Source organism: Chelon labrosus, assembly GCF_963514085.1.
Source record: "Chelon labrosus genome assembly, chromosome: 11".
Taxonomy (NCBI): Eukaryota; Metazoa; Chordata; class Actinopteri; order Mugiliformes; family Mugilidae; genus Chelon; species Chelon labrosus.
This window is the reverse complement of record NC_140344.1, coordinates 29037256-29107802: the sequence shown is the minus strand read 5'-3', so window position 1 is coordinate 29107802 and position 70547 is coordinate 29037256. Positions and strand designations below refer to the sequence as shown.

General features: G+C 42.3%; 6 protein-coding genes across 6 annotated transcripts in view; 1 reads left to right on the top strand and 5 right to left on the bottom strand.

Annotated features, from left to right (window-relative positions):
• The window catches only part of meak7 (MTOR associated protein, eak-7 homolog), an 8816-nt gene extending 4594 nt beyond the window's left edge, over positions 1-4222 (bottom strand). The window contains exons 1-6 of the mRNA XM_084554430.1: positions 4059-4222; positions 3207-3365; positions 2389-2658; positions 2166-2310; positions 1877-2088; positions 841-1027 (exon numbers count right to left, since the gene is read on the bottom strand). Of these exons, the coding sequence (XP_084410556.1) occupies positions 841-1027; positions 1877-2088; positions 2166-2310; positions 2389-2658; positions 3207-3359 (967 nt within the window). The 5' untranslated portion in view covers positions 3360-3365; positions 4059-4222. The remainder of the gene's footprint in view (positions 1-840; positions 1028-1876; positions 2089-2165; positions 2311-2388; positions 2659-3206; positions 3366-4058) is intronic.
• Positions 4223-19584: 15362 nt separating this feature from the next.
• On the bottom strand, positions 19585-29756 carry cotl1 (coactosin-like F-actin binding protein 1). Its single transcript, XM_084555417.1, has 4 exons — positions 29320-29756; positions 28327-28409; positions 22928-23085; positions 19585-21945 (listed from the first exon to the last, which is right to left on the bottom strand). Exons 1-4 carry the CDS (start codon positions 29394-29396, stop codon positions 21835-21837), a joined length of 429 nt encoding a protein of 142 aa, XP_084411543.1. The 5' UTR covers positions 29397-29756; the 3' UTR covers positions 19585-21834.
• A 3001-nt stretch (positions 29757-32757) lies between these two features.
• On the top strand, positions 32758-38133 carry klhl36 (kelch-like family member 36). Its single transcript, XM_084555037.1, has 9 exons — positions 32758-33122; positions 34209-34283; positions 34396-34590; positions 34870-34992; positions 35207-35428; positions 35511-35816; positions 36361-36588; positions 36671-36828; positions 37194-38133. The coding sequence occupies exons 2-9, from the start codon at positions 34209-34211 to the stop codon at positions 37783-37785; spliced, it is 1899 nt and encodes a 632-aa protein (XP_084411163.1). The 5' UTR covers positions 32758-33122; the 3' UTR covers positions 37786-38133.
• A 172-nt stretch (positions 38134-38305) lies between these two features.
• Positions 38306-44651, bottom strand: LOC311495545 (aldo-keto reductase family 1 member B1; the record flags this gene model as incomplete). Its single annotated transcript, XM_084555034.1, has 10 exons — positions 38306-38507; positions 40319-40401; positions 40501-40584; positions 40669-40756; positions 41794-41906; positions 41990-42106; positions 42663-42740; positions 43122-43238; positions 43328-43504; positions 44562-44651. The coding sequence occupies 10 exons, from the start codon at positions 44649-44651 to the stop codon at positions 38474-38476; spliced, it is 981 nt and encodes a 326-aa protein (XP_084411160.1). The 3' UTR covers positions 38306-38473.
• Positions 44652-45556: 905 nt separating this feature from the next.
• On the bottom strand, positions 45557-56503 carry tat (tyrosine aminotransferase). Its single transcript, XM_084554673.1, has 12 exons — positions 56422-56503; positions 55095-55402; positions 54906-55010; positions 54655-54722; positions 53088-53246; positions 51988-52126; positions 51839-51891; positions 46934-47086; positions 46715-46843; positions 46486-46569; positions 46192-46290; positions 45557-46090 (listed from the first exon to the last, which is right to left on the bottom strand). The coding sequence occupies exons 2-12, from the start codon at positions 55393-55395 to the stop codon at positions 45941-45943; spliced, it is 1440 nt and encodes a 479-aa protein (XP_084410799.1). The 5' UTR covers positions 55396-55402; positions 56422-56503; the 3' UTR covers positions 45557-45940.
• An 8980-nt stretch (positions 56504-65483) lies between these two features.
• LOC311495483 (uncharacterized protein) overlaps positions 65484-70547 on the bottom strand; it is a 6103-nt gene continuing 1039 nt past the window's right edge. The window contains exons 2-8 of the mRNA XM_084554943.1: positions 70081-70223; positions 69729-69952; positions 69534-69635; positions 68789-68890; positions 68004-68117; positions 67751-67859; positions 65484-67380 (exon numbers count right to left, since the gene is read on the bottom strand). Of these exons, the coding sequence (XP_084411069.1) occupies positions 66080-67380; positions 67751-67859; positions 68004-68117; positions 68789-68890; positions 69534-69635; positions 69729-69952; positions 70081-70223 (2095 nt within the window). The 3' untranslated portion in view covers positions 65484-66079. The remainder of the gene's footprint in view (positions 67381-67750; positions 67860-68003; positions 68118-68788; positions 68891-69533; positions 69636-69728; positions 69953-70080; positions 70224-70547) is intronic.

Below are 70547 nucleotides of genomic sequence, written 5' to 3'. Positions count from 1 at the left end.
TGTAACACGGAAAAAGCCTGAAAGACAAGACAAAGGGCAACTAGATCTGTTCAGTTTATTTTGTTTGGGTACATTTGAATAGAATTTCCCAACATTAATAAATAAAAATTTACAAGAACTGAAAATAGAATAGAAGAAGGTCTCCTGTGCAGAGTTTTTTCCTTTTCCTGCAGCCAAATACAACAACTCTAGAGGCATTCATTTGCCTTTTTCTGTAAGGGTTACAGTTAAACATTACTGTGTTACATTTACATGTGTTGTTTTAGTCATTTAATATCTAATCATGCTTGAGGACTAATTTACAAAAACAGTTTAGGACCATACGCTGTCACCACGGAGGATTTACTGCAGGACTGTTGGGTTTTACCTTGTTGTACCTAATAAACTGTCCAATGGGTAAAAAGAAAACTGTAGTGAACATAAGTAACGCCACAAAATATGTTTATATTGCAGTTTCCACGCAACACGTTACAACGTGCTTCACAAGAAAGACTGATAATGAAAAAAGTAATGTCTAAAGGTCACACTGGTACATGCACACTATCCAAAGACGTGTCAGAACAGATCTGTCAGCTAAATGCTGCAGCACTTAGTCTTTAAGTGTAAACTTTAAACCTGTATGAGTTAAAATTCACCAATAATGATTACTGAACCTAAAAGTAAAAAGGTGGAATTTAACAAGTCACGTTTAGTAGATATAAAAGCATTTCAATAAGCTGTGTTTATGCTAACTCTGCTCTGTTAGCCTGTTTGTTTGTGGAAGACGTGAACTTTCCTCAAATCTGAGGTCTGACAGGCAAAGCAATGTGGCGCTGGGACCGGGCGATTCTTTTCCCTCACCCTGGAACTGAGGCTTGACCTCCCAGCCGTGGGAGGCAAAGCCCCCGAAGACGTGTCCCTTGGTGTCTTTAACGAGCAGCAGGGTGGGCCCTCGCTTCAACAGGCCCGTTACCATCCTGGTGAAGCTCTCGCCGTGCAGCTGTGTGGAAAACACGAGCCTCCAGGGGGCGCTGTAGCTGTCTGGCAACTGGAGAGATCAACAGAGAATAAGTTGCACAAAGAGGAAGTATGAACAAATGAGACTAATAATACATTTGATTATTTTTCTTCCTAAGAAAAGAGAAGATACTCATTTAATTTGCTCTGAGGGTTTCAGCCTCTGGGTTCTTAAAGCAGCTTGAGACAATTTGAATCATGTTGGACGCTGTTGAATTGTAATATTGATGGTTTTTTTTGCTCCAAATGTACCACACCAATACAGACAAAATACCAATACTCAAACCGTTTACGTATATAAAACGCAATTAAACGAGAGAAGCAGCTCTTTGTGTGAGTTGTTAGGTTGAACAATGACGTCTGATGAATTGGAAGAACCTGTTCCCTTTCCTTCCACGTGAATTAGCGAGTTTCAGTTTTATAGTTTCATTTGACTCAGTGCTGTCGGTTCCTGTTATAGAAATAAAACCGGTCACATTACAGAAACGCTGGTGATGTCTGCTTTTAGTCCTGCGAACAAATGATGCCTGATATTTGTTAGTTCTAATCTAGATGAGGGAGAGAGGACAATATGCTGAGTCACTGGTTGTTTTAGTGGCAGATAAAAGTTTAATATAAGCTGCTTTACATAGTCAAAGGTAAGTAGGGAGATATCTCAGACAGCTTTCAAGGCTGCTAGCATGTTTCAGCTGATAAACGACTATGACTCCAGCTCTGGAGGGTTCTGAGTTCTGCTCTGAAAGCCTCTGATCTGTGATATGAACAAACAGGACTCGTTGGTTTCTTGAAGACGTTTTATCCACACCATGACCCGGATGACTTTAGAACTTGAGTTATTATTAAAGTATCGGGCCGTGCATGATGCCGTCTACGTCCTGACCTGAGGAGCCAGGAACATGAGGGTGGGCAGGTCCAGCAGAGACCTCAGCTCCTTCCAGGGCGTCTCCCTGCAGGGGGGCAGCAGCGTCGGGACCGGCCGGCCGCTCAGGGACACGTTCAGGCCCTCGGCTACCACCATCTCCAGGTACTGAGACACCTGGGGGACCCTGAAGACCCAGTCCTCCAGAGAAGGAACGTCACAACCTCCCTGATCTGAGGGGTGAAACAACAACGAGCGTCAACAGTCTCGTCTCTTTACTGTTTGTTTCCTCTTAAAATCTGCTGCTCACCTGAAGGTTTGAGCTCAGAACACATCTGCTCTGCCAGGAGTTTAACCCCCACCGAGCTGTCACCCATTCTCTCTGGCTTCCAGCCCTGCAGGCGCCCCCTGTGGACCAGGATCTGAACTACAGCCGAGATCAAGTCCTGCAGGAACTGTGGAGAAAGAGAAAGAGAGGAACTTCAGTAAGAAAATAAAAAGATCTAGACTTTTTGATTTCAGCCTCTACTCACCTCTACCACCTGCTCACATGTGACACCTGCTGCTGCTGCTGCTGCTGGCGGCCCTGATGCATGCTGGGACATGGCCATAACGAGGGGAGCTCGTTCCTCTGCGGTGCCTCGCAGGGTGTCGGCGAGGAAGACCACCAGCTGATCTCGACCCACTCCACCCCCGGCGGAGCGGCCCGTCTTTCCGGGAGCTGCCGGGTCGGCGTCGATGCTGCACATGCTCCGATAGAGCCTCCTCGCCATGGAGTCAGACGCCACGCTGCTCAGAGACGACTGGCAGAGAGAGAGAGAAGGAGAGAAGGAGAGAAGGAGGAGCTGGTTAGACCAAGCAACAGAGAGAATGCATGGAATAAAAAGCCATAACATTAGGACCACTGATTATCTGGTTCTCATGGCTCCTGTTAGCGGGTGGATAAACATTTTATTAGAAGTAGGAAAAATGTTCAAGTGGAAACATTTAAGAGACTTTGTTGGAGGAGGAGGAAGAGGAGAAGAAGGAGGAAGAGGTAAAGGAGGAGGAGGAGGAAGGGGAAGAAGAGGAGGAGAAGGAAGGGGAGGAGGAGGAGGAAGAAAAGAGGATGTGGAGGTAGAGGTATTGAAAGAGGAGAAGGAGGAGGAGGATTGAGGAGAGGAAGCGGGATAAGAGGAAGAAGAGAAGGAGGAAGAGTAGGAAGAAGAAGAGGAGGTGGAGGTGGAGGAAGAGGAAGGCTACCTTGGTGGTAAAAGAGGGTTCAACATGACACATGCAGGTGTTCATAATGTTATGGCTGACTGGTGTGTGTAGTACAGGCTGTAAACTCTGACTAGATCTTGTTTCACACCTGCAGCGTCTCCAGACTCAGAGTCTTCGCTGGGGGCCCCGAGGGCCCAGCTGCCCCGAGGAGCCGGTCAAAGACCCCCTCGATCACGGGACGCTCCTCGGGTCTGAAGCGGGCCAGCCTCTTCTGCACCGCCACGCTCTCCGTGTTTCCCATGATGCTCTGCGGTCAGACACAGGGTCATTATGTGACGTCCAGCGCCACTCACACAGAGGAGACAGCAGGACGTCTCCTTCACATGTTTGTCCACAGACAAAGAGGACACATTTAATGTCTCAGCTTCAACACGTTGTTTGTTCAGACGCTTTATTAAGCCTCGAGCTCTCTGAGTTATTACAAACTAAAGCTGAACACCAGAACCTTCATGGAGACGAGATTCAGTCTTTTTTAGACTTTTTTTAATTGGAAGCAAATGGCTCATTATAAAAAGATCATCTCAGTCCCTGGCCACTTCATTAGGTACACTACTGAAGTCATTCTAATCTAGATAATGTTCAGTTAAAGTGTTTGTTTTTTTATCATGTGGGTGGAGCTAACGGACTGTCATCTTTGTTTTGATCCGGAATCAGAGGGGAGATAAGTTCAATTTATTATTATTATTATTATTGATCATTTAATGGACGACAGGTATCCAGGTCGACAGAGGAGTATTTAATTGATTGTAATCATCTCTTTAGACGCTGAACTCTGAATGAATGATGGAGCCTCAGCTGTGGCTAAGCTAACGCTAGCTAGCTACGCGTTAATTCGTGTGTATCCGCTTTAAAGAATCACTTGATATAAAACCCTCTGGGTGTAAAGAACATATAACATTAACGGTGTTGTTCCTAATTAACTATAAATGTGTCCGCTGACCTGTTAAAGAACAGCAGCTAAGTTTTCCATCCTGCTTCTAGTGGCGACACCAAAACTTCCGGGTGCCAGGAGGAAGGACGCTGACGGCTAGCCAATCAACGTACACGAATCTTCACGTGCTTCATTGCGACTGGTCCAGGATATCGGGAGGCGGGGCCGAAGCTTCGCAGTCAACTGGGGTGTGTTCAAGACACACTGGGTTTATTGTTTATTGTTTATTATTCTGATTACACGCAGATAAATGAATCTGTAACTTTAGGAGAATTTAAATAAATTATTTCCTGAAGAAAAACCTTTAATAGTTTTGTAGACTGTTATATTTTACCCGTTTCCGTATGCATTTTGACACTGAAGTCACAAAACAATTTATATTTTTTAATTAGTTAATCATTCCCACCATTTTACTTTAATTTTCTGATGCATGTCCAGTTCCATGTTTCATCACTAACTATTCTCACTGTTAGGGCCAATTGTTACAAACAGAATGTCAATAAATTCTGTATTTGGTAAAAAAAATTCCACATTTTCCTACTGTCGTTGCCATGATGGACAAAAACAAGTATTTCAATCCACTTTATGTGATATTAAAATATTAAGAATGAACTAAAACCCTAAAGAATTGTAGAATCAAGATTTATAAACCTGTGAAAGAAACAATCCATTAAAAATAAATGGTCAGAGACATAAAGCAGAGACAAATGTGAATATGGTATGTGTTTCTGACCTGAGGAGATCAGTTAGAGAGCAGAGAAACTAATAATAATAATAATAATAAACTATTGATGGATTATGAAACAACAAATCCACATTTCCAAGGCCTCCAGGCACCAGAGGGCCTCTCAGTCAGACATTCTGTGCAACATAACTTTATATTTATTGTTGGAAATTCACAGAAATCAAATGAAAGATACAAAAGAGCCATGAAATGTGCAAATCAATCTGAAAGTGACAGAGAAAAGAGGCAGAAATAACAGAAACAGAGAGACGTCTGCACACAACATTAACATCTCCACAGTGAGGTCAGGAAGCAGCGCCGCTCCATACATGTCTCCTCTCTGAGCAGCAGAGGGAGCTCAGGAGTTATTTAACGGACACCGAGGCCCCTCTGCAGAAACAGCAGGCTGTAGAAAAACGCCTTTTAAGGGCATGAGAGTTACAGTGAGGGCCCTGAGCTGGGTGTGTTGCATTGTAATGAGCTCTTTCAGGACAGACTGAATGTGGAGGTGATGTGCTGCCATCTGCCTGCGTCTAGTAAACAGGATACGGTGATGAATAAGCGTTCAGAGCAAGAAGAATAGGCCTGGTCTGGTGCAAGTGAAGAAATCTGCCTCATGACACTGAATGAATGAAAAGTTCTGGTAGTTTTTACATTTCTGAATAAAAATGACATTAACAGTTTTTCACACAAGTCCTGAAAGTAGACAAAGAGAACCCAATCAAACACATGGAGCAGAAAGCTGAAAGAATGAGATGTTGGTGGGTTTCCTCACATCAACTGCTTGCTTCAGGTCCTTCCACAACATTTCTATTGGATTAAGGTCAGGACTTTGACTTGGCCGTTCCTAAACATTCATCTTGTTCTTCTTTAACCGTTCTTTGGTAGAACCACTTGTGTTCTTGGTTCTCGTTGTCTTGCTGCATGACCCAGTTTCTCTTCACATTCAGCTCATGGACAGATGTCCTGACATTTTCTTTTAGAGTTCACTGGTAGAATTCAGAATTCATTGGTCCATCAATGATGACAAGCCGTCCTGGTCCAGATGCAGCAGAACAGGCCCAAACCAGGACATTAGCACCCCCATGTTTGATGGAGGGATGAGGTTCTGATGCTGGAATGATGCAGTGTTGGTTCATCTCATTTAAACCAAACTATTCTACCTTGGTCTCATCTGTCCACTAAACATTGTCCCAATAGTCTTCTGTCTTGTCCACATGATGTTTAGAAATGTTCTTCTTGGAGAGCAGTGTCTTTGTCCATCACACCATGGTTGTTCAGTGGATTCATCAACATTAACATCAGCCAATGAGAGAGAGGCCTCTAGCTGCTTAGAAGTTCCCCTGGGTTCCTTTGGGACCTCTCAGACTATTATGGAGTGATCTTTGTTGGTGGACCACTCCTGTGGAGGGGGACAGTCGTCTTCAATCTGTCTGACTGTGGATTATTTGTGGGTTCCAAACTCTTTAGAGATGGTTCTGGAACCTTTTCCAGCCTGATGAGCAACAACAACTCTTTCTCTGAGCTCCTCAGAAAGCTCCTTTGTCCACAAACATGTGTTGTGAAGATCAGACTGAGACAAATCCCTGATTTATTGAAACTAAACCAGGAACTGAACCACACCTGAGTCTCATTACATTGATGGAAACACTTCTGAACACATGTACTCTGACTGAATCCTAGAGGAGCTCCTCTCTGATATGTAATATTGGCTCCTTTTCCTGAATAAATAGCTGTACACCACTACACTGAAAGTATCCTGTTTCAGTTTCATGTGTTTAATTGGGTTTTCTTCGTCTACATCCGCTGTTGTTTTCAGAAAGATTCGAAATTCTAAGTAGAACTGTACGAGTGAAAACCTTTAACTGCAAGTGACAAAAAAAGAGGCAGAACAACTACAATGAGACATAAAATAACGAGGAAGCAGCATATTTGGTTTAAAATCAGCAGTTTGACTCAAAACACTTGTTCCTTTTTTTCCTGGTTCCAGTTCAGTCTTCTGAAACTCAGTGTGAGAGAGTAACTGTGTCTCACAGGTCAGCAGCTGTGACTTCTAGTTCTCAGGTCACACCCTGTGAATCAAACAAGTCACTACACTTTCCGTGTTAAATTCCCACCACCTTCAACAGCACGAGACGTCGACGCTTATCTTATCTGCAGAGTGACGGCCTCAAAGTGGCACGACAGCACCGACCAGTCACCTCCACACCTGGTCTTAATCTAAATGTGTCTCCACATGCGTCCCCAGCCAGCACTTGAGATCTGATCTCGGTTTGTGTGTCTGTAAATCAGCAGCGCCATCATGTGGTCAGTAGAATATTGTAGCAGCTGCTGTCTCTAATGGATCTCTACCTACCGCTGGATCAGAACCATCAATAGCTGCTTGTTGACTTGGAGACATGATCCAGATGTTGGAACAAGATGGAAAGACTCCTGGGCTTCAAATGTGATTGGTGTTAATCATTTCCACACTGTCCTGGTCCTAGCTAGCAGTCTCAACGTGTCTCATGTCATTTATCAAAGCCTAATGGAGCAGATCAGACGTAGTCTCGTTGTAAACCTGATGCTGTAAGTGATGCTAATGTTAGCACCATGCTGCTAGAGAGACGTGCAACACTCACAAAAGTTATTTCTCTTGGGGAGATGATCCAGATTCTAGGACAAGCTGTAAAGTGTCTCACAGGTTAAGTTTAGAGACAAAGCTCAGATTAGATCTAAAGACTTGGATGAAACGTCTCAGAGGAACTCAAGTTATTTAAACTCTTCTCCTCTCGGTGCTGTTTTATTGCCTCATCGGTGTTTGAAGCAGGTCCAGACAGAACCAGCGTCACACGGTTCACTGATAAACTCTCGTATGTATTTTCACACATTCCAATAAAACAGAGAGGCTTTTTCTTTTTGTTTCTGATCACCGTCTGTGGCGTCGCCGTGCTCAGGCCTCCGTTCTGATTCAGCTGTCAACAAGTCGTGACTTGAGAAGTGAGTCTTGTTAGTTCTTCTTTTCTCTTCCCTCTGCCCTCCACTCCTCCTCTCAGCTGCATCCCTATATGGTAAAAGTCTCACTGCTGAGTGACTGCACAGGAAATCCACCATTTGAATAGTGAGCTAAAAAAAAAAGAAAAAAGAAAAAGCCGCACACGCTATACTTTCGTTCTTTGATGGACTGAAACTGTCCTCTGACATCAAAGGCAGCTATTCTTGTGTAATTGCACTTTTTTATTTTTTTATTTTTTGCAGAGATCCAATGATATTTTCATTCATTTTTTTTTTCTTAAACAGTAAAAACTAGAAGTGGTTTTTCTGTTGAGGTTTAGTCATATGGGGAACTTTGTGTTTCCCACAGTGCAGACAGTCCTCTGCTGAGCCTCACCGTTTTGCATGTTTGCATGATTTGAATGAGTCTGACATCAGATTTTTGGTTTCTTAGACAACCTGACGTCTTCCTGTTCGTGTCTGCACGGACCACGATGCACCACCTCAGGCTGCAGCTCCAACGTCATGAAACTTGTGCAATTTCTTTCTTTAGCGAAGGAGTAACACTTTTATAAAGAACTCTATCTCTTTCTGCCAGCTGCGCTCACATTCAGCTTCCTCATTCTGGTCTCCGTGACGACAGGCATCCAGGATGTCATCGCATCTTTCATGTGGGTGTCAGAACTTCTGCTTGCATGTTTTGCTGTCAAGTGCAACCTCGTTATATGAAAGCAGCTCGGGCCTCGAGGCCGAGGAGAGCGCTCGTATCTCTGAGGAGTCGTTTGTCACGTTTGAGAACGACGACTTTTAAATTCAAGAAGCGCGAAAACACACAGAGCAGATGTCAGAGCTCTATGATGCTTAACCTGCTGCATCACTTTTAAATAAACATTTAATACTTTGGTATGTCAGATCAGGTCATATGTACTGACCTTTCATTTTATTTTGTTTTTCTAAAATTCTTTTATATTATTTATTATTATTATTAATTTTTATTTATACATTTAGTGCTTGAATTTTTTTTATACATTTTGATCCATCAACTTTAATTTTGCTTACGTCTGTAATATTACCTTAATTTATGTATTTCTTCCACATTTTTTATTTTATTTTTACATTTCTTTTACTTGTCTTTTGTATTTTGATTATTTATTCACACATTCTGTGCTGAATAAATAAATGAATAAATGCAAAAATAAAGTAAAATATGTAAAGCTAAAAAAATGCATGAATAAATTAAGAAATTTATAAAAATAAAATAAAATATGAAATGTTGAAAAATTGGTAATTATAGGTAAATATACAGATGCAAGCAAATTTCAAGTTTCAAAATTTTGAAATAAATTCAAAAACAATTAAATAAAATAAATAATAAAGAAATTCAGAATATTAAAAAGTAAAAGAAATGTATAAAATAGAATAAAATATTAAACGTAAAATATAAATGTATTAAATAAAGACCACAGTTAAGCTAAAGTAAAGCTGATGTGTCAAAAGGTCCTGTCTTCAGGCCCTACCAGTGAGACAGATGGAGCTATAGTTTACAGATCAGTGCCTGATTCCTCTGATATCTCTCCAGCTGACCCACGATTTACAGCAACATTACAAAAACTGGTTAAAATGCACAGCCACTCCTCTTATAAAGGTCTCAGCGCAGAGGCAGTTGACCTTTAACGCAACCTCTCCGGCTTCCATAAATGAATAACTGTGTTAGCGGGCGTCGTTGATCCATGCAGAGTGGAGAGTTATAGTTTAATTAAAACAAGACGAGAATCTGCTGCAGCGAACAGATCTCCTTTAATGGGAGGAGAAAGGAATCGACAGCGCTGAGATAATGACGGACTGAAGGGAGATATGAGTTGCCTGAAGGTGCAGCAACAATGAGATGGCTTCCAACACGTGACATTCACAAGCAGACTCAACGGAAACATCCTGATGTAACGGGAAGACGTGGATAATGGTCGGTAGGGTGACGGACGCTGTGTTCAACGATATGACGTACTGTCATGTGAGTCGCGTCCTGTGGAAACTGCTTTTCTGGTGAACAAGCATCTTTGAAACAGTCTCTGCACATAAAAGTGAATAAAACCCCAAGAAAAATAGACGTTACAGGAGCTAAACTGAGGCTTTAAGACGAGAAGGAAGTAAAACAGCGGGACTTTAATCGATGCATTAATTAAACCGGTTTAACATGTGACCTGGTGATGTTTGTTAAACCACATCCCTCAATTAGACTTGACACAGCATACATTCAAATACACATGTGATCTCTAACCCACAGCAAAGATGCTAGATGCTACTTCCTGTAGGAGTCTCTGATATTTCCTGACCACTGGTCCAGATAAATCCTTCAGCTCCACCCCAACTCTTCAGTGGTATTCAAATCTGGACTTTGACCAGTCCACTCAGTAACCACTCCTTAAGGGTCGGCCACACAGCTTCCTGTGTGGCCGACCCTTATGTCAACCAAAAGGAAACACCGTCCACCTTTTTGGTTCCTACCACCAATGTCACCGCGCTGACAGCGGCTTGGAGCCTCGGGTGAACCCAGATGGAGCGGTGTTGACTGAGACGTTTGAGTGATCTGATCTCAGACCACATGGAGGAGGTCACACAAGGAGTCACAATGTGTGACCTCATTCCTTTTGTAGTGTGAACACACAGTGAGTCAACAGGACTGATCTCTGTGTTACTCTGAGGATGGAAGCCTCCAGGGTTCACTTCTCTTATCTCTTCAGACCTTTTTTCTACATCACATGTTCTGATCTTGGGCTTAATGATGATTTAATTTTAGAAGTCTTATTAAATATACTTACCAGATACGTTGACGTTCAAAACCTCTTCTTCTGAAGGGTCTGACAGAGCTCTTTAGATCTAGGAATGACTATTGAACAACTCACGTCATCATCAAAGAAGGCAGATGTTGGAGATTTGAGTAAGACAGAACCCTCCATCTAATCATTGGACCTAATCTGGATCAGCTAATTCTAATTTGAAGAATGTGAATGTGTGAATGCGTACACCGTTTATGAATTATTTAAGGAGGGACTGGATTAAAACAATACAACAAAAACAAATCATTTCTGTTAAATGTCCTGTTTGTCTTGGATGCAAAGCAGTCATTACGTCGACTTGTTCTGAGAACTCTACGCGCTGCAACTTGAGAAAACACATGCAAATAGAAAAGGCACAAGCAAATCAAGGAAATACAGACACCAGTTTGACAAGGCAGGTAACACAATACAGAAACACCAGCTCACATATCACTGCACCGATCTGCTGTTTACCTAGCGTTAGCATTTCACTTATCGTTAGTCCAACAGTTCAAACAGCAAACACTGTTAGCTAGCTAACACAGCTCAACGTGTAGCTACTGTTTAGTGTTTAACTCCTGCTAGAAAAAGTCTCAGTCTGTCCATCTCCTCGTTTAAAAGACTTATTTCAATTATTTTCTTCAAACAAAAGCTGTAATTTAGCTGCTATGACGGCAAAAGACATCAAGTTATTGCTAATTTTAGCTTAATGGGTTAGCTTCAGATGCTAAAGTCACTTTAATTAGTAAAATTCTAAGGTTTCTGTTAAGTTATAGATGTATTAAAGCTAGCTGAGACTGATTATCAGCTAGAGACTGGCATTAACAGCACTGTTAGCAAAAAATGCTACTCACTTCCTGCTTTGAGAGCTCCCCTGTTACCATGGTTACTTCAGAGCTCTGGAGCTGGAAGGAACCAAACAGTCTGAACGGGGGGGGGTCTGGGAAGACCAGCCACGTTTAATCTGAAAGTAACACACACAGACACACATCTTTGGTTCATACATTCGTTTTTTTGAAACCACTGCAGTGAAAAGTAAAATTTAATAAAGTCTGTAGCCATCCAAGCAAAAATATCTGAGACGTCATGTTGGAGAAATTTACGCTGGAGACTGGAAGCTCTATCTGCTGCCAAAGTTCACCACAGTCAGGTAACGTTAAGCTTCAAAAATCCAAAACAATGAGCCCCAACACAACGTCATGGATTTATAGCCTGCAGCACCAGAACCAGAGATTATTAGAGAGCTGGACGCTTTTATACCCGAGGGACAGGCAAACAGGCTAATATTAGAGCTCAAAGACAAAATACTAACATTTTTAATTATTAAGATGTGTTTTTACCAAGGCTGTAGGTGATGTTTTGTATTGGATTCACAACGTACGCTAAAATATAAAGACAAGAATCAAGGGTTTCTTGTTTCAAAACAACACACCAGAGTCTGCATTGGTCAGTGAAGGACTTTTAAATTACCTCTGGAACAGGAAGTGGGCTGCATATTTTAACTTCCTGTCCCACGGACACAGATAAGGATGTTTCATTTTCTGTTTTGACTCAAGTTGTGATCAGACATGCAGAAAGAAAGGGGCATTTACTTTGTGTTAGTCGATGTGTTTCCTGTTTTGTCAGCTCTGACCTGAATCAAAATGTTTTTCTGGTGGTGTAACATTCATCCTTCAGTGATGGACTGATCCATTAACAAAGGAACTGCATTGTTAGTAATTATGAATATTATTTAGACGTAAAAGGGACTCGCTGAAACACTCAGATCTTAAATGTAGCACTAATGATACCAACAACGCTAACAACACTAACCAAGAGTATTAATTTCATAATAAACGTTATTGCTTTTATTGACGTTTCCTCCAAGTGTTCAGCTCTAAATGTCTGGTGGGTGGAGTCCACCTGAAGGTCACATGACTAGAGTCACCTGATATTTTCATTTTATTATCTTTTCACAGTAGAAATAAGACTTTGAGAGCGGATTAATGGTTCGTTTGAGTTTCATTTACTGGATAAAACAGAATCAAAGCAGATTCCTCCAGGTCAAGGTGAGTATCAGGTCATTAACAGACTCCAGTCATGTGACTTTCTGATGGAAACCACTCATAGATGTTCCTGGAAGAAAACTTGGAGGAAACGTCTTCTAGAAACACAACAAGTCCAGATGTCCTCGTTTCAGATTTGGTTTTGTTTTTTTGTGGATGTATTTATTGAGTTGAATCTCCGACGGTCAGCTGATAACAGACTGACATCAGAGCAAACAGACGGCCTACTGTCAGCTTTCATTCACTGTGAACTCACTCAGTGAACTCAGTGAGCAGATGCTCATTTGGGGCGAGAGAATGAAGCGGCCCTCAGCTCGTTAGAGTCCGACAATGGCGTCTCTGTGCCAACCAGCGAGCAGCGCCGGCACTCAGGAGCTCTGAGGACGACTCATTCACACCCACAGGCCCCCACCCAACCACCCACCCCCCCTCAGTCGCTCTGCCGACCCGTTTCACATGGAGGAATCTGAAAAGAGGAACCTCACACCAGTTGTTTGCTTTGCTCGGTCGCACAGATTTGAAACTCTAAGCCCCTCCTCCTCCTCCGTCCCATCAGCCAACCGCCATCTCCGTTTCTCCGTCATTGTATTTAGAGCTGCAGAAAGGTCGTCCCTCCGTCACAAATAATCACAAGAAACCACAAAGATCCAACATGTGAAAGCAGAGCAGCTGTATCACCAACCGGCTTCAAGCAAGACGGTCATAGTGCACATAACAAGCCTGTCCAATCTTGGGTGTGAAGGACGATGCTGACGCCCAAAGTGTTTTCCTTACATCAAGTTGTTGTCGCTGCAGAAAAATTTTAGGTTTTCAGAGCATTTGTGGAGACCTCATGTTGTGATAAACTCACAATTCAAGTTGGACTCTTGGTATTTTGTTTTAAAATCTGTAAAACACCTAAAAGAGACATTTAGCAGTAAACTAATTCAACTCCACGTCTCTCAGATGACATGTATGACTATTGTTACTCTTTTGTCCATTACCACATTAAGCCCCGCCCACACAATCTGATTGGCCCAGCAGATCTTGCAGGAGCAGAATCAGTTCCCAATGGAGTGCAACAGTCAACATCTATTGGTTCTCATTTGGATTCAGGATCCAGAGCTTCAGGGTCATCACACAAACATCTGGAGACGTTGGGCGGCGGCGGCGGCGGTGGCTAAAAGACAATTCTCGCCTTTCTCTTTCTCTCTCACACATGGAGCACATGACCTGCTGTGGGCTGTCAAACATGCAGCAGTGCTGAGGAGGTCTGAGGAATGCAGGAAGCATCTGAATGGTGTCGCTCTGCAGGAACAGATCTGACAGTCCTTGTTTGACTCCTACAGGTCCCGCATGCTAACATTCCTCCGTTCCGTCCAGAATAAAGGCCGAGTATGTGCCACGCTGACGGGGATGACGATGCCTGTGTTTACGTTTGGCTACACTGACTGCTGCTTCTGTCACAACATGTTGTCAGAATAAGAACAAGTGGAGGCCAGTGCTGGTTTCCATTGTCTCTACACATTGTTCTAAGATTTCTAGTCTAGTTGTGTTACACTGGGTTGTCCAGACGTTATGAGGTCTGGATCAGTGGTCGCCCTGTTTCACAAAAACACTGTGATGACAGCACAGAGGTGGTCGAGTCATGATCTGAACTTCATTAGAGGCTGGACAAACAAAAACTTACATCAAAGATTTAGTGGCAACAAATGCAATGTGTGACGTCTCTTCGCAAGGCTAGGAGGCTAGGAAGAGTTTCTATAACCTGGGAGGCTAGGAACTAGGAAGAGCTACTATTAGCAGGTAGGCTAGTAAGCTAGAAAGAGCTGCTATTAGCTATGAGGCTATAAGACAAGATAAGATTCCAATTAGTGCCAAAACTGGGGGACACAGCAAAAACTTCAGTCTCTCTACTGCTGTCCAACATCAGCTCAGTGCGTCACTACTCTGTGGGTCCTTCAGGTCAAAATGACCTCTGCAAATATATGAGAAGTTCCAAAGTGCTGACATACAGGAAGAAGAGCGGTGCAGACGTCATGTGTCATCCCCCGACCTCAGCCTCTGAGGAAGCTGAAGGTTGACAGTTGTTTAAGTGGAATCAAAGAAGATTTTCACGTGCAGCTGTCCATGAAATGTTTTTCTTTTTGGATTTACACTCCTTTGCCAATTCATTAGGAACCTTCCTGAAGACTAGATCTAGAGCAGGACTGTTATATCAGAATGCATTCACTAGTGTACCTAATAAACTGGCGAGGAAGTGTATCTTTTAACAGATGTATGTTGGCATTGTGAGTAATTGTGCTTGTTGCTTGTGTAGGGTGTGCTGCTGGAGTAGCAGCTGTTCAGTACTTGGTTATGATCTCGCGAAATGATTAACTGCTGCTGTCAGGAACAAAAGAGAAAAAGAAAAAAAGTACATTGAGGTATTCATACAGGAGAAGGCGGAAGTTGCTGTCAGATAACAGTCGTTACTCATTCTTTAGAACAATACGCTCAATTGTAAAGGCAATAACACCAACACCTAAATGTAGCTTCACTCTATAGCATGTTTGACAAATGACAAAAAAATTAATATTTTTACAAAAGTTCTGAAAGTAGACAAGGAGAACCCACTCAAACTAATAAAACGGAAATATTATACTTGTGTATTTGTTTAGAAAAATGCACCAATATTACATATCAGTGAGGTGCACCTCTAGGATTACAAGTTAATTTCAAGGACAAATAGTGGACAGATGAGACCAAAGTAGAATAGTTTGGTTTAAATGAGATGAAACAACACTGCATCATTCCAGCATCAGAACCTCATCCCTCCATAAAACATGGGGGTGCTAATGTCCTGGTTTGGGCCTGTTCTGCTGCATCTGGACCAGGACGGCTTGCCATCATTGATGGACCAATGAATTCTGAATTCTACCAGTGAACTCTAAAAGAAAATGTCAGGACATCTGTCCATGAGCTAAATGTGAAGAGAAACTGGGTCATGCAGCAAGACAACGAGCCCAAGAACACAAGTGGTTCTACAAAAGAACGGTTGAAGAAGAACAAGATGAATGTTTAGGAACAGCCAAGTCAAAGTCCTGACCTTAATCCAATAGAAATGTTGTGGAAGGACCTGAAGCAAGCAGTTGATGTGAGGAAACCCACCAACATCTCAGAACTGAAGTGGTTCTGTTCTGAGGAATGGGCTAAAATTCCTCCAAGCTGCTGTAGACCACTGATCAGCTGTTACCAGAAACATTTAGTTACAAGGAGGTCACAGCAGATACTGGAGACAAGGCTTCTAACAGGTAGAATATTTCTGTTTCATGTGTTTGATTGGGTTCTATCTTTGTCTACTTTCAGGACTTCTGTGAATATCTGCTGATGTGTTGAGTCATTCTTTTGCAGAAATGAAGAAAAGTGTGAAGGATATATTTGGGCAGCACTGTAAACTAATTAGTGAAGACATCATCCTCATTAATATTTCCCCTTAACACACCTGCTTCAACAAGCCTCAACTCCCACACACACTTTGTAACATGAGCTTTAATTACATCGACCACTCAGTTCCTCGCCGCTCACTGAAAGCCACTGGGAGCTCTGTCATTATGCAACCTGCTATTAGCCCCCACCGAGCCCAGCAACCACCCAGCCAGCCTTTCAGACTCGCACTGCAGTCATGTTTGATCAGCGGCTGAGTCATGCACACAAACCATTAATCCATTCTACAGACAGCCCACACATGACAGGGGTTCGGTTTGAACAGCTGGAAGCCGTCGATTGACCCGATACAGACCAGCGGCCGACGCTCAGACCGAAGACCTGCCATCGAAAGAGACAAGAGAACACGCAAACGAGTGCATCTTTATTGGAAATCAATATTCTCTGTGGACGTGTTGACTTAGGACGTCTGACCATGATGTGACAGCAGAGTGCAAAGATTAAATCATTAGGAGGCAGCGTTCAATAATCAGCAGTCTATTTACATATCCCAGTGTGGAGGTATTTGTTACCCCAGAGGACTGCTGGGGCAATAGAACTGACAAAATGAATGCTCAAAATAGCTACAGACAACTGTTTAAATGGCTAAAGCTAATGGCTAAACTGGTGGCTAATGCCTGAAATGACAGAGTAATGGACGGACGTTGTGAGTTGCTAACGCCGCTCCCTCTCTTCATGCAACTTTTTATACTTCCTTGTTTTTGTTGTTTGTGTGTTGTTTTAATCATCACCAGTTAGGTTTGTGCTCAGAAAAAACAAATGCACATCACTTTCTGCACAGCTGATTAGCTTAGCTTAGCTTAGCATCTAAAATGAAGATTGTCACGTCTGGAGGTACAATGCAGCATAACCAAGAACAAGCCTGCCATTAAAGGGTGTCGTTTTGGGAGGTGTACATCACCTTCCGTGCAGCCGATTAGCTTAGCTTAGCTTAGACAGAAAACACAATTAGAGGAGCTAGCCTGGCTCTGACAAAAGACAAAAAAGACTGAAGAGTAATGGATGAATGGTTCAGTTAGATAACCACAGCTAAAGTAACACTATTTGGTAAATTGTAGAAATTAAAAGCTTCCAGCTAAGAGTAATACATATAGGGTTAAATTAGATAGCTAACTATAGAAATAGCTAAAGCTAATGGCTAACGTATTTGAATTGTTAACTACAAGTAATGGCTACTGGTTGAAATGACTAAAAGTAATGGATGAATCACTTAAGTAGTTAACCAGAGCAAAAGTAAAATGGTCAAAACTATTAGCTACGACAATGGCTAACTATTGGAACAGCTAAACCTGCTGTTTGCTCGTGTGTTGACGTGGCTAGCTTTGAGCTAAGACACATAAATATATGATTAAACTGGCAAAAGGTCATTTTATATCTCTAATGGTTAAATAAAACTGTTTATATTATTTAAATGATCATATTTGGAGCTTAATGAGTAACAGCCACAGCACCAAATAGAGCATTACAGTTCCCATAACCTTATTATCCATCACTTATCAAATGTTTGTCATTTAATAAGTGATGGATTAATTTACATCATGATATCCGAGCATGTCTTCTTCCTCACCGTGTGGACCTTGAATCAGTTCCACCACCTCGTATCCTTCTCTGGTTGTAAAAAGGAAACTTAAAAACTGATAAAATACAGTTCAAATAGCAGACGAACCAGATGATTGAACTTGATCATTAATTAACAGACACTTAGCTACAAACACTGGTTAATGATTTAAATCGATAAATGTGATGGACAAACAGTTAGGTAGCCGTTGCAGAGCTAATGGCTAATGGTTAAAAATAAAGAAGTGTATATGGATGCAATTGTTAGCTACAGGTAAAGGCTAACAGTTGAAATAGGCTAGGGGCTGAATGCTCACTTCCTCATTCACATATAAAGTTGACATATGGCAACTAACAAAAAAATCACCACATTATAATTATAAAAACTGAAAGTTAACTGACCCTAGATAACACTTCTATTTATTGTTTGACAGGTTTCCTCCTAAATATTGAAGAATATTTGTGTTTTTTTTATGGACAAGTATTTCCTGTCATCAAGTATTTGTAATTTCAAAGTAAAAGACACATTTTCACAATTAAAAAATAAAAGAATTATATATTTTATATCACTGCCTTTTATTAAAACTGGGATAAAGTAATTGCAGCCACATGACAACACAGTGTCCCAGTTAATGTCAGGTGATTTAAAAGGCTTTGTTATTGCTCAGTGAGCTTCAGTCTAATTAGCTCCAGCTGATCCCTGATGAATGGTTCATTTAAAGGTGCAGCAGGACAACACATCACAAAGTGTGTGACTGGTTTCTGTTGCACCTTCAGCTGTTTGGCTGTTAGACAACATCAGTGTTACTGCTTGATAGAAATAGGTTTCCTGTTGTTGTTGTTGTTTAGTGACCAGATATCATGGAACAAATCAATAATAATTATACAGATGAAGTATAAAGTTCATGATTTTCTTAAAAGTAGGTTTTTAAAAGTGTGTGTTTCCTTATATTTAAGTGTTTTTAGCATTAATGTTTGTAGATTAGCATCTTTTTTGGGTCATTTCTCTCTCTTTACAGCTATTGGCAACAAATGGTCTTTTTATCGTCACTGGCCGTTCTGTAGGGGCCTGAGCTGATGCTTTACGGGGCATTTGATGACGTGTGCAGGAGGACACCGGATTTTACACATTGTGGTCATTTTGCGTTGATTTGTAGTGGTTTGGCATCCCTTTATAGGTGCTCTGTGTCTCTGTAGTTTAAGTGTTTGACGCTGTGAACCTGATGGTGGAGAGTTGAGGTTTAAAGAGGAAGATGTGTTGGTGCTGTTCATCATTTAGGACTGAAGACTTGGATGAAACGTCCAGAAACCCAACAATTCTATTTTCTTTTTCATCTAACTAGTATTTATTCTTGTCTTGCTGCTGTAACAACTAAATTTGTCCTTGTGTGTCAATAAAACTTTATTTTACCTCTTATCTTAAATGTCTTGAAGGAAGGCGTCAAAATACGAGAAAAAATAGAATTTCAATTTAGTCAAGTCGAGAAACAGATGACATCAACGGCTGCAAAACAAAGTATTTGATGGTTCGTTTTTCACCAAAGCATTACGAGTAATACTTCAAATTGGGGACTACGATGAAATGTTTTAAATATTTAACGAGTTGAAACTAAAACAATATGGTTATGGTTGTAAGAATAGACAAAAAGGCTTCATGTGAATCCAGCTCCTGAGCAGTAAAACTGTTTTGACTAACAGATTAGAAGATAAAAGGTGAAGTCTAATTAGGTTTTATGTCCCTGTGATCTACTAAAACTTCACTGTTTATCTTCTATACTTTGCAAAGTCTCTCTTACTAACAACCAGAACTAAATAAAAGAAATATAAAACCTACAAAATATAAAAAACAAGGTGCAGGATGATGACATTTCTTCAGGAGTAGATCGACTCCATTAGAAATGAAACGTTTCCTCCTCTGACCGACGGTTTGACACAGACAAATACAAGAGACTCAGAAGCAGGTTTTGGAAAAAAAACATCAATTTTTATTTTGAAATGACTGATCTTGTGCCCATTTTGTTTTCTTTTTTTCATGATTTTTCTGAAAATCTCTTCCACCAACGTCCAAAGCTCACAATGCTCTTAAAAAAAAAATAAAAATCAAATTATCAGATAAAACGCTTCAAAGAAAATAAAATCCTATTTTTTTTTTTGCACTGGGGGGAGAAGGGGGGGGTAAAGGGTGAGAGGGGGGAGAAGGGAGAGTTGAAACCAAATAAAACGAGATGCTACGACCGAGACGTGGCTCCTCCTGGCTTTGGATGACGACGAGCCTGGGGCCAATCACAGTGTAGTGTCCACAAGTTCCCATGATGCCCCTCTCTCCATGGGAGACTAAGGCAGTCAAACACAGTAGGTTGCAGTATGCATGGATACCTTTGTTGAGTGGTTAAATCTTGAGATGAGACACCGAAAGGAAAGACCTCCATTCTCAGGATCCTTTGAGGTTTTTCAGGGACAATCGATGCGTGGCTACTAAAGGTGCTGCTGCTGAAGGATCGATGCATTAGTTGTTTCTGTTTACGGCTAAATATTTAGAGGCAGAGAGCTTCCTGTAAAGCCAAGAGTGTTGTCCCAGCTCTGGAAGACAGAGACTGGGAGGGTGAAAGAGATCTGCAGCACAAAGTACGACAACCGTCAACAAGGATAGAAAATGGAGATCTTTCCCTCCTGGAGGTACAGTGTATCATGACTAAAAGCATGTTCTGGTGGAAAACACATGCTGAGTGCAAAGTGAAGGGGCTCATTTCCGTCTCACGGCTTTCTGTTGAAGTGAAGCCCTTCAGTTTTCTTAATTTTTTAAAATATTCTAACATCCTCGTTTTTGCGTTAAATAAACGGCGCTGAAGCCTCGATGCAACCGGCTCAGCAGCAGCCAAGTCAAGACTGAGGATGAGAGTGAGATGACGACGCACGGCAACAGTAGATAACCAACCATGAGCTGACCGGGGAGAGGGCGGAGTCTCGGAGAGGAGGGGGGGCGGTCCTAAAGAGCGCTTATACACTTGATTTTAACCTGGCTGACGTGCATGCTCTGTGCTCATTCTGGGTGGAGACCTGTTTAACTTCCACGGATCATTTGCTTCAGTCAACGCTGCTTAATTGAAGATAAAAAGCTGAGTGTGACTTCCTGTTGGCTCTTCTGCACTCACAAAACAGGTCAAATGAAATAATGATGCAGCTTCTTTAGCCTTTAAAGATGTAACTGAACTGAACAGATCTCAGAAACATGCTTTTTGGGAGGTGTACATCACTTTCTGCATAGTCGATTAACTTGGCAAAAAGACAGAAAATATGGCATGGGGAGCTAGCCTGGCTTTGACAAACGATGTGAGTTGCTAACGCCGCTCCCTCTCTTCATGCAGCTCTTTATACTTTCATCCGTCACACCTTGTTTTTGTGTTGTTTTAATCATCATTAATTAGGGTTGTGCTCAGAAAAATGCTTTTTGGGAGGTGCACATCATTTTCTGCACAGCTGATTAGCTTAGCTTAGCTTAGCTTAGCTTAGCATAAAGACAGAAAATATGGCATGGGGGGCTAGCCTGGCTCTCACAAACACTAAAAAAGACAGAGGTACATATATTGTAAATAAAGATGTGATCTGATTTAATATGGAGGTGTTAATTAATGGAAAAACCTCCTTGAGCAGTTTAGTTGGGACGGGATCTACTGGAGAGAAGGACTCCAATAATGGTGAGGTCCTACACGAGTTTCTAATGCCAGTCTTTGTGCTAAGCTAAGCTAAGCTAACCAGCTGCTAGCTCCAGCTGCTGCAGATGAGAAAATGGCTTCTCAGAGCAAAGAAGATGAGTTCCCTAAATATGTAAGTGTTGCTTTCAGCTTCCTTCCTGTTTTTACTTGTGTGGAATCAGAAGTTGTTGAGGAAGATGTTTCAGTATCTGTTTGTCTTGATGGAAGCAACAATGTGATAAACACTTTAAAATGAAGTATATAAGCGCCCTAATGCACCGCCCAGCTAACCTGTTAGCTTCTTCTGAATGAGATGTTCAGGGTCCATTAACAGGCTAGAGGGGTTATTTGTATTTGAGTATTTAGTGGTAACTCCTCCCCTCTCCATCCCGCCTTCGCCCTCTCCCCAAGAGGTAGCCGCCCTGCCCTAACGCTCCCCACCCCCGTTAGTTTAAACCACCTAATCCGACCACCCCTGACCAACCCCGACCCCCTCCGGTGGACCGCGGCGCTTCTCTACTCGGCCTGAGCGTCGTAGTTGGCTCCGCCCGCCTTCTTCAGCTCTGTGCGGATGTAGTCCTCCTCCAGTTCCCGCCGGTCGCTGATCATGAACTCCTTGGCGAAGTTCTGCAGAGACAAAGCAGACGCTGAGGTCAAGAAGGAGAAACCTTCACCTCATCTGTGGCAAACACTGAGCTCATGAATCTGAAGCCAAACTGTCAAAACAAATGTGACAAAACTTCTCAACAGTTTTATTTCCTCTGATCTGATTTATTTACTGTAAGTTTAATAACAAATGTTTGTCAGAGACCATATCATTCATCAAGTTTCTGTTATGTGTCAATATAACAGCTTTCACACCAACGCCGCTCCCTCCCTTCATTCAGTTCTTTGTACTTTCAACTGTCAGACTAAACTTGTTTTTATTGATTATGTTTAATAAGCTTAATTTGGAAGGTGTACACCACTTTGTGCACAGCTGGTTAGCTTAGCTTAGCATAATAGACTTAAAATACAGATAAAAAGCTAACAGGACCTTGTGTATTAATACGTTAAATAAATTGTGTTTTTGTTTTTTATCTTATTAAAGCTGTCCTAATTGTGACAGCTGTTAGGTAGCTGTTCTCACCAACGCCGCTCCCTCTCTTCATTGAACCGTTTCTACTTTAACTGTCAGATATTGTTCCTGTTCTGGTCGGACAACATAGTAAAAATAGAGAAAGTCATTTTTATTTAGGCATGTGCTCAGAAAAATGCTTTTTGGGAGGTGTACTGCACGGCCAATTAGCTTAGCTTAGCATAACAACTGAAAATACTGTTAAAGAAATCTAGCCTGGCTCTGACAAAAACCTAAAGTGATACTTAGAAGAACATCGTGCATTAATATATTCAATCGAATCCTTTATTTTGAAGCGTGTTTCTGTTTTTATCTCATGACAGCTTTCCTTCGCCGCTCCCTCTCTTCATTGGGCTGTTTTTACTTCCAGCTGTCACGCTGCCCAAGTTCTTGACAAATTTGCACATTCAGCAGGAGTTGTTGATGATTTTTCAATCTCTATCAACAAACCCATGTTGTTTTTATTACTTAAACCGATATCAAGTCTCTGACCTGCACGATATCTTTGACCAGCGTCTTGTCGGTGCTGATCTTGGCGCGCTGCAGCCCGCTGATGTTCTCGCCGATCCAGGTGATGAGGGTGAACTTGGCTCGTTTGCTCATGGCGTCTCCCGTCGTGATGCGGACGAAGCCGAACAGACGATTGTCGTCTGAGGGAAGAGATGACGTAAAGGCTGAATATACACACACCGAAGATGTTTTAACATATCAGTCCAACATATCTGTGATCTAATCTATGAGGAGGAGAGAAGCTGGAAACACAGCACAACGGTAAAAAATAGAGATGCCACTATTAGTTTGAGATTTGAGGCTTTGCTTTGTCAAATATTGTAATAAAATTAACATCTCTGGGGTTATTTTCTGATATTGTCACCAACAGTTACATTAAAAATAAAAAATCCAAACATTTGCACTGTCAAAAGTGAAGATGTGCTGCTTTTCTTTTTTTGTAGTTTTGTGTTTATGTGGGAGCATTTGAATGAATCACACATAAATATGAAAACAAACCTTGTGATATAACTGGAAGATTAATCAGTAATGGTGATAACTGTCAAGGGTTGAGGATGTTAATGTTCCCTTCACTCCAACTCAGAGTAAAGAGGAGTTTATCAATGGCAAGATCACAAACTTCAGACTTTCATTCTTGGTAGTTCAGACTTGACATGTTAGATTCTGGAGAACAGACTCTGGAGGAGTTTATGGACTCATTCAGGTTAAAGGCTGCACCCAAACAACAAGAACAACAAACACTGAACACTGCGTTTAAATGAAAAGTCTCCTGGAGACAGCGTCAAGGAGAAAAATATTCCAGTATACTCTGAGTTTAATCCATGAAAGACTTGTGTCCCAACACTCACAAACCAGAGCGAAGCTTTGTGGAGCTCTGTGCAACCAGGAAGTATTCAGGTCAGCAGACTAAATGACTAAAATCTTTTGTGAGCCTTGTGAGTCTCAGCGACCACGCCTGTCACTGTCGGAGGTGGTCGACTGCAGCCAGAGAATATAAAGTCTGAGCAGAGAGAGAGTCAGGATGCTGCAGACCTCTGGATTTAATCAGTCAGAAAGTTTACCTGTTTCGTATGCAAAAGAAAAGTCTTTCATAGTGTGCTTTAAATTCATTGAATTAAACTCGTTAGCTGCGGCTGCTAGTTGTGATATGAAACCACTGTGGCTGTGTGGAGATCAGGTCTGAGTCATTCATCTGTCAAAACGTTCTGTGAAACGGAAATGGAAACAAGCCCCTCAGCACTCATTTAGTTTTTCTCAATAATTATAATTTGTCAGAAAATGTGCAAACAGTGAATCTGATATTGTCTCCTCTCTGGGATTCAGTTTGGTTTAAACATCAACAACCAGCTCAGTCCAGCCAGTATGTGTCCAACCACACCAAAATATATTTAGATGTAGAATATAACGGTATATATAGAAAAATAGAACTTTTTAAATGATACCTACTTATGAGACTGGAATCTGTATATTTATCTGTATGTTTTTTGCAATTTGTGCTTTGAAATGACAGAAACGATTCATCTGAATATTTCCTGAACTAATGGAGCTCTTGTTGCCGCTATAACAGACTGGGAACTTGTTCTGCAGGTGTAACTCTACACCTGTGTTTACACGCTGTGTAATGGTCCAGTAAAGTCTCTCTGTCACCTGTAAGTGTTCTGAATACAAGCGGACGTCATTATTAGTCATATAAAAAAAAACAGAAGAAGAAGAAGAAACTCTTGCCTCACAAAAACTTTCCAGGACAGAAACTTTCTGTTCTGGTTTAAAAATAAAACATCTGAAGATAAAAATAAGAATCTTTTATCTGATCATGATCCTGTCTCCTTGGTATCAATAATATTAAATATCAAGCAGCACATAAAATGTCCTCACTGCTAAAAGACCGGATCAGTGTTCACACCTGGACCTGTTTAACCTGAACTCCAGAGACCAGATCAGTGTTCACACCTGGACCTGTTTAACCTGGACACTAGAGACCAGATCAGTGTTCACACCTGGACCTGTTTAACCTGGACACTAGAGACCAGATCAGTGTTCACACCTGGACCTGTTTAACCTGGACACTAGAGACCAGATCAGTGTTCACACCTGGACCTGTTTAACCTGGACACTAGAGACCAGATCAGTGTTCACACCTGGACCTGTTTAACCTGGACACTAGAGACCAGATCAGTGTTCACACCTGGACCTGTTAAACCTGGACACTAGAGACCAGATCAGTGAGGACGGGTGTTAATGAAGGTGTGAATGAGGCAGGAAGTTATTTCTATTTATTGTGGGTGTGAACTGAGCAGGGAGTTTTCTGAGCTGCTGATATGTAGATTTGATACAAACATAAATTATGATTAATTTGCTTTCCCCTATAGAAATGTGATTAATGTGATTAACCACAATACATTTATTTATCACAGACCTGGTTGATATCTGAAGCTTTAACGTCTGGGTTTACTTTAGTCGTGGTGCTTTTCAGTTTTTAACCTTAGATTTGATTGGTTAAAGGAAGCGTGGGGGCCTTTTCAACAGACACACTCATAAACTCAGGCTGTTCAGTAACGTAACAGATTACTCATTATCTTCTTCCAGATGTTCAGAAACGCTAGACAGCTTCAGGGCAAAGCTCCAACTAGTTCAGTCTCAAACGCACAAATCCAAACGTGAGTCAAAAGAAAGAGTGACGGAGGCATTGATCTGACGCCACGGTGATTCAGCACAACAGCCTCCATCCTCCACCATGATCATCCAAGTGAATCACCTCCTTCTGGCGCTGCTTCTACATCAACTCAACGCTATTAAGATTAGAATGACTTCACTGCTGTACCTAATGAATGGGCCAGGGAGTTAATAATTAATAAGAGCTATATTAATAAAGTTTAATAAACTACTTGTTTGAGAACGTGAACTCGCTGGAGACTCCGTTGTCTACAAACTTAAAAGCTAATTCAAGTGTTTTGGGGACATTTTCACTGTTTTCTGATTTAATGACTCACTAATTAACGGGGGAACGTAACCGATAACGTTTTCGGCCGGACACTCAGTCGCTTCATGATTTTAATGAGGACAAAAGACATTTATGTCATCTCATATTCAAAGATAAAACATTGAGGTCTTCATTTGTAAATGACTAACAGCAACATCTGCCGACCTGAGACTCACATGACTAGACCCTTTGTTACCTGAGGCAGTTAAGTAGAAATCTAAGGTGCTTCTAGAAGGTCAGGGTCTTTGAAACAGGTTTTATCTTTATGAACCTGTTGAAGCTGATAAAGAATTTCCTGGCAGCAGTGAAGCTCTCACATCAGAGCGGCGGCGAGCTAACAGGAGCCGCCACCGTCGGCGGTCTTATCAGAGCTGGTTTCAACACCTTGACCGACACTGGAGTCGCCTGATTGGTCCAAGTCCGCTCAGAGACGCCGGCTTCATTCATTAATTACGGCAGCCTCAGTGGCAGCTATCAGTGCCTCAGTGTGAGCTGTCAGAGGAACTAGTACCAACCTGGAGCTCGCCTGCACCCCCACACTTCCTCCCTCTGCCACACTCTTCCTGGTTTATCTGTAAAGCCATGCTGACTGTGCAGCCGACCGCCCTGCAGACAAATCTGCACTTCAACAATGATGAGACGGCAAAAAATAAAAAAAAAAAGGGATTTTTTTTTATTTATTTTAGGAGCTATTTGCATGAACTGACTTTCTAAGACTGCTGGGTGTTTTCCCTCAGCCTACACTCCGTCCCTCGGAGATCAGCCTGGAAACCAGAGCCGTCTCCTGTGGACGGTGTCGGGTGGGTGTTTTTTGGAGAGGAGTGGCGTTACAGTCGTCCAAATTTGATCTCGTTTGTTTTCTTTATCTCCACCAGCAGCGAGGAGGTCGAGGTTAGCTCCCAAAGGATGAATCCTCATTAGTTCACACATTCACTTTCATATCAAAATAACTAAAAGCTACAGAGGGAGCTTTCACCCTGCAAAACTTTAACCAAGATGTTTCAGTCTGGACCAAAATGACGGATGGACCAACCGTCACTAGGATCATTCATTTGATCCATAACTAAAAGCTTCCCTTCTTTCAAATCTGCCACATATTCAGAGTCCCCAGAGGAAGAACTCTAACGTTTTGTGTCACCTTGCAAACTTCCTTGACAAACAAAATGTAGTGATCTGATTCATGTTCTCCAGAGGACGGATGACGACCCTTACAACAGATGTCAAAACCAAAAACACTGGCTTTGTGGTGATGACACATCCTCTTGGAATCAGGAGGTCTGCACCGATCCATCTGGTAGAGACGGAAATAATTCACAGTAGAAGTAGAAACTGACTTCGGCGCTAGAGGAAACGTCTCCTGTATTGATCCTTTGGGGACAAAGAATATCTAAACCAACTCTGATGATGATATCTGATATTTTTCAAGCAGTTTCACTCTGAATAAAAGTGTTGGTTTGATCAGACATGTCGCTAACGTGGCTAAAAACATTATAAAGTTGTTTGGGAGACTTTAGAAGCACCTTAGCCCGGAAGCTGACCCAAACATGAAGCTGGTCTGGAGTCTCTCCGCTGGGAACTGATTATGCCGGAGTCAGCAGCTAATGGAGGGACATTCAGGTCTCAGTTTACTTTAGCTGACAGTTGCCGACCTACAATGAATAATATATCACAGACTGAATAAGTCAGAGGTTGTTGCTGCTACATTTTGTAGGCAGAAATTGGGTTTAAACTAGTGGTAAACACACCGGCCTGCTTTCTATTTTGACTTGTTGGCGGCGGACGAGTTGAAAGATCGATTCTCTGCAGGAGTCGTCTTCATGTGGACTCAGAGAGCGATCCGTCTGCGTCGGCTCCTCCTACACTCAGAGGGGGAGTTTTTATTTTCTGCAGAGTTACAACTTCACTGCTAAATAAGGGAAACGAGACACGCTCTGAACAGGAACCAATAGTAGTAGGTGCCCGAGCGCAAGAGAAGCAGCGATACAGGAGCTATTTCAACATAGGAATGTGAGCTCAGAAATATCAGGAAGAAAAAAAAAAAGAAGACACGAGTACAGCCCCGAGGCTTCGAGCTCGAAGCAAGAGCTGTAATATCAGAAAAACTGCCACACCCAGAGCAGATGCTTTACTCTCCAGGGACGGCACAACTCCCCATCACACGGCTTTTTATTTTTATTTTTAAATCGGTGCTGAAAATGAGTTGCAGCAATGTCTAAAAGGCAAACCTGCAGCGTTTGCTCTAGAAGTGATTGTGCAGCACACTTCTGACAGTCTCTCTGCCCTCAAGGCCAACTGGTGACAGAGTCTTAAGAGATTAGCCGAGTCAAGCTGTGTGGCTGTTTAACCTGTCCACAATCTACAACACGGGACAACATTTAAAATGACATCTTTTTTTTTTTACCTGTGCACATTTCCTTGAATTCATTGTAGTCGGTGCCTTGTCCTGCAGGAACGATCATGGAGCCCTCATATGCGAACACGGCCCTGCAAGAAGCACAGTGATTGTTCTTTCTATTATTCATATAATTGCATGATCTGTTGATTCACAGCAGTTTGCATGATTTTTTTTTTTTTTTTTTTTTTTGTGCGCGCACACACAAGAGCTGTTGTGCAAGAGCTGCACACAAAATGCACCGAGACGCCCATGCAAGGTGGCAGCCGTGTCTCAGACATGTGGAAGTGGTCACCACATCAACGCTGTCCTCTGTGAATACGGGACAAAGGAAATTAGTTCTGGCCGGCTGGGCCCGATGACTGTGCGCCTGTGTGACCGTCCAGCAGTAGCCGGAATATCGGATCAGCCGCATCCCGGGGACGGGACACACGAGGCTGCGTCCATTTGATCGATAACACCGCGAGAAGCACGGATCCGCTGTAAACTACCGAGTGTGAAACAATGCCCAAAATGTGCCCGTTCTAGCGCGTTTTTTTCCGCAGGAAGCTGGCGAAACTGCATTTAAATATCGAGCGATTTAAAGTTAACACGCCTAAATACCCACGTACATAAATTTAAAAACACAATTTGTGATATTTAATTTATCTTTGGGACTTAGCCTTCCATTCGGCGTGTTATACAGCGAGGCAAACCGTGCTTATTTAATCAAAACGTTAAGTTTTATAAAACGGTCCGCCTCATGTCACAACGCCCGTCTCCTGTGAAAAGACGGCGCAGTGGGCGGTAACAGGCTGAGTGAACTACACCTTAACTAAGATTATATGAAATAAATACATCGTTTTGTGTATTATTTCGCAGCCGAAATTAATACTGGCTAATAAGCACTGAAATGTGATGCCGGTTTTCACGTTTAACACTTTATTTTGTCGAGTTTTGTAAAAAATCATTAAATAGTAACATTCGTTAACGGAGTATGGAATGATAGCCCGGCACACTCACCAGTTGGTTTCCGTGCCGTCGTCTCTGACTTGATTGTAAGCCTCTCTGCAAGCCTCCTTATCGATCTGGGTTGCCATTTTTTATTTTTTCTTTCGCGGGTGGATGAGAGTCAAAGCAGCCGAAGGGAGCGGTGAGTCGGTCCGGTCAGGGAGAGCTAACGGAGATAAAGCAGCTAAGTTGTGCGGCTGATGCCACTACACATCAGAGAAGTAAGAACCGTTAACGTTAGAACCGCAGCCTTCAGTCGGAAATCACGACCACCACCGCAGCACTGGAGCGACTGAGCCGGTCAGACTTAAAGGGAACAGGCGGCTCTTCTTCTTGCAGCTCGGTTCATTTCCTGGATGTTAGCACTTTATGGGCGTTGGTGATGTTAGTCAATCAGGTTGCCAGCAGACAGGCAGACAAGTCCCCCCCAGACGTTCACCTCCTCCTGGTCAATGATAGTCTACGAGAACCGCTGTCAAGGCGGACGGAACATGCAGATACACTTTCCGGAAAACCTTTCAAAATAAAATAATAAAAAAAAAAACTCGAACAAAATAAAAACACAACAAACAGCTAATTTGCTCAAAAGTTAACGCCATATCCGGCTTTTTAGATTTATCTCATCTTACTGTAAAATATTATACCACACAAGTAAGCATTTTATGAGAAAAACTCACTATGCGCTCATACTAGCTAAGCTGAACGCTAATTAGCTAAAAGCTTATTAGCTAGCCTAAAACTAACTAGTTGTACACCGACTAGCCAACTAGCTAACTTGGTCAAAATTAAGGTTACGCCGGATTTCGATTTTTACCTTTATCTTATGTTACTGTGAAATATTAAACCACATAAGTAAGCATTTAATTGGAAAAACTGAAAGCTAATCTGAAGCTAACTAGCTGTAAACGGACTAGCCGAATTAAAAACTAAACTGAAGCTAACTAGCTATATGCTCACTAGTAGGCCTGAAGGCTAACTAGCTATACGCTGACTAGCCGAGCTAAGAGCTATTCCATTATTAATAATCTATTGTAACACATTAATAAGAGAAAAGCTAAGTGTTAGAAGCGTGGGGAAAGCTAGCTAGATGCTAACTAGCATTGCTTAATAGAGCAACTTCTAACTGTAGAGGATGTCATGTAATGTCATATATGTTAAATCGACTTTAACACATTTTAATGTTTGTTAATTCCTGGTCAATGTATTAATCATTGATCCACAGATACCAGTCACCATAGACATACATCGTTGTTTAAAGATACTGCATAAAAATTAGCTTTTTTAAAAAAAAATCTTGAAGTTGCAGTTTTTGCTTGAATATGACAACAAATGCAAGCCAAGAAATACCTTTTTTTAATAAAAAATATCTAAAGTACTGCATTTACCTTGTTTACCTTATATAAACATGTCACACTGACCTAATTTAAAACAGAAAATCCTCAGGAATTTAACCCATATAAGCAGCATCATACTTTAACTGCACCAGAGCTGATTTTCATTCTCTTCTCTGCTCAATGAATGGTTGTTTGTTTTAGGATTGAAGTGGATTAATTGGATTAATTCAGCAACACTTAAAAAAAACTGCTGACAAAAAACAACAGTAACAAATAAAAAAGGATGGAGAAAAATAAGACTGGGAAACTTTTAAATGTTTAAATTTCAGTATATCTGTGACATTTGAGGAATTACAGCTGCTTTTGTTCACAAGAAAATGCTGAATGGCGATTTTATTCTGAAGGGAAAACAGGACACTTCCGGTTTTTGTCCCACTAAATAGCAGAAACTTTACAGAACTAAGTCTTAAATTGATTATTTTAGATTGAGTAGTTTTCCATTTATATGTTCTTTGTTTATTATCAACAGCAAGAACAACAGAATCAAGTATCAATACATTTATAGAGCACAAACCCACAAACACAATACACAGTAGTATAGAGTGTATAATACAGAGTAGTGTCTGTGAGACGTGGGTGAGGGTGAACATGAGTGGGGGTGATGTGAAGTATGAAACTTAAAGATAAAGTGTGAAGCTGCACAGAGGTCAGAGGTCACCTCCATCCACCTGTGAGTCCTCCATCACCACCTCCACCTGATCACTGACCCAGAGGACCACGTCCTGCTCCCTGGTCTGAGCTCCGGGTTATCAGTCACTGCATCATCCTGCCACCTGCTGGTCCACCATCAGTCCACCACCTTCATCATCCTGCTGCTAAAGGCTGCATGAACTCAAACAGTTATTTATGGAAGAAACTATTATCTGATTATCAAAAAACTTCAAATAATTAGTTTTAAACGAGTCAACCAGTTGAATAATATATGAAATAACAACAAAATGTCAAAACAATGTCTTCTTTAAAAGTATTTTTATTTGTTTGTTATTTTTTCATTCTTTAAATCAGTTTAGTTAAACTCTCATGCATTATTTTTAGTGTTTCTCTTCTTTTCCAGGAACAAATTCTGCTTCCTGCTGCTTCTCTTCAGAGTCAACCTTTACTTGAGAGTGATTTAAGGTTTTATCAGGACAACACAATAATTCCTTCCTGTCCTGTTCCTGTTTTTTTGTTTTGTTTTTTACTTCTCACTTTGAACTGGTTCTTCTTTTAATCTGTATCTTATAACTTTGGTGTATTTTCCTTGTCTGATAATTCTTCTAATTATATAATTTATTACTTAATTTACTGACTTACTTACAATCTGCTTTAACTATTAGAGACTTTTATTTAATATTATTAAAATGCCCAGTTCTTTGTCACTAACTCAAAGTCTGAGTTCATTGTTTTATAAAAACGCTCCGTGACACTGCGAGTCTTGAATGTCCTCCTAAATCGCTGGTTGTGATTGGTCCGTCACCGAGGATGACGACATCCGGCTCAAAGTTTTGGCATTAAAATAAAATGGTTCGTTATTGGCAGTGAGTGAAATTTTACATATAAAAGGGAAAATACGGAAAATGGTGACAGCCTCTATTATTAGTCAGTATGAGTTTTTTTCTTTCGTTCATTAATTAATTAATTCTTCTTCCAAATACATTAAAAAGGTTTGGATTGAATTCCACATATTCAGTAAATTTGTCAGATGCTCTTTATGTTTATCGTATCTCAATAATTATGCCAAAATTATTATATGCCAAAACAGCAATTTTAGTAAAATAGAAATTCTCTTTATCCTTTTCATTTATTATTTTAAATAAAAAAAAAGGTGTTATTTTTTTGTCTTTGGGTCAAATGAATATAAATACTTTACTAAATACTAGTGAGGCGATGATGGGAGTTTATTTTTTATTTTATTTTTTGTTGTTTCATACTTTGTTTTATTGGTTAATTCATTTAAAAACAACATATAGTTATTTATTATTTGTAAATGGAGTCGCTACAAAGATTTTATTTTGAAAACCATATCCGGAAGTGTGTTTGTTTAGCTTGTAGCTAAGCTAGCTGAGATGCACATATGGTTCCGGCTTTTCCTGCGGTTTAATGTTTATTAACGGAGACATGTGACGGTTTAGGGCTCAGCTGGAGAGGAGTTAGGGCTCGTGTTTGTTGTTGTTGTTGTTGTTGTTGTTGTTATGCTAAAGTGAGCTAACGACAGATGCTAATGAGGAAGCCTCCAGGTTAATGAGTGACGTTTCATTTAAAGTATAACGGGTTTTAATCAGACAGTGACAGTTTGTTGTCTCTGGAGGTTTAATTTCGTGGATTCTCAGTTTTCCAGCTAACGGCTAACAGACCAATGCTAACCAGTTATTTTAAAAGTCTGTTAAGAACTAGTTTAAGAACACCAGCTTGAGTTCTTACCTCTAAAAAGGACAGATCCAGGTAAATACAGCTTCATCACTAATGTCTGAAACAAACCTGAGTGTCTTAAACACTTCATTTATTATCAGTAATGTCATTAAATGAGAATAAAATGCATTTTACTGCACTGAGATGAAAATATTTGACTTCATTTCCACCTTTCATGTTTGAAATGATTCATCTATTAATCAAAAGAAAGGTCAGAAATACAGATGTGGGTGTTTGTTCCTTTTAGATCATTTAGTTTAGGAAACATTAAGAGACTAAGTATTATGTTTATGGTTGAGCCAGATCATTAGGTACACTAGTGAATGCGTTTTAATGTGACATCCCGTCACCATGAACCGTGTAGATGAGGAGAGGACAGCGGTTTTAGAACAAGCTGGAATTTCTCTCTCACTCACTGAGAGCAAAGACAAATCTGTTAGTAAGCATTTAAAAGTACACTCACTGGCCACTTCATTAGGTACACCAGTGAATTATAACAGTCCTGCTCTAACGCTAGTCTCCACGAAGGTTAAAGTGATCCGCTTTAGTTTCTAGTAACTGAGAGATGTAGATTGAGCTGTGTTTTCATTTTGTAGTATTATTGAACTGACACGTGTTCCTATTATTTTGGCCACCCCATCAAACTCCATCCTCCACAGTGATCATCAGGTGAATCACCTCCTTTCTGACGCTGCTTCTGCATCAACTCAGAATCAGAATGACTTCACTAGTGTACCTAATGAAGTGGCCAGGGAGTGAAATGATTAACCAAACTTCATCCCAGCGTCCCGGAGTCCAAGTTAACGTCTGTAACTATTTACAGTTTATTAAAACCAGTTAAAGATGTGAAGTTTCCAGTAACGCAGGAGAAAGAACAGAACCAAGATCTCATCACACACGTTTCTCTTTATGTCTGAACAAGTTTGAGTTTCTTAAGAAGCCTCCTGCACACTGGCCACTTCATTAGGTACACTAGTAAAGTAAATCTAAATAATGTTGAGTTGATGTAGAAGCAGCGTCAGGAAGGTGGTGACTCACCTGGAGGATCATTGTGGAGGATGGAGGTTGTGGTGCTGTTAAGCTGGACTGAGGTTACAGTTCTGGGTCTGTGTCCTTTAGATGACGCCTGAGGGGGACGTGATGGACAAACCGAGCCGGGTGTGTCGGCCCCAGAGGATCACTGAGTCGTCCAAGGTCGGTGTGTTTCTTTTTGTTTGAGACTCCAGAGTTAACCGTCGTGTGTGACATCAACTCGTTGAGTGTAAGAATCTCTGGTGTCTCTGATCTGATGGTGAAACACTCACAGGTTTACCGTTGGGTGGATCAGGCTGCTGAGGTTCTGCAGGGCCTCAACGAGCAGCGGCGGGACGGCCGGTTGTGTGACGTGGTGCTGGTGGCCGAGGACCAGCGGGCCCCCGCTCACCGGGCCCTGCTGGCCGTGTCCAGCCCGTACTTCCACGCCATGTTCACCCTGGGCATGAGGGAGGAGCACCAGCAGGAGGTACTGAGCAGGAAAACACCAGCCTGGAACACGGATCAGATCGTTTAGGGGTGGGGCTAAATAGTGGTGATGGACAGTTGGACAATTGTTTAATTGAATTTTAATTTGACTGATTAACGATCTGGGCTGGTTTGGTGTGTTTACTCTTCCTAAGACGCTGTGTTAGGAAGTCTGGTTGTAAAGGTAAAGCCTCTGAGGTAACTGCTGACTGTGAGGGTGGGTGGAGTCTGTTGTCATGACGTCATGACCCTGACGGCGTCCTCCTCTGACTGTCTGCAGGTGGAGCTGGTCGGGATGTCGTTCATCGGACTCGAGGCTGTGCTGGACTTCCTGTACAGTGGAGAGCTGCTGCTGGACGGAGGAAACATCAACTACGTCCTGGAAACGGCTCACCTGCTGCAGGTAAGGAGCTGAGAGGTCAAAGGTCAGAAGGAATGAGAGGCATCGCCAAAGTAACCGCCAAAAACATTTCAGGAGACGTAACAACAGACTGTGTTCACTAGTGTACCTAATGAAGTGGCCAGTGAGTGTAAATAACTGACTGTAATAAGTGTGAGAGAGGGAAGGAAGGAAAGTGACAGTCTGAAGTGTGACCTTGCCACCTGACCCTGTCCAGGTGTGGCGGGTGGTGGATTTCTGCTGCCAGTACCTGGAGCAGGAGGTGAATGAGGAGAACTACCTGTACCTGCAGGAGGTGGCTCAGCTCTACAGTCTGGAGCGACTCGACGCCTTCATCGACTCCTTCATCCTCGCCCGCTTCGCCACGCTCTCCTTCACGCCAGACTTCCTGCGCCACATTCCTCTTAGAAAGCTGGACGCGTACCTGTGCAGCGGACAGGTGAGGCCTTCCTTCACATCATGATGATGATGATGATGATGATGGAGCAGATCTCAGTTCCTGGTTTCTGTCCCGTCTCCAGGTGCAGCACGACAGCGAGCAGGCGCTCCTCCAGGCCGCCCTGCAGTGGCTCAGCCAGACGCCCGAGCGGACGTCCCACGCCCGGCAGCTCCTCTCCTGCATCCGCTTCCCTCTGATGCCGGCGGAAGACCTGGGGAGCCGGGTGCTGCCGGCGGTCCGGGCCCTGCTGCCGGAGGAGGCCGGCTGCGAGGCCCTGGTGGAGGAGGCGCTGGGGTACCACGCCCGGCCCAGCGCTCAGCCGCTCCTGCAGACGGGACGCACGGCGCTGAGGGGAGGGGTGGAGCAGCTGCTGCTCATTGGAGGAGAGGTACTTTAGTTTTATAAAAAGTCTGATATGAGAGACATCTGACCTGGACTATCTGATCTCACCTGTCCAGCCTCAAAATGTCCTCAAATGTCCTCAAAGGACCTTTTGATATAATATATATGTTATAGTGATCTCTGACATTAGTTATTAAAGAAAGGAAGAAAAGAAGGAAGGAAGGAATGAGAGAGGGAAGGGAGGAAAGAAGGAGGGAAGGAAGGAAGGAAATAGGGAAAGAATGAAGAAGAAATAGGAAATAGGAAAAGGCAGGGAAGGAAGGAGAGAAGGAATGAATAAAAAGAAGTGAAGAGGGAGGGAAGGAGAAAGGAGGGAAGGAAGGAATGAATGAAAAAAGGAAAGAAAGAGGTCTGATGGTGTGATGGAGGTCTGATGGAGGTGTGATGGTCTGATGGAGGTGTGATGGAGGTGTGATGGTCTGATGGAGGTGTGATGGTCTGATGGAGGTGTGATGGAGGTGTGATGGTGTGATGAAGGTGCGATGGAGGTGTGATGGAGGTCTGACTCGTCCTCCCTTTAACGTGTGGAGGTGTTTGAGCGGGGGGAGGAGCTGAGCGCCAACGTTTGCCGGCTGGACGCTGAGACAGGAAGCTGGGAGGTGGAGACGGAGCTGCCGGCCCAGCGGAGCCACCACTGCCTGGCCGTCCTGGGGGGCTTCGTCTTCACCGCGGGGGGGAGTTCATCCAGAGACAACGGTGGAGACTCTGCCTGTAACCTGCTGTACAGATACGACCCCCGACACAACCAGTGGACCAGGGTATGAGAACACCCCCCTCCTCCTCTGTGTCACTCTCAGCTTTGTCTCTTTGAGTCTCTGGGACACTGTCCTGTCTTCACAGGGCGCTCCCATGAACCAGCGGCGGGTGGACTTTTATCTGGGAGCGGCGGGGGACTGTCTGATCGCCGTGGGAGGGAGGAACGACACCGGAGCTTTGTCCTCCGTGGAGATCTACCGTCCCGCTGAGGACAGCTGGACGTACGTGGCAGAACTGCCCCGGTAGGAAGGACGTCCTGGTGCTGATGCAGAGAGATGTTGATGATTTATGGAAAAGATAATCAGAAAGTCTGACGTTACAGTTAAAGTCTGTGCTCCGTTTAGAATAACAAGCACCTTGTTCTTCACCGCCTTTTTCTTCTTCTTCTTGAAAAGTGTTTTGACGCTACAGGGATGTGGTTTTGGTTTATCATGGAGCTAAAACAAATAATTACTAAAGATCAGGTTTGACTGAAGCCTGATACTGATCAGGACGTCCCAAGTTCACCATGTGGTAGATAATTTCGCCCATGCATGCTTTAACTTCACAGCCAGTGTCGGTGCAGAGAGAGGTAACAACCACTGAAGTGATTTTGTGTCTTCTCCAGGCTCACTTACGGTCACGCTGGGACGGTCCACCAAGGCGTCGTCTACATCTCCGGGGGTCACGACTACCAGATCGGGCCGTACCGCCGGGACGTCCTGAGCTACGATCCGTCGGTGGAGGGCGACGCGTGGAGCGAACGCCAGCCCATGTCTCTGGCCCGGGGCTGGCACTGCATGGCCTCCCTCGACCACCTCATCTACGCCGTCGGGGGCAGCGACGACCACGAGGACACCACCGAGCGCTTCGACATCCTCCAGGTGGAGTCCTACGACCCTCGCGCCGGCCAGTGGACTCGGGTGGCGCCGCTGCTGCTGCCCAACAGCGAGGCGGGGCTGGCGGTCTGGTCGGGGAGGATCTACGTGCTGGGGGGCTACAGCTGGGAGTGCATGGCGTTCTCCAGAGCCACGCAGGTGTACGACCCCGACAAGGGCTCGTGGACCAAAGGGCCCGACCTGCCCAGACGCATCGCAGGGGCCTCGGCATGTGTCTGCACCGTGAAGCCTTCAACGGCAGCTCCCCTTGGCAGAGAAGGAGAAGAAGAAGGAGGAGGAGGAGGAGGACCGAGGGGTGAAAGAAGATCACACCCCATGTAACAAGACTCCTGATTCATTCACAGACGATTATCAGAACCATCAACGCAACAATGACCAACAACAAACGAACTATTCTGGAAAACACCTGAAACAACACAGCATTCACAAAATAACGTCTGGATGGAAGGTTAGGTGTTAATACATGGTGGTCTGGGATAAGACCACCTACTCTACAGGTGGGGGGGGTGGGATCCGTGTGGTAGTTAATTATCAACAGGATCAAGTCAAGTTGCCTTAAAGCCTCAATAATGAACCGTGTCTTTATTCCCTTTATCATCAGAGACGTTTCTGTCTCCACATTGACTTGACTGAGGATGGAAGCTTCCAGGGTTCAGTTCTAATCTGAGCGATTAAGAAGTTGCACAAACCGCTGCAGTTGAGCAGTTTACCTCCAAACACCTGCTTTACTTCTGTGTTGCACAAGAATCACCTACAGAGGAGGAAGCTGGAGCAAAGTCATCTGTGGGTGGAGTCCACCTGAAGGTCACATGACGACCAGAAACCATCACTTTATTTAAATTATTTTATTTTCATTTTTTCATTTGTTTCACATTCGTTGTGTATATTAATAAAAGACTGGTTTGATTTGTACATTTGTTAAGTTCCGCTTTCGATTAAAAACATTTCACATTTTGGTGGTTGGTGAGTAAACGGCGTTCACGTTTCCATAGCAACGTCCTCTCTCTCCTCATACGAAGGGGTAGTACGGGTGAGTCTTGATCCTGAAATACAGAACGAACAGAGACGCTGACGATCAGTAACTATGAAGGTAAATTAGTCTCGTCTACAGCTGCAATCAAAATGATTCAACCCCCTGAACAGAGTTCCTAATAAGAGCCTTTGCCAATCAGGTGAGGTCTCAAGCTCAACCATTCAAGGGCTTCATTAGTTGAGATCGAACACCTCAAACACCTGGACTGTTGACATGTGACTGCATGTTAGAAACATGGCTAAGTAAAGAGAATTGTCCAAAAAGGTCAGAGGAGAGATCAGTGCCTTGAACAAACAAGGAAAAGAATAAAAAAGGCTGGCAAAGGCTCTCAGTATTCCCAGATGTACATTCAGAAGTATAGTTCGCAAGTTTAAAGTTAAAGGAGGAGTGGCTACACAAAAAATAATCTTCTCCAGTGTCTCCAGATTTATTTTCATCCAGTGTTTCATTCATTTTTCACCAAGATCTTGTATTGATGATGGAGAGTCTGACCACTGCACAAAGCCTTCTCCAGCACATCCCAAAGATTCTCAATGGGGTTCAGGTCTGGACTCTGTGGTGGCCAATCCATGTGTGAACATGATGTCTCATGCTCCCTGAACCACTCTTTCACAATCTGAGCCCCATGAATCCTGACATTGTCATCTTGGAATATGATCCATTGATGGAATAACCTGGTCATTCAGTATATTCAGGTAGTCAGCTGACCTCATTCTTTGGACACATAATGTTGCTGAACCTAGACCTGAGCAACTGCAGCAACCCCAGATCATAGCACTGCCCCCACAGGCTTGTACAGTAGACACTAGGCATGATGGGTGCATCACTTCATCTGCCTCTCTTCTTACCCTGATGCTTCTCCACTATCCTTCCAGTTTTTAATAATGCCTTGGACAGTTCTTAACCCAGTTTTAGTAGTTTCTACAATCTCCTTAGATGTTTTCTCTGCTTGATGCATGCCAATGATTTGACCCTTCTCAAACAGACGACCACAGGATGTGTCTTTAGACATGGTTGTTTAAGAAATCAGAAGCTACTCATTGCATCAGTTGCAGCAGGACTTGGTGGCAGCAGAGACTGAGGTTTCAGTTTCCGCAGTAAGGCGCATACTAAACGCTCAAGGGCTTCATGTCTGAACACCAAGGTGTACACCACTACTGACGCAAGATGGATTCTATGAAATATGAGGAAACCCTGGGAGAAAATGTCATGCCATCTGTGAGGAAGCTGAAGCTTGGGCAACACTGCACCTTGCAACAGGACAATGTTGTCAAGCGTACCTCAAAGTCTACCGAGGCTTGGTTTCAGAAGAACTAGTGGCCATCACAGCCACCTGACTTGAACCCCACTGAAAATCTCTGGTGGGATTTGAAAAAGGAGGTTGCAGCACGCAAACCCAAGAATATTAGTGAACTGGAGGCCTTTGCCTGTGAGGAATGGGCTGAACACTGCCAGAAGCTGGTGTCTGGCTATGCATCACGTTTGCAGCAGGTCATAACAGTAAAAGAGTGATCTACTAAGAACTAAAGATGCTTGTCATGAAGGGGTTGAATAATTTTGAGACTGCAGTAGTCACTGAAAGCGGTAGTTTTGAGAAACCAGCTATTTAAATTGATCTTGTTTGATTTGTTAATTGCAAACAGTTTGTACATTTTACCAATAAATGTGATTCACAATGGGGGCTGAATAATTTTGACTGCAACTCTAAGAACTTTACTAGTTTTGAAGTCTCATCTGAGTACTTTACTGAAGTTATTTCCTTCTGACTAATAATTAATGTCGTTAGTTGCACTTTGACTAAATGTAATAATTAAGACTTACTCGTCGAGGATGCCGGCCTTCCACCCTCGGTCCAGTCCTCTGAGCGTTCTCATGTCGTCCTCGGTCAGACTGAAGTCAAAGATCTGCAGCGTTGGAACAGAGACGTGAGAATTTAAAGGTTTTAAAACACTTTGTGACGAGCCAACGCTGAGGTCTACTAATGGGCTCTGAGGTTTCTTTACCTTGGTGTTGTCCAGGATGTGATGAGGCTTGTCACTTTTAGGGATGACAGCGATGCCCTGCTGCACATGGTACCTCAGCAACACCTGGGGAAGAAACAAAAAACATCTGCTGTCAATAATGAGAAAGAGAAACACACATAGAGCAAACACACACTGACACACACTGACCTGAGCAGGGCTGCGTTTGTTCTTCTTGGCTATTTCTGCAACGACCGGGTCCTCCAGGATCTTATGTGGATCATCGTCTGCTCTGACCCTACGACAGGGAAAAAAAACAAGACCAGAGAGGTTTTATTCACTTGGCAAGAAACACAAACCAACAAAAGACTCCAAAAAAAAAAAAAAAAACATCTGCAAAAAGACACAAAACAACAAGAAACAGGCCACAAAGATGCAAAATTACCAAATAAGAGACAGACAGGCCATGAGGGATCAGAAAAAGAGAACTACTAGAGACAAAATGACGATGATAATGACGTAAACAGACCACGAAGACGCAAAAGAAACAGCAAGAAGCGTAAACAGACCACAAAGAAAACAAGATTAACACAAAATACCTGCAAGGAGACACAAAGCAACCAGAACCAGGCCATGAAGATGCACAACGACCAAACAACGAGGAAGGAAGCAACTAAAAAAACGACTGCAGAGACACTAACAGACCACTACAAGATGCAAAAAAACACAAATCACAGACAGACAAAATAAAAGACAAAAGCACAGACACACAGGAAAGAACACTACACGTCATTACCGCGAAAAAAATTATGCAAATGGACAAAAGGTGTCACAACCATAAAGCAATAGGGCCTGAAACAGACCACAAAGACGTAGAGAAACAACAGGAAGGAAAGATGCAACGGCAAATGACTGCAGAGACACTAAAAGACAAATCACACAGATACAGAGGAGCTAAAAGAGACACGAAACAGCTTCAAACTCTCTGCAAAGAGATGCAAAACAAACAAAAACAGGCCACAAAGGAAACTAGATGAGCTACAGAGAGACAGAAGCAACTGAAGACACAATGAGACACAAAAAGACCATGACAAGATGCAAAATGACCAAAAAGGTTCCAGACAAAGATCAGTAAACTGACCCCAAAGACACACAACCCAAAGAAAATGAGATGCCTAACACAAACATCTGAAAGTACCTGAAAGACGCGTCCTCTCAGCGTCTGATCGTTTGGTTTGGAGGCAGTGAATGAACAGAGAGTGAACAGGCTGCAGTAATTCAGCTAAATCAGTGTCAGCTGTGTCAGGAGAGGAGGGTCTGAGCACGGTGTCTTACATTTCTTTGGGTCTCTCAGGACAACCGAAGGGGCTGTAGGCCGTCAGGACGATGTTCTTGGATTTACAGTACTCGATCAGGTCAGCCTGAACCAGGTAGGGATGCAGCTCCACCTGCAGGGAAACAAAACGTTGAGTCAAGGTCTGCAGGTGTGAAGATCTGTTGATGTTTTGTAGTTATTTTTCCTGTGAAGCACCTGATTGACGGCCGGAGGAACCCTGCACAGAGCCAGGAGCCTCTCCAGCTGCAGGATGCTGAAGTTGGACACGCCGATGCTCTTCACCTTCCCTGAGGCCTGCAGCGCTTCCATCCCCTGGAAAACATCAAATGGTTGTGTTCCTGCTCCAGGACCACGGAGACCAACTGAACGTTTCCTAATCATGCTTCATTTAACCTTTACTGTTAAAATATATAATAAATAATAAATTAAATACAGATAAATGACACAATAATGTGTAAAAATACCTGAATCTGAATCCTGAACTGATTGAGTTTTACAGGATATGATACAAATTAACAGTTAAATGTTTTTCTTCTCACTTTTTCTTTCAATTAAAAATGTAACTATGATTTTGTATATTTTATTTTATTTTTATTATTATTATTTTATTATTTTTATTATTTATAGATTATGTGTTTTTGAAAAGAAGTGCTGTACAAATAAAGATTATTATTATTAAGTGTCATTATTGAGCTTTTTAATTATTTATTACACCTTTTATTTAATTTAAAACCATTTTTTATTCCACTTTAAATAAAAAACAACATTTCTATTAAACAGGATTTAATTAATAATATTTTTTTGAGTAACTTCACAAACTGCTGATGAATGAAATGTCTTCTGACAGACAGACTTCCTGTCGTCTTACCCTCCAAACATCCACGTAGTCTATGTCAGAGGTTAGAATCTTCCCGTCCTTCCTTGGAAAAAGATCGTCGCCGGTTTTCTGCAGAAAAAAAATAACAAAGACGCAGCGTTTTACTTTTCCTCTGTGATTTAAACCGTTTCACTCTTTCAGTGAGATTTGTTTTTAAGTCACAAGAACAATGAACCGCAGACAGGACGTCCAAGAAGAAACTAAGAAACTGAAAACACAAGAACAGCAGAGCCTTACTCTCAACTGTTGTTCTCATCCAAAGTCATTATAACAGAGGCTCAGGAAACACAAGCAGCGTTAACTTTCAGGACTTAAGTGAGAATCAGTCGTATAATAATCTGAAGAGCGCAGAATCCACACAGGATTTATTCTACGTTTCTAGGAGCTTGTATTAAAGTGAACATTTGAATGTCTCAATTTGGGGGAGGGAATTTAATGTAACGCTCTAACCTGTAGGCTGACAGGGAAATGTATGAGGTAAAGATCCAGGTAGTCCAGCTGCAGGTCGCTCAGGGACTTGTTGAGGCACACAGGGATGTCCTCTGGGGCGTGATAGGTGCACCACAGCTGTGAAGAAGAGGTACAGGACAGCAGGTTAGACCTAAGGCGGGAACTGTGACGTCATGTTTCTCTCCTTCCTCCTCCTGAGGACACACCTTGCTGACGATGAACATGTCCTCCCGCCGGATGATGCCCTGCTTGATCTTGGAGCGCAGAGCCTTGCCGATGTCCACCTCGTTCTTGTAGGAGTAAGCTGTGTCTATGTGGCGGTAACCGGCTGCTATGGCCGTCTCCACCGCGCCCTGGATCATATTCTGCGGCAAATGAAACGACTGCAACAAAAAGAAGACGAAGGTTATGAGTTAAAACCCGTTCTGATTCATGTTTCTATTAAAAAAGCTCCTCGCCCTTTTTTCTGCAGAGTCTGTGAAGGTGGAATAGTTTGGTTTAAATGAGATGAACCAACACTGCATCATTCCAGCATCAGAACCTCATCCCTCCATCAAACATGGGGGTGCTAATGTCCTGGTTTGGGCCTGTTCTGCTGCATCTGGACCAGGACGCCTCGTCATCATTGATGGACCAATGAATTCTGAATTCTACCAGTGAACTCTAAAAGAAAATGTCAGGACATCTGTCCATGAGCTGAATGTGAAGAGAAACTGGGTCATGCAGCAAGACAACGAGAACCAAGAACACAAGTGGTTCTACAAAAGAACGGTTAAAGAAGAACAAGATGAATGTTTAGGAACGGCCAAGTCAAAGTCCTGACCTTAATCCAATAGAAATGTTGTGGAAGGACCTGAAGCAAGCAGTTGATGTGAGGAAACCCACCAACATCTCAGAACTGAAGTGGTTCTGTTCTGAGGAATGGGCTAAAATTCCTCCAAGCTGCTGTAGACCACTGATCAGCAGTTACCAGAAGTGTTTAGTTGCGGGTAACTGCTGCACAAGGAGGTTTCAACATATTGCCCTTGTTTCAACACGTTTGTTGGATGGAGTCTCAGTTTCTGATCCTAGCTCTTTGGATCCTTTTAACATTAAAGTCTCAGCTTTAATTGAAGCGTCGTTATAGAAAGACTGTTTAAAACCTTCAACCTCTTCACTCAGGTGTTATCCTAAATTAAATGAATCAACTCCTGATTATAACTCAGCATTTGATGCACAGACGTCTCCTCATGTCACTCCACAAAGCCTCAAAATATTCATTAGTCATCCTCCAGTAGTTTGATCCGAAGAACAAATAATCTGCAGATCAGAGTTCATGGTCACCTCATGACTACTTCAGTAAAACCTCTTCATATAAAACACGTGCATTTACACGTCACAACAATAAAACGAAAATTAAAATAAAGAAGAGTGGAAGCTGAATGATATAATAAACCTTACCTTCCATGTCCCCAGACCCAGGACAGGCATCCGTCTGCCGTCATTCAGCTCCAGGGTCCGGGCCACCTGTGTGTCCTCCTCAGAGTACATTTTAAACAACAGAAGAAGAAGAAGAAGAAGAAGAAGAAGAAGAAGCTCAGCTCAAACTAACACTGTCACAGCTTTCCTCTTCCTCTTTATAGCCTCTAAGAGCTTCTGCTGAGTCAACGTCCTTCCTTTTTCTTTGCTGATTGTTTAACTTCATCTGTTTTTCTTTTTTCTTTTCCTGCTCCACCACCTTCCTTCTATCTCTCTCTCTCTCTCTCTCTCTCTCTCTGTAAATTATCAGTGCAGAAGTTAATTATTGGACAAACTGCTTCGCCCCCATGGAGTATTTATGTGTAAATACTCTGAGGAGGAGGAGGAGGAGGAGTAAGTTGCAAAGGTCACTCTCTTCATAGCGGCAGCAACACAAACAGAGATCAGGTCGCACTGGGAGAAAAGAATCAGCTGTAATGTCTGCAGCTCAACAGGAGATGGAGATGTTTCAGCGTTTTATTCTTCATATCCAGTCAGAAAGTCTCTCTGTCGTCCTCCAGAATCTTATACACTGACCAATAAAGCTTTAGATCTTCATCCTCCAAGAGTTTTAACTCTCAGGGGTCATCCAGAGTCAGAGCGACTCCAAATTATGGAACAGATTGTCACTGCTCTCCTGTTAACTGTCTTTCTTTATGTCCATATCTTTTATTTCTTTTATTTCTTTTGCTCAGGACAGAGTCCAGACGTGGAGATTTATCCTCGTACTATTTAATCAGCTCCCAGTTTTATATAGTTAGTCCTAGTTATTATTATTCATGTTAATCTTGTGTTCTTGATGGTTATTAGGAGCTAACATTCTCCTCTTGACTTTATCCGTTTTACATTTTATTCATCTCCATATATTTATTTCTTTATCTATTTGTGTCTCCATGATGCTGCAGCTGTAAAATAATGTGACGATCACTGGACATGAGTCAGATCAACAGGTTTTATTCAGGTAACAACAACAACAACAACAAAAAGAGAAAATAAAAAGGCCATGCAGAAGATGTGTGATACTCAAACGGTCGCTCCCTTTAAATTTAGATCAGGAAGTCAACGACCAGAGAAGAAGGCGGCTGCTGAGTGCGGTGAGTCTATGATGCTGCACTTGATGCACAAATTATATAAATACACAAACATAAAAGTAAAAGTGGAGGTTAATATAAGTCGCCGGTATAAAATATAAATATACGGTGTGCTCATTTCATACAGTTTACATCAACAATTACATTCAGATACGATGCTAATCAGCCGTGTGTTGTGACAGATCTAATAGGTGGTGGATTTAAAGTTTCCCAGGATTCGTCTCCTCTTCATCACTGGTCCAGGTCGTTGCTGTCGTTGCTGTCACAGCTGCGAGGCCGATAGTAGCGCTGGCAAAACTCCCTGATGCGAGCACAGGCCTCCACCATCATCTCCTCCGGCACCGTCACCACGATGCGGAAATAGTTGGGATACTCAAACGCCTGGGAGAGAACACAGGCTCGGGTTTGATTTGAACTTTAGGACAAGATGATCAGCAGAGAGATTTAGAGATATCTACATATCTAAAGGTTTGATGTCTTACCGAGGCGGGCAGACAGAAGACAGACTGCTCAGTCACCAGACGCTCAGTGAAGTCCACGTCGTTCTTAAAGTCTGGAAAGTGATCCATGTCGATCCCAACCTGTGAACACACACGGTCTGCGTTTTAACGAACTATAGCTTAAGCCTCAATTAATTTAAAGGGTGGAATGAAGTTTTAGTAGAAAAAGAGAAAAGAAAAAGAGCAAGAGTAGGAGTAGGTGGAAGATCAAGATCAAGAACATCAAAACTGTGCGTAAAAACAAACCACACACACACACACACATTTAATACTGACCATGAGGTACATGGCACCTGAAGGCATCACGGGGTTGAGCCCGGGGACGGTGGACAGCTCGCTGAAACAAATCTCTGAGTTTGACTGAAGAAGAAAAAAAGATCGAATCAGATGTGAGGACACAGAAGGAATAAACGCTAGTATAGATAGAAAGATGGATGATTTAAATTCAGTTCTATGTCAAATGTCGAGCTGCTCGGGATACATTGAACACATGTCAGCGTCTCACCTTGAGGAAGCTGATGGTGTTGCTGTAGAAGCTCTGAGGCGTGTTGTTGAGGATGCTCTCCAGAGCTCCTTGGACGATGCTGCAGGCTCCGAGGATACGCTGACTCAGTTTGACCAGACCCTTTCGAATCTGAAACAGAGACAAGAGTCGTTATCGGATGGAGTGGATAGACGAGTAGCCTTTGGACAAATTAAAAGACCTTTAGAAGCTTTGTCGTACCTCAGATGCAAATACATTGTTCCTGTCGTGGATGAGGATCCATCCCATCCTCCAGCCGGGAACCAGCCAGCGTTTAGCCAAGCCGCCGCAGGAGAGGATGGGAACGTCGCTGCTGAGGGAAGCCATGGAGGGACAGTCGCAGCCTGGGAACACCTGAGGAGCAACAACACAAAGGTGAGCTTCAACATGGTCGCTTTAGCTTCTTTAGCTTCTTTAGCTAGCATAATCAGTTCCTAATGGAGAGACAGTTTAATGGTTTTAGTAATTACGAAGAGAATGAAATCACAGAAATATTTAAAATTTCCACTAATATGGAATAAATTAGTCTTTTAAATAATTAGTTTAATTAAATTGTGCAGGAATAATTCAGATTCCAGTAAAGACTGAGCTAAATGACCGTATATAACTGCAGGATCAGATCTGGTTTTACTACAACATCATGTAGAAAGGATGAAGTCATTATAGGTTGATTCAATAAAGTCAATATCATGAAATCCATGAAGGCGGCCATTTTGGAAACGGCTGCCAAAAGCAATTGACTGCCACGGGACAGATGACAAAGATCAGATGGTTGTTTTTTTGTTATATAATGATTACACAGGTGGAGCAGAGGTCTCAGAAACTCATGAATTAAATGTGGGTGTTATAGGGAGGAACAATTATTAATTATTAACTACAATTATAAGTTATTTTTTAAAGCCAAGCGTGTCCTCTACTATCCCATCTTTCATTTATAATACAAACATCACGGCTTTTTGTGTGTGACCCTAAAGTTCTGCAAACACTTGAGAGGAACTGTTGTTTTTCTACTTTAAAATTTCAGACTTAAGCGCAGCAATAAAACAAAACTCGTGTCTGGTTTGATCGCTATTCAAAAAACAAAAACAAAACGTGTTTAAAGTGTACAGGAAAATGTCTGTGGCTGGATTCAAACACATTGTGAGATGAGTTATGTAACATCTCGTGCTGCGATCGAATCCAGAGGAAGACGGTAAATAGTTCAGTGTTACAGCAAACCACAGAAAGCTGCTTCTCATTAGAGCCGTACAGTAAATGTGACGTGGGGCGAGACACTGCCCCGCGTCCTATTGGCCAGGCTCAGATATCTGACGGCAAATTCAAGAAAAAAGTGCCTGCAAACTTAATGTAAAGCATTTTTTTGGTTTCTGAAGGCGCTCCTCCCCCCTCCCACCTCAGAGCTGCAACTAAACGCTGGATGACTTTACACTTCATACATACATCTGCACAGACAGACAGTCGAGCCCTCATACATTCCTTGTAATTTATTGCTGAGGGGCTTACAGAAGAGTAAAATCAGGGCACGGTTCCCCCCTGATTACGCCTGATGGATGGGGGCGCCCAACTTTAACTCTCCAGTCATAAAAGGCCTCAGGAAACACACCCCCAGCCCGACTCTCCGGTTTCTGCTGCGCCAAAACCAGAAATCTACGTTAACTGCAAACACATGCAGACCAAAAAGTGCAGAGTCACTGTGGTCTGCTTATGTTCAGTTTGAAATGGTAAATTGGCGGTGAGAGGTGGTGGTGAGCGGGGGGTGAGGGTTGTGTGGGGGTGATGTGGATGCACCCAGCGACCCCAACTTCAAAATTTTCCATTGGCAAAAGAAAAGAAGTTGTTTTTCTTTGTGCAGCTCGTGAGACGATGGTTTATGTTGCAGCTGAGAGACAAAGTTTAATTTCTGGCGTCTTCTCTTTCATCGTCACAGCTGAGACACAAACCTTCGTGAGATATCTTGATAAATAAAACTCACCAGACCTCTATTTGTGTCACGACACATTGCTGAAGTTTAGAATCACACCACAAATAATCTAAAAGGAAACATCAGAGGTGTCACTCTATGCAGACGACACTCAAGATAAACTGTTTGTCAGGGAGGATGAAGATTTAAAGGTCTTAACTGAAACTAATTTCACTGTTACTCATCACGAAAATAGAATAACTTTATAGTTGCATCCACTTCAAATTGTGATTGACAATGAGGAACATTTAAAATCACCATCGTGAGCCTTTTCTAACATTTTAAGGGTGAGGCAATTAGCTGGTTTTGTGGTCTGTGATGTCATAACTACTAATCTACTAACTCACAAATCAAAAAACTATCAAAAATCTAATTTGGTCATCGTATTTGTACATCAACGTGCACAAAGCCTTGATGTGAATCTATGGCTGTCAATAGATTACAATATTTAATCGCGATTAATCGCATGATCTCCATAGTTAATGCACCTCAACGACATTAATTGCATGATAAAAATAAATAAATCTGTTTTTATTTCCCTTTTTAACATCTCAGCAGCTCAGAAAGCTCCCTGCTCAGTTAATAACTCAGTTCACATCAGCGGTAAATTAAAATATTAACATATTTAATCGCGATTAATCCCATGATCAAATATCTTGCCGAGGGAAGAAACTGCCAGGGATCTGAAGCTCAGCTTGACATTAAAAAGACCCCTTTGTTTCTGCATTGCTCATTTCTTCTTCTTCTGCTTTTGGAATTTTTGGCAATTTTGATGTTACAATCCTCAGAGTAGAAATATTTGGGATAATGGTGAGGTAATTAACCCTTAAATTTATGAACCATTACATTCCTCACAGTTAGCGACCAGGCAGGATGTCTGAATATGCTCAACATTGTATTTAAACATCCAAAAAAGCCTTGAATTAAAACTACAGCGGTCAGTAAATTAAACTATTGAATTGTGATTAACTGCATGAGGCTAGACTAAATAACAGAAACATTTTAGTGTTTAATTCAGTCCAGTTTAACAGCACCACATCCTCCACAATGATCATCCACGTGATTAGAATGAAATTCACAAGTGCACCTAATAACCTGGCAAGTGAATGCATTTACAGTGGTAACCTTGAACTCTGAATGTCTAAATGTGCTGAATCATTGGCGTAGGAAGTCACATCAGATCTTCGACCCAGTTCCCAGTCACATCACCTTAACCTCCATTAACCTCCATCTGCTCATCTTCACCTCAAGGTTTCCTCTCTCTGGTATTTCATGGTAAACATCAACTCTGCACTCAACTGAGACGATGAAGATAAAAACCTACACTGGGAACAATTTCTTCAACTGAGACTGATGCTTGACTCTATAAGAGTCACTGTATTTGTCAGTGGAAAACTACTGCACTGGACAATTCAGCCTTATCTCCAGTTTTTTATTGAGCTGACAAACAACAGGCTGACTGCCAGGGAGGACATAGGTGTCTGTATGTCTGTACACATGTTTGCATAACCCTCAGCTGAAGCTTGACCATTGGAGACTTTTCAAGTCTGACATCAGTGTCTCTTTGGACTGGATGTGCTGACTGTGTTTTTATGATTAACCCTTAAATGCATCAGTCATTACATAACTCACCGCTAGCGACCCGGCGGGATGTCTGGATTTGCTCATTATATTTAAACATCTATGTTCACGAAGCTTCAATTCAACACCAGGGCTGTCAATAGATTAAAATATTTAATCATGATTAATCGCGTTATCTCCATAGTTTACATATGTTAATGCTAATTAATCACACTTATTTCTGTTTTAAATGTAACAGGAAGGGATGTTTTTGATTTTATTATGTTTTATCATTATGTTATGTCATAACTTCTTCTACAAACTTACAAATCAGAAAATTGCATTGTGCTTGATTCAGGTGAGGACACCTGAGAAAGAGCAACCAAAGCAGGATACCTTCTTCCAGATCCACAACCCCATCTTCATGCTTAACCCTTAAATCTATGAACCATTACATAACTCACCACTAGCAACCCACGAAGGACGTTTCTACAAAGCCTCGATCTAAAACTAGGACTGTCGATGGATTTCAATGTTTAATCGCGATTAATCGCATGATTTTCACAGTTAACGTGCCTCCATATTTAATCACTCTATAAAAATCTGTATCTGGAAGGGATATTTTTTTTAAGCTTTTATTTCTCTTTTCCACATCTCATCTGCTCAGAAAGCTCTCTGCTAAGTTCATAAATCAGTTTACATCAATAGTATATGGCTTCTTGTCTAGAGAAGCATCTTTCCGGGATATGAAGTTCAACTTGTCGTTCAAAAGACCTGCTTCTTTATCAGTTTCTGCTTCATTCTTAACAATTTAATTCAGGAGATGATACAAGTTTCACAACTAGCGACTTTGCAGGAAGGCTGAATTTGCTTATAGTTATATTTGAACATCTACAAAGTCTTGATCTCAAACTGGGTCTGTCAGTAGATTAAAATGATTCATTGTGATTAATCGCATGATTTCCTCCACTTTTTAAAAAAAATGAGAACCTGGAAGGTTTTATTCCTCAGACCAACATCTAACCTGCTCAGTTCACACTCAGTTGATGTCAACAGTAAATAAACGTTGAGAGAAGCATCTAGTTTGATTTGATGATGAATTTGTCGTTCAAGACACATTTCTTTATCCATATGTGCTTTCTTCTTCTTATTATTCTTCTGTTGGGGTTTACGACACTACACGGCACATGAGTGCTCTCTGCAGGGTAAAATCGTTCACTACGACCAGACTTCACACTTTGATTACTTCCTGATTTCCAAACCTACAATCAGACCGAGGTTTTAGTTACAGAACGTGTGTGCATTAAAAAACTAATGGCTTTAAAAGTAATTGACAGCTCTGTCTAAATCACCCTGACCCACATCCTCTGCTTGCCCTTGATGAGCTCCCTGGCGCCCACTCATCCACCACATGGCCCCTAATCCCCCCTGTGCTGATGTGTGGGGATGTCAAGCCAGCACCCAGAGCCAGGGCAAATACCACCAAATGAAACCCAACCCCTGCCGTCACTACGGTGAAAAATGTGCCTCGCCGGTGTTAGATGGAGCCAACCAACCTGTACTGAGACGTGACTCGCTGTACTCACCATGTCGTTGTAGATTTCATCAGCCAGAATGGGAACGCAGTGTTTGGAGGCCACTGTGGAAAAATTACAAAAGAAAAAAGATTTCATGTTACTGTCGACGGATTTCAACTTTCAACAAAGTTAGAAGCTGTCGTAGACGTGCAGCCGACCTTTGAGGATCTTCTGCAGGTGCTCCTTGGTGAAGACGGAGCCGCACGGGTTGGACGGGTTGGTGACGATCAGGCAGGACGTCCTCTCGTCAATCAGGCTCTCCATGTGCTGCAGGTCGATCTCCCATGACTTCTCAGGCTGTGAACCAAACATGCATGTCAGGATGATAACACACCGGAGTCCCCACGACGTTCAGGGACATGTGACAGCAGGAGGTTACAAACAGATGGTTTTGTGTATATATACATATATATCTTTAACAGAACTACAGAAGCTTTGGTGTTACTTTATTCTCTACATTCAACACCTTTAGTTGTTTAACAACTTGTGAAGTGCTTCAAAAATATGACCCAAAATTAATCAGCAATCCCTCAGTTGCTGCTTCTTCTTCTTCTTTTCAAAGTTTTAACTGACTGTTAATAACAAGTACTTAAAAACTTTTACTTTACTCTTTGCGGTATGGTTCAGTGTAGTATTAGTTGAATGTCCTTCATTTTTAAGGTGGAATTCTCACAACGACATCATTAATATTCCATGTTTCCTTTGCACAGCTTCATTCACACATCTCCTCCTTGTTTATGAAGGTTTACCAACCTGTACGCTGACTTATTAGATTTGATTCAATTTTTTATTTCGGTTGCAAATTAAGATTTTAGACACACACACACAAAATGGTTAAAAAACAAATTAATCGTAGGTTTGTCTTGTCGTGCTTCGGATGTCTTTGGTCGGTCTAAGACGGTTTGATCTATCTTGTTAGTTATCTTTAACCATCACCTCACAGCACCTCAGATTTATCTAGATAAATGTTGAGAAGCCCAAATCCTCAGGTCTTAGATTTGAACCACTATACTGTCCAAACTGAAGCGGCTCCAACTATGTTTCTGCAGAATTTGGAATTAATTATTAATTATTTTAGGTATTTTCAAGGTTTACTGAGGTTTTTCAGAAATTCAATTAAAGTGATTCAAAGCATTTAAAATCATCTCCTTCTACATTCAGGGCCCAAAACAAGATCATCTGCAGAGTTTTCATATGAAACTGCCCCGTCACCACCCCCACAACCACCACAAAGAGCCGACCCTGATTTTCATCTTACCAGCAGGTTGTAGAGTTTGACCTCGACACCCATGGAAACAGCCAGAGTCTTATATAAGGAGAAACCCGGGCATGGGACCAGGATGTTGTCCCCTGGATTGCACAGGACACTGATAGCCAGGTCAATGGCCTGACTGCAGCCGCTGGTCAAAATCACATCCTGGGAGGGAAGGAGGGAAGGAGGGAGGCTTGGACTTTAGTTATAACAACACAAATAAAACATTACAGTAACTGTAAATACATATTTTATCCTAGATTATCATTAAATCACTGGAGCTCCTCTTGTTTCATACTGGAACTGGCTGCATTCATTTCTACAATGGACACAGATCTGGATGCACGTCAGAAGGATGTGAGGCGTAGCTACGAGCAGTGTCTTCCCTCCGTTGTTATGGAGAACATACTAAAGTTCTGCAGAACTGGTTCTTGCAGAGTCATGAAAAGTTGCAGCAGAACAATGTGAGAGACGTGGCAATGCTAACATCAACTGGATGGTGCTTGAGGTGTGAAAACTTAGTTAATAATGCATTTCACATCAACAGTAAATTAAATTAGTTCTTGTTGAGAGAAGTGTCTGGCAAAAGACCCATTTGTTCTGCTTTCTTCTTCTTCTGGAATATTTGGCAATATTGACTTTGTATTACTGTCCTCAAAATCAAAAAAATAGTATAAAGGTGATTCAGATGGGGAAACCTGAGGAAGCAACGTCTTAATTTGCTCATCAAGGCAAAATAATTAGGCCTTTTAAATAAATGTAAGCTATAAATGTTCCTCAACATCTCAGCTGCTCATAAAGCTCCCTGTTCAGTTCATAACTCGTTTCACATCGACAGTAAATACAGATAACTTGGTTCTCGTCGGGACCCGCCTCTTTATCCATTTCTTCTCATTTGTTTCTAATCGCTTTCTTCTTATTATTCTTCTGGGACGTTTACTGCCCTCTGCATATAATTATAATTATTTATTATGACTGCACTTCAGATTCTGCTTTCTTTCCACAGTATTTCTTTCCTGCTTTCACAAACATGTGTTTACAGAAAACTTAAAGGCATTGAAGGAAATGTGTTTGATTGCCATAGTTTAGTTGTTTTTATATGTTCATGTACAAACTATATTATTTTATTGCCCTAAGCTTTAATGTGACGCCTGTGGCGCTAGGACAGACTTGAATTTCATCTTCTTATCTTATCTCAAAGCTCAAGGTGTGATGGATTTCATTATGAGCCGTGTTTCAACGTGTTTCAATGGTACAAAGAAAAAAAATACCTCTGAATGCAGTCGGCTAGTCCTCCAACCAATCAGTGCTTTAATCACCATTAACTGTTTGTTAATTAACTTATTTCCTGTCAGTAACTTCAACAACGTTCAGATGTCGTGTACTGTTACTCTTCTGTCCATCACCACATTAAGCCCCGCCCCCAAACCATCTGATTGGCCAGCAGATCATTGCAGGAGCAGCATCAGTTTTCAACAGAGAGACTCCTGATAAACTTTCCTCCCCAAGTAATTTACATGTAGGTGGAAGCTGGTCTGCTTCCAGACTAGTGATGTGTTTGAGGAGTAAGTACCTCGGCCTCCAGCGGAGCCTCGGGGCAGCTGTAGAAGTTGGCCACCGCCTGTCGACTCTTCAGGTAACCTGCAGGTGAACACAGAGTAAATACTGGAGACCACACAGAACCTGAAACTCATCTGTTTAGGTTGGAAATCTGTCTGAACTGAAGTATAGCATCAGCTGTACGTCTGCATCTCTTTGCTTCAGATGGAGTTAGTTAGCTAGCCTGTTAGCCTGTTAGCCTGTTAGCGTGTTAGCGTGACTCACCAACAGAAGGCGCGTAGCCGTTGTATTTGTGCGAGTCGATGGCGTCTCTCATGGCCTGAAGGACTCCTTCATCTGTGGGCAGGTTTCCAAACACGGTGGGATCCCCTGAGAAGCAGATGAGTCGGTGAAACAGTCAGTGAGTGAAAGCAAAGAAGCAGCTTAGAGCACATCAAGGTTTTACATCCCCACCTATGGAGAGGGCGATCATGGGTTTGTCTGGGTTCGGGGTGAGCTTCATCCCGTCCACGATGTCCCGGATGGGGTTGAGCGTGTTGTTGGCCATCACCGAGGCCTTCACCTCCCACCTCTGCCTGCGGCTCTTGGCCTTGGCCGGATACAACAAGCTGCCTTTCACGCTGACGTGGTGGACCCCGTTCCCGTGCATCCCCTTCCCGTTGACCCCGGTCCCGTTCAGGCTCTTGGCGCTGACCGTGGTCTTGCCGTGGACGCCGTTCCCGTTCATCTTAACCAAATAAGACTTGTTGTCCATCCTGGAGCTGAAGGGAGGGATGGACAGTGAGTGTCTGCTGGGACGTTTCTACATAAACTCATCTGATTTTATGAAGCTTTATATTTTTACTCCAACAGAATTCAGAGAAAAATACTGAGCTTTAAATTAAATACTCAAACCCAAGCTCTGCTTTAAACATCCATCATGTATCAGCACTAACAGACTCAGACTTTATTCACAAGGGAAATAGCTCGGTCACAGTCGCTCAGCTACACATAAAAAAAAACACTCTTGAAAACCACAAGTAAAAAGAAAAATATGTGAAGATAGTTAAAAACAAAAATAATTAAATAATTAAAAACATAAATATTTAAATATATATATATATATATAATAATAATAAAAAGAAAATAAAAATAGGTGAAGACAGTTAAAAACAAAAATAAAATAATAAAAAAATTGAAATTTATAAAATAAAAAGAAAATATAATAATAAAAATAAAAAATAGTGCAATATGGTATAATTAAGAAAATAGTCCATTCAGCATAAACCCTTTAAATTGCATTTACTTTTTTTCTTTTTCTTCCAACTAATTTCTGGAAGAAAAAAAAACCGCAGGATAAAAAATATAAAAAAGTTTTTCTCCCATAAATCATCATTCTGCATTTTCCGATTATTCTAAAGCCGATTTTCTTGCAAAATTCTGCTGGATTACTTTAAAAAATATTTTATTTTATCACTAAATAAATTTAAAACAAAAAACGGGATGCTGCAGCGAGCGCCTTTAATTTACGAAATCATAATTAACTATTCGTAGTTAACGGAAAACTAAAACGCGATTATTTCTTCAGTGCATGGAGCAGATGAATGAAACCTGCAGGAGTCCTACAGAATAACAGTGAAGTTGCAGTGAACTACTTCCAGTTGTGCATCATCAATAAAAGTGAGGTGCGCATTTAAAACCGTGCAAAGTCTTTGAAATGTGCATTAAACTATAATGCAACTGATAATTAACATAAACGTTTCTTTTCTGATGATTAATGAAATGAAAACTGTTTACTTACCTTTAAACTTAAATATTCAGCACTGAGTTAGAAGTAGCAGGGTTAATCACTCTTTGAGAAAATTAGCAGTAGAGGCTGCAGGATTTATTAAACAGGTCTTATAACGAGACTCCCCAAAATGGGTGTTGACCCCGGGCCAGACTTCCATTGGTGGAGGACGAGGGTTGTGCCATTACACCCCTCTTACATCACTAACCAGAACCATACCACCTCAGAGTTTTAACGGCAGCGAACAGGCTGCGGGTGGAGGTGTGTGTGTGGAGGGGGGAGGAGGAGGGGGGTGCTGTAGGACAGGGTGGGGGCAGATGCAAGGAGTGCGTCATGCGCGCAGCTGGATGAAACCGAAAAATATTTGACTTCACAGCCAGAGGATGCTTAAAAAAAAAAAAATAAATAAAATTTGAAGTTCACTAAAATGTCTGGGAATAATTTAAGATGAAGAGAAACAGAATCAGTTCTTATGTAACAACGATGTGGCCTCATCTGCTCCAGCACTTTAGATGTAAACCTTAAAGGATCTCTCTGGTAACTGCTGATCAGTGGTCTACAGCAGCTTGGAGGAATTTTAGCCCATTCCTCAGAACAGAACCACTTCAGTTCTGAGATGTTGGTGGGTTTCCTCACATCAACTGCTTGCTTCAGGTCCTTCCACAACATTTCTATTGGATTAAGGTCAGGACTTTGACTTGGCCGTTCCTAAACATTCATCTTGTTCTTCTTTAACCGTTCTTTTGTAGAACCACTTGTGTTCTTGGTTCTCGTTGTCTTGCTGCATGACCCAGTTTCTCTTCACATTCAGCTCATGGACAGATGTCCTGACATTTTCTTTTAGAGTTCACTGGTAGAATTCAGAATTCATTGGTCCATCAATGAGGACAAGCCGTCCTGGTCCAGATGCAGCAGAACAGGCCCAAACCAGGACATTAGCACCCCCATGTTTGATGGAGGGATGAGGTTCTGATGCTGGAATGATGCAGTGTTGTTTCATCTCATTTAAACCAAACTATTCTACTTTGGTCTCATCTGTCCACTAAACATTGTCCCAGTAGTCTTCTGTCTTGTCCACACTGATAGAACAACGTCTGAACAGATGGACTCTGATTTGACCTTGAAATTAACTTGTAATCCTAGAGGTATACCCCACTGATATGTAATATTGGCTCATTTTCCTGTGTCATGTTTGATCAGGTTCTACTTTCAGGACTTGTGTGAACATCTGCTGACGTTTTGAGTCATTTTTATGCAGAAATGTAGAAAAGTGCACATAAACATTTAAGCTTCTCTGTATGTTTCACGTCCTTTATCAGGATTTCATCTTCGCCGTCCTCCTGGCTGTGGAGCTCAGTGACATAACCCACAGATGTTGTGTAATGTGTGACGCAGCAAACGTCCTATGTTTGTGAGAAATAACAGTCTGACATGTGAGAGCAGGAAAAAGGGAAAATGAAGGCGGGCTCGGCTCCACGTAGCTGCTTTGTTAAATGCAGGATCAGTTTGGCTCCAACTTTACTTCAGGAGGATGAAGTTATTGAGTTGGACGATGCAACAGTTCAGAAGGTTTAATGTCCATATGGAGCAGTTAGTGTTTCCAGACATTACGTCTCTATGTACAGACTGTGAACGGTTTAGGGTAAAGACCTGAAACAAATAAATCCCAGGTTTTCTTTCTGGCTGCAGGATCATCTGGAGTCACAGCTGATTACATGGAGACCTCAGGCAACCCTGACCCTTGTAAAACGTGTTAATTAGTGCTTTTTAGAAGAGATCAGTGGTTAAAATAACCTGGTAATGGTCCTATATCAGCAATAACACATCCGCTAAAGTCAAATATTAAAAAGTTCGTAAAATAGACAAACAAAGATTTAAGAAGTTTATCTTTAGTAGTTTCTACCTAGCTAGTTAGTGAGTTTTGAAGTGACGTCATTGACTACGTTGTGGTCAGTGATGGTTGGATCCTTCAGCTGCCGAGGAGAGTGAAGCATCTCTGATGAAAATGAAATGGAAAGACACGTCTAGCCCATTACAAATCCACTTGGTGGTACCGCTTTGAGTGGAAGAAGTGGTGAAAATAAACTGAACCGACTGAAATAGTCATGAAAATTGAATAAAACCAACGGTTCATAGTTGATATCAACCAATCCTAAATGTTTACTGTGATCTGATCGTGATTCAATACCAGGATGATTAAAATAAAAGTCAGGAATGCGTCTGCTCTGGCTGAGTGACCAGTGTCAGGATAGATGTGAGTTTTTTAGAATAGAATAAAACTTTATTGTCCACTGAGGTGGATAATTGTCTTCGTCTCACCAACACAGAAGACAGACAGTACTAAAATATAAAAGTTGACATATGTCCAGGCACACAGCATTACATGGACGCAATAATTAATACAATAAGGCAGTGGAATGACAGTTGAAGTCACTATATGTGGACTGGTCACTTGGCGTTGGGAATAAAAGACTTTTTAAACCCCCCCCCCCCCCCCCCACACACACCCCCTCTGGGCGCCTCCCAGACTTCATAAGTTCAAACTGACTAATAAGAGGATGAGAGCTCTCTGTCAGGACTCCCCCAGATTTCCTCCTCGTCCTCTCAGTATAAATGTGGGTCAGAGACTTTTGGGGTTTTCCCACAATTTCACTTACCATTGTCACAATTTAATTTGTTCTTGTTCTTACAGCTTAAGTGACCCAACCAAGCAGAGAGATGAAATGTTAGGACCCTCTCTATGTGACAGCTCAGTCTCCTCAGACGGTGAAGACGCTGTGAATACTTTGAGTGTTTGTTTTCTAATGTGGCTGCTATATATTCTAGCCTCGGTAATATTTAGACTACGTGTGTTTGAGAACTAGGCAGCAGGGGCCTCATGTACTAACAGTTGCGTAGATTTCCACTTAAATCGTGACGTAAGCTCAGATCTACAAGCATTTATAAGCACATTTCCTTTGTACATCCCGATCGAGCGTACCGGACCCCTCCCTGTCCACGCCCTTTTTAAATATGCAACTCACTGTCCACGCCCATTTTAAATATGGAAATCATATATAAATTGGCCCTGCACCTGAGATTCCCATCTCTGCGCGATCAGAAAACGAAAACACAAGAATGAGTAAGACGGGAAAGAAGAAGAACTTCACAGAAATAGAATTGGAGACGCTACTCACTGGAGTGGAGATGTGTTCTTTGGCACGCTGCCACAGTGTTTACTTGCATTTGCGCATCACGTATGATCTTCCTGTTGACATTTACAAATTCATGCGATGGCGCTTTTATATCAATGTGTGTGCAGTCGATAGCTCTGATTACATTCAGAAAACCGTCTCTGGCTGCAGATTGCTCTTTAATGTTGACCTGCTCAGATGCATTGTATGGGAATCTGATATACCTGGCTGACATGCGGATAATTCTGTCCCACGCGGCTTGCATGGATCTGCTCAGGGTCGACCGGCTCAGTCCCGATCGGTCGGAGTAATAGTTTTCACATTGATGACAGTTTCCCGGCAACACCTCTAAGTGTTGCCAAAGGATCGATATCTGTAGAATCCTACTTACGCCAGCCAAATAGTTGCCGTAGGAATGTACGTAAGTTACGGACCTTTCACTGTTGATACATCTGAACTTTTACGTGAGCGAGTACTTACGTAACGTTTTTGTACTTACGCAACGTTCGTACATGAGGCCCCAGGTGTTTGGAGAAACGAACTCATGTGGAAATATATTGGATTTATTGGAGTCGATGATGTTCGTACAAAGAAGTTGTGTTTTTGCTCTCTGTGTTATGTTTCACTGTGAGTATCTTTCACTGTCTGACTAAAACGATCTACCTTTCACTTTGTCTTGGTGCTCGATCACCCGTAAAACTGGTCTAAGACTCAGCTTTGGCTCCTGATTTAAGTCCAATGACAAAATATTAATTCATCTTCTCATTCTGTTGTGGGTCTCTAACGTGTGTAAAATTAATAAATGAATAAAGTCACATTACAGTTCATTTACAGCATCTGATTTTGTCCTACAACTACGAGAACAAAACTGAAAACTACACCTTGAAACATCAAACAGGAAATTTAACGGGTTCAACTCACATTTTTAGCGCCCTCCTTTAAATGTCAACTTAAAAATATCCAAAAAAAGCGTTTGAGGAAGACATCTGGACTCGTGGAGTTTCTCATCTGAGTCGCTTCTTCAGAAAACGTGCTTGACTTGTTTCTGTTAGCAACCAGACGCCGGCACAGACCGAAACAAGTCAAGCACATTTCTGATGGCTTACACCCACAGATGTTCCTGTTCAAACCTCAACTTCCTACTGGTCCCTCAGAACTCAAGAAGCTACGGATGAAACGTATTTTATAAAACATAAAATAAAAGTTGCCTTTTCTCTTTTTGGATGTAACATGACCTGGATGACTCAACTTTAAAACATACCTTTGTGGTTTTAATTGAGATTTTAATGATTTGTTATGTCTTTGTATTGTAAAGATTATTAAAAATATTACATTTATAGCAGGTTTGTTTTATGTCAACCTAATTAACTCACATTTCTTTAAAGCAAAATTGGAAACTTACTATCCTAAAGTGAATCAGCTTAAAATAGTTTACAGTTGTCATGACCTGGCTCAAGTGGCCACAACAACGGAGAGACACACCAGTATTTCTGCCCAGCAATACTTTATTTGTTTACCAGATAAAATCAAGTTAATGTGCCAAATTAAGTGCAAATATGTGAGATGTGAAAGTCAGTAAAGTCAAAGGTGTATGATGGACATGAGTGAAGAGTATGTGTCAAATGTTGTAAAGTGTAAAAGACATAGAGCTAACCTAAAGGACCAGAACCAAAGAGTCATGTGAAGTCCTTGGGAAGAAGAGCAGAGAGAGAGACTGATTATACAGGTACAACTTTTTGTAACCTGGGCACACTGGGCATCACAGGTGCTCCAGATCACATGATCCACTACCTGCAGGAGAGACAACCAGTGGTTACTCCCAGAGATGACACCAGGGGTCATCACACAGTGTACAGTCACTGTGAGTCATTAGCCTCTTGATGCCTCCTGCCCAAACAAAAGGTTACCTATTCATGGTGGGTACAACCAAGACTGAAACCTGAGCCGACAAAACATGTTGTGGTTGGTGCGTCTCCTGTTTCCAAACAGTCTGGTCACATCGTGTTAAATCAATACGCCGAGCAGAAAAAACGGCCGTTGGGACGACAACACTGACGATGCTGAAAATGTTCAGGTCACCTTCACGCCGCTTCTCGTTTCCTTCAGTAGAGCTGCAGTTTACAGCGAGAACAGAAACGGGTCAAACTTCAACATCTGTGGAAAACTAAACACACTCCTTATGTAACAGCCGGTCAGTTCTTAACTGTTTGAGTGCAGTCGCTATAAAAAACAACCTAAAAAACCCAACATCTCAGAACTGAAGTGGTTCTGTTCTGAGGAATGGGCTAAAATTCCTCCAAGCTGCTGTAGACCACTGATCAGCAGTTACCAGAAACATTTAGTGACAAGGAGGTCACAGCAGATACTGGAGACAAGGAGGACATGACTTTATACAACTCACACCATATATAATAATACACAAGTCTAATATTTCTGTTTCATGTGTTTGATTAGGTTCTATCTTTGCATGAAAATCCACTGATGTTTTGAGTCACGATTAAAACCCAGAAAGCCTCTTCAATAACAGTATGCTTTAAGAAGAGTCAGCTGACTTTAAGATAAATGATCAACAGCTGTATAACCTTCTCATAGAACACAACACACACCGTTTTAGGCCTTTTAGTTTAACATCAGCTTTCAGACAAAACAACAAAGTCATCGTCCGGTACTTCATCAAGAGGGGGGAGGGGCGGGAAACCGTTCGGCTTCATAAATCTGATTTATGGGTCAAGTCAACGTGTAGAAAAAGGCCAACGGTCAAAGTTTTAACCTCAGAGTTGAAGGACGTGCACAGCTAAGATGATAGAAAAGGACGTTTTAAGTAATATTTGATGGAATCTTATTTTTAAAAGCATAAAAAAACTGCACCATGCGACCCTTCACAGGACAAGCAGTTACACAAGATGATGTTTTTGGATGCATGTGAATCGGTTAGATTTAAAAAAGCATGTGTCATTTTGGTTTGATAGAAATGTTTAAGTCTGGACCAGTGTGATGTAGCCAAAGCATTAACTAAAATTACCTGACTGGGGAAAAGACATCTGAGCTTTTATAAGAACAAGATGTAGTTTGCATAATAACATGAAAACACGTGCTGTTACTTAATCCGTTTCTTTTTGGACTTCATTGACATCTGGGTGATGCAATGATGATTCGAGGAAAAACAGAAAACACATTCACAGCTCGTACACGAGGGATTCATCACAGATACAGGCTTTCGAAGGAACATCCACCCTCAATGGAATTATTCTGGGTTTTTATTTGTCTTTAGTTTATCTGAAGCTTTTTCTTTTTGTTTAATGAACAATCTTTCAGCCTCATCAATCGTTCTGATCAGAGATGAACTCTTTACATAAACGCTAAATAAAGAACAATTAGTAATGCTTCAGTGATGTTTGAGAAGTTAATATATATATATATACAGTATAAAGGTGGATACAATTATTCAGTAGACAGAGTTCATCCTGCAGGACTTTGTCCCTTTGACCATTTAAATAAAACCAAAGCTACTTGCCAAGACACAAACAGAATTCATTCTAACAAACAAAGCAACAGGAGCTGTTTTGATGTCGTTACCACAGATTGCATTGTGGGTAAACAGGTTGTGGAGATGTGTCTGTGACGTTTATTCAATTAGACATTTACAAAATGAACATAAGGCGTCAGCAAGGAAGAGAATAAGTGTGACAACTCCCTCAGATCTCCACCGGCTCATTTCATTTAAGGGCACATTTCCCAATCAGTCCTCGGGTCAAAAGCCTCTAACTGATGTCCTCATTTTCCTTCCACCACAGATGATGAGTCTGTTTACTATTTGCTCCAGTAGCACTGTGTAAATTTGCGTCCGGTATTCAAACAGACGCAGGTAACTGCTGACCCGCAGGTGATTTTCCTCATGCAGTTCTCCACTTTTCTAAGCAATCCTCTGAACGTGTTTCAACATCCTGCAGACAGTTTGTACCGTGTCGTTCCTCTGAGCTGATTGGATGAGTCCAGGAAACGGGAAAATAACTGGCCGCTGAGGAAAAGACGACTCAACTGAGTCCATGACGTACAGGCCCATGTCTGACTATCAGCTGACTGCTCTACTGGCACACAATGTCCACTTCTTGTTCTTAATTTCTGACTAATGTGCCACAAAACAAATGGTTCCTCAGAACCTGAAATCACATTGTCTTAATCTAAACAGAAAATCTGACCAACTCTCTAAAAATATCACCTTCATCACATTGTTTCAGTCGATGCAAAACCACAAATTTGTGAATTTTATTTTATTATCTTGGAGTTTTAGTGGGTTTATTAATAGCAGTAATACTTTATTTTATTCTAAAGGTGCATACAGTAGCTACTCATGCTAGCTGGGACAATGGACGCATCGAGCAGAGCAGGGTAACAGATTCCTTAATCTGAATCAAAAACAAAACACAGACAAACACTTTCCACTTTCAAGGTTTGCTTCTATGATCTGCAACCAGCTGCACGTGCTCATCAGTGTTTAACCAGTTTTACAGACCCTGCACCAAACCACCCATGATGCACATAATAAAAATCTTTATGTGTTGATGTTTTATGATTTTCTAATATTTTACGTTTCTCCTTAGACGTGTATTTTATTGTCAAGTACATCATAACTGTACGTGATGTTTTACCTTATATGTATTTTCCTTTTCAGTGTCCAATGTTTCCTTTTTAGTTTAAACCAGAAGGAAATGTTGGAAAAATACAAAGTTAAACTGTTGAAGAAGATGTTCTCTCTTATCTTTAATTAAAGAACGGAGGAAAGGTCCCACAGATAAGGCCCAGATGAACCCAGTCTACAGCTCCTTTGTTGTGACTAGCTGATTTCCAACAAGGTCGTCTCTCTGTGACCGTCTCTAGGCGAGGACCTACTGAATAAGACTGAATGTGACCTCACTACTGGCAGTACATTCTGTACTTGCTATACACCAGTGGAGCCCATCACCATCCAGGGCCTGGATGTGGAAGTAGTGGACCACTATGAGTACCTGGGAGTCCACATGAACAGCAGACTGGACTAGAGGGACAACAGTGATGCTGTGTACAAGAAGGGCCTGAGTAGACTCTACTTCCTGATGAAGCTCAGGTCTTTTAACGTGTGCAGCAAGTTGCTGGAGATGTTCTACCAGTCTGTTGTTGCGAGCGACCTGTACTTTGCTGTGGTTTGTTGGAGGAGCAGCACCAACAAAAAGGACATAAGTAGGATCGACAAACTGATCCGAAAGGCAGGTCATGTGATTGGCAGTGAGTTGGAGACGTTTGTCTCAGTGAGGGACAGGACGTCATTCATACCATTCTCAGTCCAGCTCTACAACAACTCACCTTTCTGTACCGGATAACTCCATGTTATTCATGTTAATGGACACTACTGCACCTTACTATCATCCCTGTGTATATAATATATATTCTTCTATCTCTATTTTTGTACATTTGTCCATATGCTAATTCGTACATTTTTGCTTATACTGTTTTTATTTTATTTTACTAGATTTTATTTAATCTTTCTTTTATCTGTGGTTCTTAAGAGCGTTTTTTAATGTGCAACTCTGCTACTGTGACCAAGCAGTTTCCCTTGTGGATGAATAAAGTTTATCTAAGTGCATGAACAAGACTCCAGTGACTCTGTAATTAGCACTGATGCCTCACAGCCAGAAGGTTCTGGTTCTAATCCATCATCTGACTGGGGCCTTTCTGTGTGGAGTTTGCAGTTTATTTAACATCTTTATGGTTGGTTTACGATGTTTTCCCACCGGTTCTTCCGCCTTCACAAGGTCATTCTACTGAGGATGTTGTGAGCAGCTAGTGATAAGGGACTGATAGCACCGTTGTCTTTTCTCTGGTGACCATCAACATCGACAAAAGAAAGAGAAGATTTCACACGGCACTGTTTGAAACCTCACTGGGTTATTTATTCTCACACGTCAGTAACACGTCAACATTGATAAATAAAAACATTTTCTGCCATTACAAAACTTTTAAGAGACAATTATCAGCATCATAAAACTCTAGTTCTAGTAACACCTGTCAGTCTGAATTAGGGCCGGACGTTATGGAGCAACAGTCACATTTATGTTTAGGGTGAATGATGCATGATATCTTAGCAAGTTGTTTAGATGTGTAGTAAACTTCCACATGGGACATCAAGAGACTGATTTAACTAAATGCAGAAACCAGGGTTTCATATGCAGGTGAATTTCTTTCTTTCTTTCCATTCACACATAGTGTCTGTTAAAGTCTGCAGTCTTTGATTCAATCCTTCTCTCTCTGATCACATCCAGAGCTGCTTCAAAGTTTCTGGCTTGTTCACATGATGTTGAGGAAACTGGAAACGCTTAAAACTATTTAGAAAACATTTAGACGACAGATGAGAGCGAAGTAGAATAGTTTGGTTTAAAAGAGATGAAACAACACTGCACAGAAGATTTAAAAGTCAAAACTGATGCACTGGTGTACGATGCATAGTTAGTTAAACGCTCTCATCACGGCTTCAGGATCCTTGCGTTCTCGTATTCTAACTGAAGCCTTTTCTTTTTGATCCAGGGTTTGTAGTCGGGGTCGTGCGAGTCCTCGTCGCTGCTCAACGAGTCGCTGGAGTAAAGACAGTTCAGGTCGAACGAAGACTCTGCATCTTCCTCCTCGCGCTCCTCGAGCCTGGTGGAGCGTCTGCCGTCGGTCGCCCGGTAACACTCCTCGGCGCTCATCTTGGTGAGACGGACGCAGGGCTGCAGCAGCTTGGACTGCAGCAGCACACCCTGGCTCTGCAGCGATAACCTCAGCTGGTTTCTGAGGACTCTGCTGGAGGTTGGGAGGCCGTTTCGTTGGCGTGGTTTGGCCGGTGAAGGGATTCGGTTATCAGTGCAGGCTGAGGACAAACTCCCTGACTGGGAGGTAGAAGCATCATGTGCAGGAGGTTCAGAGACGTCATTGGATACGGGTGAGCAACTAGTTCTACAGGTACTTGGAAAGTGTTCAGCTAAAGGGCTTTGACTGTCTGAATGTCTGAGGGTTGTGCGAGCGCGGGTGATCCGTCTTGAAAGTCTGTTAGAGTCTTTTTTCCCTGAGGTACGACAGTGTGAAGGAGTTAACTCCGGTTTGCTGATAGATAAAGTTTGAGACGCTTGGTGGAGATTAAAGGTGTCGTTGCTCGTTTTGAAGGCGGCGATGTCGACCAGTCTGACCACAGGGGACATTTGAGAAGACAGAGGAGTCTTTGTGGACAACGAGGGCTGAGGTAGAGGTTCAGTTTGAGATGGATCACTTCCTGATCCAGAGCTCAGCTTATCTCCAGGGTTGGATTCTTCAGACGCTGCCGTGTGAAGATGGGTGGAGGTCTGTGAAGGTGGCTGATGAGGAGGACAAGGGATGAGGTTAGACGGGGTGAGGTCCTGCGATGAAGAGGCGGACGAGGACGACGGGAACAGAGGGGGAGACGAAGAAACATTGGCGTGAAGCAGCAGTTCCTCCGAGCACTCGTCGGGACACTCCCGCAGGATGCTCTTCACCCAGCGCTGGTGTTTGGAGCAGAACTGAGGGGAGGAGGTGGCCTCTGGCTGCTGATGTCCTCTATCACCTGAATGACTGTCGTTCTCCAGCAGAAGAGGGCTCTCTGTTAACAGATCTCTAAAAGCCTCAGGCCGAAGCTCTAGAGGAGGTTTGACTTCCCCCGACAGGAGGAGAACCTTTGAGGAGCTGCCATGAGGAGCAGGTCGGGAGGCTTCCACTCCTCTCCCTCCATGTTCTGGCGACCGAGAAGAAGTGGCAGCGCGACAGGAAGCAACATCTAAAAGGAACAGAAGGGCATCGGGTTCTGATAAGTAAATGCAAACAGCTGGTGAGAAGACGGGGACCGGTTCTGAATGAGTCGGATAACAGAACCATTTTAAGGTTGTTTCTTTTTTATCAGAACTGAAGGAGTGAGATTAAAGGGTCAGATCACAAGTAACCAGTTAAAGGTGTCATTTGAGGCGATGACACACATTTTAGAACAAGCTGTAAAGTCTCTCACACCTCAAGTACTACTTTATTTCTTGATCTGCGCCCTGACGTTGGATACTTGGGGTATTTTGGATATTCTCCTTCTCTGTATAACCGTTTATCCGACTTGAACTTGTGTGTACGTCGTTTGTATTTTGTGTTGAGCTGTTTCTTACCACAGTTCAGCAGCGTCTTCAGAGTTGTTGCTATGGTCGTGGAGTCAGATGTTATCACCTCTAAAAGCAGCTTCTCCTCTTCAGTCACAGGATTTTGTTTCTTCAATATCTAGTTAGTTTCAAGAAGGAAGAAAATCTGGACTCAAAGGAAGATTCTGACCACTAGAGATGAGCTTTGGAGAAACACTGAATCTAAACTCAGTTATTTATCAAGGGAATGAACCAGAACAGACGTGTTCATTACTGAACCCACCTTATCGATGTAGGTATCTCCTGGTATCACCGTCTCCAGCTCACGTAGGTAGTGCAGCAGCCTGTCCTCCACTTTCCGAGCATAGCGTTCACCGTACTGCTCCTCCATCTGATTCTGGAAGACAAATGAATTCATCATCTAATTAAGATTAATGAGATTAATGCTGCAGCAATGAGTTGGTTGGTTGTACAGTAGTAAAAGGTTGAGCTGGTTTTATTGAAGGAAGGATGGATGGAAGGAAAGAAAGAAGAAAGATGGAAAGAAAGGAGGAAGGGGTTGAGTTGATTTTACTGAGTGTTTACAGCTAGTTATAGATTTATAGGTGAACAGCGTGTGGATAATGTACTAAAATCTAAACTGTAAAGAAGCTCAGACTCAGACGTAGTAAATTAAACCAGAATCAGACTCATTCAGTCTCTAAGAAACTTAACTTGGGCAAGAAACAAACTTTTTAATGAAACAGCTTAATTTATATTTATCTGCTCAACGTCTGGCCCTGAGCTCAGGAGCTCCTCTGAACATAACAAAAAGGGAAGAGAGTTTATTATATGTGTTTAAACAAGAGAACAAAGAAAGTATTTTTCTCTTTTTGGAGGTTTACAGGCAGCTCTTCAGTTTGAATCTAGATCTGTAGCGCCCCCTGCTGGACAGGAAAGGCCTCAGTTTAGAGGTGGAGGAGGAGAAACTAATGCTGTGATAATTAAAAATCATGACAATTAATGAGTCAGTAACTGGACTTTAAACAGCTGCTATAGTAAAGCAGAGAAAACGTGGAGTAAACTAACCTTGATATAATCCTCTCGTCTGTCTTTGTCTACAGCCAGTGTTTGTGCCAGACTCTTGAAGTCCAGGTGGTTCTTCCTCATGAGGAACATTTCATGTTGACTCTGTGGAAGAAACAAAACTGAGGATCACTGCTGGACATTTTAACACAAGTAATATTTTCTTGAAGGTCAAATGGTTTAATGTTTAATGGACAATAAACAATAAACAATAAACCAGACCAGCTACCCCACCTACAAGATACTGAGGGACAGAAAGTTGTTCTGGAGTCTCTCCCTTGTGGTGACTCATCAGAGAATGGACATGGGCCTTCTGAGGGTGTCCTGTTGTTAGTGGGGGGGTCTTTGAGGGGAGGGGCCTCTGTGGATCATCCCACAGATACTTGATCAGTTTGGGATCTAGTGAATTTGGAGGCCAGGTCAACACCTTGTGCTGTTCTTCATGTTTTTTTTTTAGTTGTTCCTAAAGTGTTTTTGTGTGTGTGTCTGTGTCAGGCTGCATCCTGCTGGGGATGGCTGCTGCCATCAAGGAGTGTCATCGCTATGGGGTGGGGGTGCCTGGTCTGGTCTAGGTGGGTGCTACATGTCTAAGTAACATCCACACCAATGAATGCCAGGTCCAGAAGTTTCCCAGCAGAACACTGAACTGTCACAAGATGGTTTAAATGTTAAACAATATAAGACAGATGCTTTAATGTCACTTAAAGCATCTGAACATGTTCACCTGAAACCAGACGAGGACACTTACACACTGATCCTGGTACTGAGGGAGTTTGTTTGGGAAGAACTGGACGATTTTAGACGCGGTGTCAATCATTCCTCGTCTCTCTCTGAGCATCCACATGATGACCTGGGGTGGGAATTCAAACACAGAACAAAGATCAGCATGGTGACACCAATCTGACATCAAGTGAACGAGCGCCAGCAGAACTTCTCTCCGTACCATGGTCTTGAGGCCGAACATGATCTTCATGTGTTTGATGGCAGACACCAGTCCCGGCAGGAGCCTGTGGGTGGCTTCCAGAAAGACCATCACCTTCTCAAAGAGCTCCACGTCCTGCCTCCTCACGATGGAATACGCCTGAGCCGAGGCCACGCGCAGCCTCCACGAGTCCTCGAGGCTCAGGGGCTGGGAGTCCACATCTGGCCAGAGGCAGGGGTCAACAACTGTGAAGACACAACGGTCACCGTCAGGAACGACCATCACAGAGTGGCTGCTGGCTAGCGTCAGAGCTGACAGAAACAACGAGGAAGAGGAAGAAGAAGGAAGAAGATGAGAAAGAAGAAGAACCAACCTTTCTGTATGTCCATCATCTTGTGAGCCCAGACGTGCTCAATGATCCACACCGGTAACTTGGGGTCTGTCTGCAGACATCCGTCCATCACCTGCCCTGAGGCGCCCTGGGGCTCTGCTCTGCCCTGTCCTGCCCTGGGGGGTCTGTGGAGGGAGGGAGGGAGGAAGGAAGGTGGTGGGAGTCAGGACGCTGCACCGCTTTAAATCCCCTCCTGCCCCGACACCACCCCTACCCTCCCCTCCAGCCGGACATGTACTGGCAAGTTGAAGACTTTAAGTATTGAACATCCTCGGATCTGAAACTATTCGAAAAAGATGTACTTCCTGTCCGCTCTTACAGGTCGCTGTCAAAATAAAGGCGTTTTTTTTTGTTTGTTTAATTCTCAGATGGAAATAATCTGAATTTAGCACACACAAAAGAGAGATTTAGTAGAGTAAAAAAAAATAAAAATTTAAGCACAGTTATTT

Coding starts and splice junctions, on each gene's coding strand:
- cotl1 (XM_084555417.1), bottom strand. CDS start 29,396: ATGGCAACCCAGATCGATAAGGAGGCTTGCAGAGAGGCTTACAATCAA. Junction 28,410..29,319: donor GACGGCACGGAAACCAACTG/GTGAGTGTGCCG, acceptor TGCTTCTTGCAG/GGCCGTGTTCGCATATGAGG. Junction 21,946..22,927: donor TGGTCAAAGATATCGTGCAG/GTCAGAGACTTG, acceptor TTGTCTCTGCAG/AACTTCGCCAAGGAGTTCAT.
- klhl36 (XM_084555037.1), top strand. CDS start 34,209: ATGACGCCTGAGGGGGACGTGATGGACAAACCGAGCCGGGTGTGTCGG. Junction 34,591..34,869: donor GGGAGGAGCACCAGCAGGAG/GTACTGAGCAGG, acceptor GACTGTCTGCAG/GTGGAGCTGGTCGGGATGTC. Junction 35,817..36,360: donor TGCTGCTCATTGGAGGAGAG/GTACTTTAGTTT, acceptor TAACGTGTGGAG/GTGTTTGAGCGGGGGGAGGA.
- tat (XM_084554673.1), bottom strand. CDS start 55,395: ATGGACAACAAGTCTTATTTGGTTAAGATGAACGGGAACGGCGTCCAC. Junction 53,247..54,654: donor AGGCTCCGCTGGAGGCCGAG/GTACTTACTCCT, acceptor CTTCCCTCCCAG/GATGTGATTTTGACCAGCGG. Junction 46,091..46,191: donor TCTTCTGTCTGCCCGCCTCG/GTAAGACATCAA, acceptor GTTCTCTCCCAG/GCGTTTGAGTATCCCAACTA.